This window comes from Lethenteron reissneri, unplaced genomic scaffold (genome assembly GCF_015708825.2).
Source record: "Lethenteron reissneri isolate LAM-NWPU_2019-01 unplaced genomic scaffold, ASM1570882v1 scaffold_1643, whole genome shotgun sequence".
Lineage (NCBI taxonomy): Eukaryota > Metazoa > Chordata > Hyperoartia > Petromyzontiformes > Petromyzontidae > Lethenteron > Lethenteron reissneri.
In genome coordinates this window covers 344,126-416,214 of record NW_026891381.1, presented here as the reverse complement: position 1 = coordinate 416,214, position 72,089 = coordinate 344,126, and the positions used below count along the sequence as shown (strand labels likewise).

Genomic DNA, 72,089 nt, shown 5'->3' with positions numbered 1-72,089 from the left:
AGACACCCAGACTCATAGAGATCCATAGAGACCCGCGTAATGTTGATTCTAAATGTGGAGGGAAAAACCGGAGGACCCGGAGACAAATCCACGTGACCACTACGGAGAGACAGAGAGAGTCGCAGACTCCACATAGACAGCAGCAGGCATCGTCAGGGTCGGGATCAGACCCACGACCTCCTGCACACCAGGCGAGGGAGACAACATCTCCTGGCAACACCGTGGCAACATCGGGGGTGGTCCACGAGGCCGCGCCACAGTGGCCAGGAGATGGGTTCGATCTTGGACCCTGTGAGATGTTGACTACCTCGCCTGGTCTACAGGAGGTCGTGGGTTCGATCCCGGACCCTGTGAGATGTTGACTACCTCGCCTGGTCTACAGGAGGTCATGGGTTCAATTCTGACCCAGAAGATGTTGACTACCTCGCCTGGTCTACAGGAGGTCGTGGGTTCAATTCAGACCCAGGAGATGTTGACTACCTCGCCTGGTATACAGGAGGTCGTGGGTTCGATCTCGACTCCTGTGAGATGTTGACTACCTCGCCTGGTATACAGGTGATCGTGGGTTCAATTCCAACTCAGGAGATGTTGACTACCTTGCCTGGTATACAGGAGGTCTTGGGTTCAATCCTGACCCTAACGCCTGCTGCTGTCTTTTTGGAGTTTTGCGAGTCTCTCTCTCCCCGTGGCCGCGTGGACTTTTTTGTTCTCCTGGATCCTCCGTTTTTCCCCCCTTCCACCTTTTAGAATCGACGCCACGCGTTCAGGGCGCGTGGCCGCTGCTATAAATGTCCACGCGATGAGCCGTGCTCATTACGCGTGGTGAAACATCCAAAACATCTCCAAAATAAAATATGAACAATAGTTTGATGGTTGAGAGGGTTTATGCGCTCACCCATCTTGAGGATGACCTCCTGCAGCCATGCCGGGATCTCCTGTTCCAGGTCGCCAATGGTGGCCTCCTCCTCCCCCGCCACGGACTGCCCCCCCGGGCCACTCACAGTGAGGGTCGCCAGCAGCGCCGTGATGGCCGCGTAGCAGCAGCGGGGCCGCATCCTTCCCTGTGGACAGCTCCAGCTGGGGCAGCTGTAGTAGTTGTAGTAGCAGCAGCTGTAGTAGCTGCAGTAGCAGCAGTAGCAGCAGTAGTAGTAGTAGCAGCAGTAGTAGCAGCAGCAGTAGCAGCAGCTGTAGCAGTTGTAGTGGTGGCAGCTGTAGTGGTGGTGGCAGCTGTAGTAGTTGTGGTGGTGGTGGCAGCTATAGTGGTGGTGGCAGCTATAGTAGTTGTGGTGGCAGCTGTAGTGGTGGCAGCTATAGTAGCAGCAGCTGTAGTAGTTGTGGTGGTGGCAGCTGTAGTAGCTGTAGTGGTGGCAGCTGTAGTAGCTGTAGTGGTGGTGGCAGCTGTAGTGGTGGTGGCAGCTGTAGTGGTGGTGGCAGCTGTAGTAGCTGTAGTGGTGGCAGCTGTAGTAGCTGTAGTGGTGGTGGCAGCTGTAGTGGTGGTGGCAGCTGTAGTGGTGGTGGCAGCTGTAGTAGCTGTAGTGGTGGCAGCTGTAGTAGCTGTAGTGGTGGTGGCAGCTGTAGTGGTGGTGGCAGTCACACACATATGAAGGTCTGAATGATAATAAAGTTGCTGATAGAATGTAATGGCGAGTTGACAGCTCCACGCAATTACTGTCAGCACCACGCCCGCACGGCGATGTTGAGTTGTTGACACACGGAAACATCTCCCCGTGTCGCGTGAGCAGCGTGTCGAGGCAAGTGCTGTTAGTGGCTGGCCAGCACCGCGCCCGCCCGACCCCCTTTGTCTCTCCCCAGCACCAGGGCACTGCAGGAGCTGATACTCTCTCTGTGTGTAACGTTGAACCTGTGATGAGGGAGAGGCTGCAGTGCACACTACTATACACTACACTATACACTACTACACTATACACTACACTATACACTACTACACTATACACTACACTATACACTACACTACACACTACTACACTATACACTACACTATACACTACACTATACACTACACACTGCACTATACACTACTACACTATACACTACACTATACACTACACTATACACTACTACACTATACACTACACTATACACTACTACACTATACACTACACTATACACTACTACAATATACACTACACTATACACTACACTATACACTACTACACTTTATACTACACTATACACTACATTATACACTACACTATACACTACTACACTTTATACTACACTATACACTACACTACTACACTTTATACTACACTATACACTACACTATACACTACTACACTTTATACTACACTATACACTACATTATACACTACACTATACACTACTACACTTTATACTACACTATACACTACACTATACACTACTACACTTTATACTACACTAGAAACTACACTATACACTACACTATACACCACACTATGTACCACACTATACACTACACTATACACTACACTATACACTACATTATACACTACACTATACACTACACTATACACCACACTATACACTACACTATACACTACACTATACACTACACTATACACTACATTATACACTACACTACACACTACTACACTATACACTACACTATACACTACACTATACACTACACACTGCACTATACACTACTACACTATACACTACACTATACACTACACTATACACTACTACACTATACACTACACTATACACTACACTATACACTACTACAATATACACTACACTATACACTACACTATACACTACTACACTTTATACTACACTATACACTACATTATACACTACACTATACACTACTACACTTTATACTACACTATACACTACACTACTACACTTTATACTACACTATACACTACACTATACACTACTACACTTTATACTACACTATACACTACATTATACACTACACTATACACTACTACACTTTATACTACACTATACACTACACTATACACTACTACACTTTATACTACACTAGAAACTACACTATACACTACACTATACACCACACTATGTACCACACTATACACTACACTATACACTACACTATACACTACATTATACACTACACTATACACTACACTATACACCACACTATACACTACACTATACACTACACTATACACTACACTATACACTACATTATACACTACACTATACACTACACTATACACCACACTATGTACCACACTATACACTACACTATACACTACACTATACACTACACTATACACTACACTATACACCACACTATGTACCACACTATACACTACACTATACACTACACTATACACTACATTATACACTACACTATACACTACACTATACACCACACTATGTACCACACTATACACTACACTATACACTACACTATACAATACAATACACTATACAATACACACTGCACTACACTATACACTACACTACACACTACACTATACACTACACTACTATACACTATACACTACACTATACACTACACTACTATACACTATACACTACACTATACACTACACTACTATACACTATACACTACACTATACACTACACTATACAATACAATACACTATACAATACACACTGCACTACACTATACACTACACTACTATACACTATACACTACACTATACACTACACTACTATACACTATACACTACAACTATACACTGCATTATACACTACTATACACTATACACTACACTATACACTACACTACTATACACTACACTATACACTACACTACTATACACTATACACTACACTATACACTACACTACTATACACTATACACTACACTATACACTACACTACTATACACTATACACTACACTATACACTACACTACTATACACTATACACTACACTATACACTACACTACTATACACTACACTATACACTACACTACTATACACTACACTATACACTACACTACTATACACTATACACTACACTATACACTACACTACTATACACTATACACTACACTATACACTGAGCTGCTGCTCATTGGGTCGTCTTGCAGGAAGCTCTCGACCGTGTTGACCCGCTCCTTGAGGTTTTTACCCTTCACCTGCTTCATCAGGTTATTGCCCTGTTCGCGAATATTCTGCTTGAGAGAAGAAAAATAGTGAAGTGTTAGGTTACATGCACACTAGCGTAGAGAAATAGCAACGCACAAATGTGTGCTTACAAACAGCAAGAACCTGAACGACTAGTCAACTTCGTGACCGGGAGCTGACCGCCACCACAATCTCGAGCACACGGGCGACGAGTGCTGCAAGACATTTCTCGCGCTCGGCCTACCTGTACGTGTTCACGTGCGTGTTGAACTGTTGTGGTTCTTTGTTATTTTAAAGATGACAGTTCTGCTGTGTATTCTACTGCTGTCGCTCCCGGCCATATCTAGTGCCAAACACAACTCCACCACTGGCAGCCCTCGTTATTTCTCGTCCATAGTTGATGCTCCATTTGCCACTACACCTGCTAGTGAAACAGCTTATAGCCACTTCTACACTACATCATTGTATCCTTTTAACCCTGTCTCTGTCCTATTACTTCACCAGCACTGCTTCCTAACTTCATTCTGCTCTTAAAAATGTCGCCATACGTAAGCAGTCGCTCTCCATCCTTTCACAGAAAATACTTGTGCAAACTATTAATTCTACTTTTCTTATTTCTGGGAGGTATTGAGCTTCACCCTGGCCCAAATGTAAAGAACTCATTTAATTCTGTCGATTTTTCTGGTAGAAAAGGTGTCGGTGTTCTACACGTCAACATCAGAGGGCTTGTGATTAAATGAAGCAACTAAAACTAGAAGTGGCAAATCTGGACTCGAACTTTTCCTGCCTTACAGAAACATTTCTCACTCCGGCCGTCAATGACTTGCAGATTACGATTGACAACTACAACCTTTCTCGATTTGACCGAGGGTCTAAATGAGGTGGAATTACCATCTATGTTCGTAGCATGTTCATCATCTCATTTCTTGTTAAAGAAATATTGCTTTGAAGGTCTGGCTCTCAGAATCACTCTCGCTAAAAATCAACAGATATTGGAAGTGTGCTGCTATAGACCGCCTCGTGGGAAGGATGTTGAAGCTGCACTGAGAGAGCTTCTTGGGGGCCTTCCTAAAGGTGAAATCAATTGGAATTGGCCACAACTTTTGCAGATTAATTTAACCTGTTTCAATTAAAAAATGTCCCCACAAGACCCAACCTAAAAACCTGGGACAGTCATCTTTGCTTCTGCTTGACGTCCTATTAACAAATGGTCCTCACAATTTCGTGCTGACTGGTGTTCTGAGTAATAACCTTAGTGATCACTCCTTCATATTTGGGGTGAGATCATCAGCCAGACCCAAAGCCCCCCCTAAATTGGTTGAGAAGCACTCCATGAGACACGTCAGCATTTAGGCATTTACTAATGATGTGCTTCACTCGGATATTGACAAAGTCTGTGATATCCCCAACCTGACTACGGCTTGGGAGACCTTCAGGTTACACGTTTCTCCAAATTCTTAACAAACATGCTCCGTTGGTTAGATTTAAAACTAAAGGCAACCGCCCACCATGGTTGATCCCTTGATTACTAAGCTCATGAAAACTAGGGACAAGGCTTGGGCATGTGTTTATAAAAGTAATTTGGTCCATGACTGGCTAGAATACAGGATTTTAAGGAATAGATGCGTCAAAAAAATACGGCATGCAAAAAATTCCTACTTTTCCTCCACTCTCCTGGAATCACATGAAAATGCCAGGATCTTCTTGAAAACAATCAAAAGTATCGAAAAGGCATCTAACACAGATAATCTGCCCGTTGAGCTTAACCGAAATGGGGAATATTTTTCAGAGCCCCAAAAAATAGTTGACAATTTTAACCTTCATTTTTCTGAAGCTGGTGACCTTTTTGATAATGTATTGGGAGTCACCCCTGCGCATGCAAATTCCTACACCCCTGTCCAAATATTAAACGAATTTAGTTTCCAGCCAATGCACGAAAGTAATGTTCTGAAACAACTGTCCTACCTCAAAGGGTCCTCCTCTACCGGAGCAGATAGTATTCCCGTCTTTGCTCTGCTAACTGTTGGTCACCTAAAATACAAACCTATAGCCCATATTTTCAACCTGTCTATCAAAGAAGCATCAATACCTGTAGAATGGAAACATTCCTATGTTCGTCTACTTCACAAAGGGGGCCTTAAAGATGATCCAAATAACTACCGACCTATCTCAATTTTGTCCCCGTTGATGAACATTTTAGAAAAATTATTGAACTACCAAATTAGCAGTTTCCTGTCCGACAACAATCTATTACATCGATAACAATCTGGGTTCCTAAAAAAATACAGCACTACATCTGCTGCATTAGACTCTCTGATTCACATTTACAGTAGCCTTGATAATAAGCTGTACTGCGCCAGTCTTTTTCTTGACTTGTCCAAAGCCTTTGATACAGTGGACCACAACACCCTGCTTAGTAAACTAAGTTGCCTTCATTTCTCCAAACACGCAGTAAAATGGTTAAACAATTACCTCTCTTCTCGCACCCAAACTGTATTCACAGATGGTTGGAGGTCAAACAGTATTAAGATGACAAAAGGGGTTCCACAGGGTTCAATCCTCAGCCCCCTCTTGTTCTCTCTTTATGTCAATGAATTGGGCACTGACCTGGATTATTCCAGGGTAAATCTTTTTGCAGATGACACGATACTGATTACTGCTGGCCGCTCTCCGGATGACGTGATTGCTAAGCTCCAGGGTGATTTCAACAAACTACAACATCAGCTAGTTGCTCTTAAACTCGTCCTGAATACCTCCAAAACCAAGGTGCTGTGCATCTCACCAGGACTAAAGCAGGAAGTTATTTTTCCCCAATTACATTCCTTAAATAATGATAAAATAGAGCAAGTCAAGATCTATAAGTATCTTGGGGTCATTCTTGATTCAAAACTGAATTTTGAAGATCACATTGATTATATTGGTAAAAAGACTAAAATAAAAATTGGTTTTCTGTATCGACACAAGCACTGCTTCCCCCCTATGTTCCGTTTGGAATTGATAAAAGCTACCATACTGCCTCTACTTGATTACTGTGACATCGTGTATAAATCAGCCCCAAGTACTGTACTGAAGAAGCTTGACTCAATGTATCACTCGGCCTTAAGATTTGCATTGAACTGCCCATATAGGACTCACCACTGTGATCTCTACATTGGGTCAAACTTAACATCTCTCAATGTTCGACGGCTTGTGCATCAGATCTCATTTATTCACGATGTACTTACAAAAAAAATCCGCAGATTACCTGCTGGATCTCCTCTCTGTTTCAAATAACAAATGTGACCTCAGGTCTTCGCTCATTTACCAGCTTCTCATTCCCTATCGCCGCACAAATACTGGAGGAAGGGCCTTTGCTATTGATGCCCCCAGGGTCTGGAATGCTATTGCCAATAAACTTGAATCACTACCTGTGAGATCTTCACTCAAAACTGCTCTAGAGGAGTTGTACACCCCTAGCTGCCACTGCAATTCAGTGGCCTAAAATAAAATGTTTTGCTCCGGATGACCGCTGCAAAGTATGTTCTGTGTACTCTTAGGTTTTTTCGGTGAAGTCACGTAGGTAAAAAAAATAAAAATATAATTGAAATAATAATAGAAATAAAATAATAAATCACGACGTTTCGGAGGCAACACAAGTCTGTGTCATCAGGTGGGACCGTCACAGCCAGATTTACCATATCAAGTGAGGCAAAATTTCAAGGGACAAGCTCTTAAATACAAGTTGAGGGGGAGGGGGGGAGGAGTGGCTTATCTGAATGTGGTAGCCAATGAATGGGACGGGGTGGGCGGGGCTAAAAGAGAACAATAGGCGCAACATGTTTTTTACTCGGTGTTGGTTGACAATCAAAATACAACAAAGGAGAGTTGTTGTTAAACGCTGGGGATGTCAACACTCGGTAAAGTAGAATAGTACCTGTCAAATAAGATGGTCCAAATATGTTTAGTTAAATCTTTTGGCTACCACATTCAGATAAGCTTCTCCCCCCCCCCCCCCCCCCCCTTAACTTGTATTTAAGGGCTTGTCTCTTGGAATTTTGCCTCTCTTGATACGGTAAATGTGGCTGTGACGGTCCCACCTGATGACGGAGACTTGTGTTGCCTCCGAAACGTCGTGATTTATTATTTTATTTCTATTATTTTTGCTTTTATTATTTATATTATACCTACGTGACTTTACCGAAAAAACCTAAGCGTATGAATCCTTGCAGTCACGAAAGCTTCAAATATAGAATTATGATCTGTGTCTTGATTTATTGTGCTGATCTTAAAGGTGCATTGAAAAATGTTGATACTCCGACTGATACTCCTGCTGTTGTGGAGTGACTCATGCAGCCAGCTATGGCTGCAGAGTTTGGTGGTCCATGTTGTTAACGTCGTTTATTGTGAAAATTCGGTCACAGTTCCTATGATCACTGTTTCATTGCTTTCATTGCTTTATTTTGTTGATTTTCGAAAAGTTTTGTGGTTTGGCAATGCTTGTTTGTTGTAGTACGGAGTTAGACTGATGGCCTTAATCTAAGTTGTCTTGTGGTTGTTGTTGTTGTTTGACTTGTATCCCACTGTGATTTTCGCACACAGTGCTGATGTACGGTGTTTTTCTGCAATATTTTGCTGTCTTTTCTTGGATTTTCTGTTTGCGCTCAGTCACATATTCACTTTAAGATGTTTTCTTGTTCATGTTTTTGGTTTTTGTTTGTTGCCGTTTCACCCGATTTAAGAGACGAATGGCTCACAGGGCTTTACCTAATATATGTACTTGAACTTGATACACTACACTATACACTACACTATATACTGCACTATATACTACACTACACAACATACACACAACATAGATACAACATACATACAACATACATACAACATACATGCATATGTGGTGAGGTGCGATCGCCACCTTGGTTTCTTAATGATCGTGAGCAACGGGTCAGGGACTCCGAAAGCACGAAGAACAACCCAGAGCCCAGGCCTACTGATGGTATCATAGGCCTTGGCCAGGTCAATAAAGCAGAGATGTAGGTCTTGTTGGAATTCCCTACACCTCTGCTGTAGCAGACGGACAGAAAATATGGCGTCTGTGCAGGACCACCCTTTCCTGAAACCGCATTGGGGCTCCGCAAGCCTTTCCTCAGCGTGCCTAGCAAGGCGATGTTGTCAGTTTTGTACCAGTTTAAAAGGGTAAAAACCTACTACTATATTTTGCTACTGGTAAAAGAGATCTCATAGTGTAAATGCTTACCCCGAGCTCTCAATACTCTGATATTGCACTGTTTGAGTTGTACGCCTTCTGGTGTCATCTGGTCCAACACCAATGGGGACTAGGCTCTAAAGAAAGCCGTCTCGGGTGTGGACCAATCAACTTCAAGGACAGTGCATATTATTATCATTATCAGAGTTGCTTCTTTTTGTTTGCTTTTTTGACTACTTGTGTTGTGGTTATTGCAAACATGATGCCTTGAATAAAGGTGTCAGTTTTGTACCAGTTTAAAAGGGTAAAAACCTACTACTAGATGTTGAATAATCCTTGCCAAGACCTTTCGCGGCCTCACACTGAGGAGTGAGATGCCCCTGTAGTTGTTACAGTCTGTGCGGTCCCCCTTCTTTGTCCGTTCGGCTGATGTAGATGCAGTCAACAACTGCAATGTCCCATTCAGGTGGTCAAGTCGGATAACAGCGTCAGGAGCAAGCGGAGTCGTTGTATCATCATCATTGCCGTGATGTGTCCTTCGTATTTTTTGAGCGGGCATCGCGTAGTTTATACATTGTGCGGTCCGTTCTGGATGAACACAGTCGCACAACACGACTGGAGACTTTTGAATTTTCCATTTGTGCATCAGTGCGCTAACCACTGCGCCACCACTCACCTCACACACACACACACAGTGGGCTAACCACTGCGCCACCACTCCCCCCACATACACACAGTGCGCTAACCACTGCACCACCACCCCCCCCACACACACACGGTGCGCTAACCACTGCGCCACCACTCACACACACACAGTGCGCTAACCACTGCGCCACCACTCACACACACAGTGCGCTAACCACTGCGCCACCACTCACCGCTCACACCCATATGAAGGTCTCAAGGTGAAGAGTTGTCGGTAGAATGTATTGGACAGTTTTGATTGACAGCTACACGCAATTTCAGTCAAACACCACACCCGTACGGCGATGTTTACAAAGGCAAACACCCCCCCGTGTAGCCTCAGCAGTCTGTCAGGGCAAGTGCTGTTAGGAGCAGGCTGCCGCTGTGGCTACACGAGGTAAAGTCACGTAGAAGGATGTTCCACCACACAACTTGCTACTAAAAATTGGGGCACCTGTGTTGCTATTGAGAAACTGGGAACCACCTAGACCAGGGGTCGGCAACCTACGGCTCCGGAGCCGCATGCAGCTCTTTACGGGCTGCTTCTTGACGATATGTACGTATGTACAGTATGTACTCGGATGCATTGCGGCTCTTGAAATACTGAATTTTGTACCGAATTGGAAAGAAATGGCTCTTCTTGTTATTTTGGTTGCCGACCCCTGACCTAGACTATGTAATGGCACAAGGTTAATTGTGAAAGAATTCCATTGAAATGTTATCAAAACTACAATAATTACAGGCAATTCTAAAGGTGAAGACGTCTTTCTCCCTCGCATACCTATAATCCCAAATGGCAGTCTTTGAATGTTAGAGGCTTCAATTCCCTGTCCAGCTCAGATGTGCGATGTCCATTAACAAGGCTCAAGGACAATCTTTAAAAGTGGCGAGACTGAATTTGGCATCCCCGTGCTTTTGTCATGTTGGATGGTCTCGTGTAGGCAATGGAAAACATTTACATTACTTTGCACCAGCAGGCAAGACCAGGAACAGTGTTTACTAAGCGGCTCTTTGATTTGGGGTGGAAAGCTGCCTGGAGCAGCCATCCGCTCCCTCCCCTGTCCATCCGTTCATCTCCCACCGTATTCTCCTTTTTCCCTATTTTTCAGTTTTATTTGTTTTATTATTTAGGAGAGAGGCCCTATTTTGTGTTTCATTATTTTGGAGAGGCTCTTGCTTTGGTTGGGGGCGTCTCTCCCCTCCCACGTGTGCCGCTTGGCCCCGCACCTACTGAGAGGCAGTACGGCTGTTGGCGTGTGGTCGCTGAGCCAATTCCACCACTCGCCACCCTGTCCAGCCGGCACGTCGCTTCCTTCCCGGACCTCCTGCTTGCCCCTGCTGGGCACCATCTCAGCGGCTGATGGTGGTGGCATTCATGCAGCGCGGCTTCCACGCCATGCCACATCTCACCGCCCCATCCCCAAGTCTCCTGCCTGTCCCTGTGCCTGTCGGGTGTCCTCTCGACGATCTGTCTGTCTGCGGTGGTTTGCGGCACCGCCCGCCGTCCCGTGCGGCAGGTGGGTTGCTCCGATGCCTGCGTCAGGCAGCTCTTTCGCTGCGCCACGCGGCCATCGGGTCTATGGAACATCACGACGGCCGTGACGGGAGTGGCCTGCGATCGGACTCTCGCTGGGGGAGGGTCTCCTCTTCGTCGGCGTGCTGGGCAGTTTTGTGTCCGCGCGGCGGTGATCCGCCTCTGCAGAGTTAGCGCCCACCCCGTGCTCCCGTGCTGCTGTGCGAACAGCTCCTGCATCTCTTTCTCTCTCCCCTTTTTAAATCCTTTATATTAAGTTCGCTTGCTTGCGTGCTTGCTTGCTTGCGACCGTGCAAATCTTTCGGTCGTTTTTTAACCCACTTCCCGTGATCCAATCGAGCTGACATTTTGCACACAGACTCGTTGTGCGTGACAATGTATTTTCGTGAAAAAATGTTTACACAATTTAACACTTTTTAGGGAAATTGTTTTAAATATTTAATTACCAATTGCTTAATGGTGGCAGACAATCATCTGACCCATAGGTGGCAGCCATCTCAAGCCAGAGGACGAGAGGACTCTAGCCGCCCCGATGCCACGCATATAAAGGATTTATAGTGAAAAACTTTGTTTTTACGGGTTAATTTTTAAATCCTTTCTATTAAGTTCACTTGCTTGCTTGCTTGCGCGCTTACGACCGTGCAAATCTTTCGGTCGTTTTTTAACCCACTTCCCGTGATCCAATCGAGCTGACATTTTGCACACAGACTCGTTGTGCGTGACAATTAATGTTCGTGAAAAAAAATTCCCAAATTTTACACTTTAGGGAAAACAAATTAAATATTTAATTACCAATTGTTTAATACTGCAGACAATCATCTGACCCATAGGTGGCAGTCATCTCAAGCCAGAGGACGAGAGGACTCTAGCCGCCACGCATATAAAGGATTTAGAGTGAAAAACTTTGTTTTTACGGGTTATACTTATTCATTTCCCCCTTCATACCGTCTCGGCCATTACCTGTCCTACCTCCCTTCTCCCCATTTTCCTCTTCCCAATTATATACCGTCTGTGTTTTGTAACGTGCCTCGCTAAAGGCACTAAATTAATATGAACTAAAATGAAATGCAGTTATTTCTGTTTTAGTATTCTTGCGTATGGCATTATTTTGGGGAGCTAAATATCAATGTTGAGGTCTGCTAGCAACGAAGGCGCTTCAGGAGAGAGCTCATGTAGTCCTGCTATTCCTCCATTGAAGAGACACAGGGCACAGTGGTTTATTACTTGTTCCATCGTTTGGGTTCTATGGTCACAGTTACATTACATATTTAGTATTAAGAGTTGATATCACCCACCGACGGACGCACTCACCCACTCACCCACCCACTCACCCACTCACTCACCCACCCACTCACTCATCCACTCACTCACCCACGCACTCATCCACTCACCCACTCACTAACTCACCCACTCACCCACTCACCCACCCACTCACCCACTCACTCATCCACTCACCCACCCACTCACCCACCCACTCACCCACCCACTCACCCACCCACTCACCCACTCACTCACTCACTCACCCACTCACTCACCCACTCACTCACGCACTCATTCACTCACTCACCCACTCACTCACTCACCACTCACTCACTCACCCACTCACCCACCCACTCACCCACTCACTCACCCACTCACGCATTCACCCACAAGACAAGACATACACAGCTCTAACGGCTCTGATTATTGTCCTGTTAGCAAAGGCGCAGAGCGATGTTCCACAGTCAGCGGGATGCACAATGGCAACATCCCCATCACCATTCCACCTCACGACGTAGGAAACCGAGTTTTTAGCACCAAGTTTAGACGCGTTACTTGTAACACGTTCCTTCGGAGTGGGCAGGTAGGAACTTGGTTGGACAGCGCATGCGTGCACGACAGACAGACAAATAATCCCTGGTGGGCAGTGTGGAATCTGTTGTTCCTACCTGTATGTATACAAGATCACGTGACTTTAGGTAGCCAGGCAGACAGCCCCCTGAACTATCGCCCCCCCCCTCCCTTAGGCCCCTCCCCCCTTAGGCCCCTCCCCTGACCCCCTTTCCTTTAGGCCCCTCCCCTGACCCCCCCCCCCCATATCCTCAGGCCCCTCCCCTGACCCCCCCTCCCTCAGGCCCCTCTGCTGACCCCCCCTCAGGCCCCTCCCCTGAACCCCCCCCCCCTCAGGCCCATCTCCTGACTCCCCCCTTCCTTAGGCCCCTCCCCTGACCCTCCTCCCTTAGGCACCTCCCCTCTCCGTACCCGGCAGTAGGTCTCCACCAATCAAAGAGCTGTTTGTAAGGTCTCCACCAATCAAAGAGCTGTGTGTATTATATATTTACTTATGTACGACAGACAGACAGCTAAATAATCCCTGGTGGGCAGTGTGGAACATTGCTCCTCCCTGTATTAATGGAGCGCCTCAACTCAAGGTGCTTTACGTCGTTTTAAAGCAGTAACACAATTAGGGTGGTTTAGATGGCAAGGGCAGTGCAAGGTCCGAGATTTGAGTGTTCGTACCAGAGGGCACGTGGGGGGGGGGGGGTCACGAAAGGGCTATAGGGGAGGGACGGGACTGACCGTAGGGGTGAGGGAAGAGAATGGGCAATGGAGAAGAGCTGAGGCTTTAAGAGAGGAACGGGATTGAGGATTCGTGTGCAGATCTCTCAATGAGCTGTATAGACCTTGTTCAGAAGCGACCTGACCACAAATGATAACTCAACCAAGTGGCTGATCATCGCGTGGAAATTCATTGCAGCCAAACACTCTAAACACACATTTCTAAGTGAAGGAAAAAACCACGGCGAGAGAGACACACACAAACTCCAAATATACAGCAGGCGTCAGGATTGGAATCGAACCCACGACCTCCTTTATACCGGGCGAGGTAGTTAACATCTCACCACTGTGGCGCTCCTGTAAGATGTAGATAGAGGTTCTGATGCACTCTAAGAGGGGCTGTCTCGAGATCCCTCTCGTGGAGGCCCTGCCACCAGCAGTGACGTTAGGAAGACATTGCACTTATACAGGTTCACTTAAAACTGCCTGCAGGGCTAAGCACTGAATACTATTGCACGAAAATCCAATCGTTGTATAACCCCATACACCTTGCAAGAGAGACCACTAATTCTGCGTGGTCTCTCTCCTGCAATTATAAAAAATGATTACACCTCTTATTTTAACCTGATAACCGCCAAAATATCATTGTCCACACGAACAGGCAGACCAAGCGAATGGAGTGCAGATTCCAGTTCACTGTGCGACCGTCGCAGCGGACACAACGCAAACCACTAACTCCAATGTTCCAGTGTTCCGGGGACGCTCGCACGGGGTATGTTTTATACCACATTTGTTTTTAGGTTTGGGCCTCGTGGTGGTTGCATCGCATCAACATTCGAGTCGTTTACCCTCCAGCAATCCGACGAGACCGTTACCATTCAAATAGATATTGCGGTCAGTGTTGTTTCGTTGAGTCATCGCTGAACGCGCCGGTGTTCACATGATATAATGAAGTTCTTCCATTCCGGAGCGCTTTTCGCAGAACCGTTATAACGTGGAATGTCCAGATAAGGCCTACTGAGTTAGTGTATGTAGCTTGTTTCATGTGACCAGGCTCCAAATGGTAACTTAACAAAGTGGCTTATTGAGTGGAAAGGTAAAGCTGCCAAATACTCTGTCCGTGTGTTGATTCTAAATGTGGAAGTAAAATGGACCAGGAGAAAAATCCACACGATCGCAGCGAGAGACACGCAAACTCCAAATGAACATCAGACCTCAGGGTTGGGATAGTAGGCGAGGTAGTTAACATCTCATAACCACCGTGGTGGATTCCGGCTTTTCAGTGGCTGAAGAGACGACGTTGTTGCTCAAACTAATGGGACCTTCATCAGGCAATGAACTTGGCTTGATTTAAAAAAAGATATAAAAGTAGTCCTTCCATTAACGTTTCGTCCCGTTCCACAAAAACTACTGTTTACTAAAATAACTGCTAATCGAATTCACTTTTGAGTTAAAAAATAAGTAAAAATCACTGAGTCTGCAACAGAGCTGTTTCCACTGCCAAAACAGAAAACGTTATAATGTAAACGAAGCCAGTGGAGGTCTCAACGCTCATCGCTGCACGTCGTTGATTGGCTGAGGGCGTGGCTCAGCCCACTTAAGAGTGCTCGGGTTGGCTGAAATCGGCGCCTGCGTGCGTAACGTAAACGTACCGTTAATCACAACGTTAACATTAGTCTAAACTATGAGGTCCTATGGGTGGCAAAATGTTAATCGAAAAACCGTTAACCAATGTCACTGTTAACCGAGGGACTGCTGTATACAGGCAAACCTCGTATAGTGCTCAAGATGCGTTTTTTGTAAACAGAGTTGTTCTAAGTGGTATGCCTGCAGTTCCTGCCAATAGAGGTCAGTTGTCATTGTCGCCATCACAATGACCCGTGTTTGTTTCTGGGTTCTATGTCAACATTCTTGCCATTAACCCAAAAAAACTCAGCATCGTTGTGTTGGCTTTGGAATCTACGTTGTTGGGTTTTGCTGAAAAACATGTACGGAGGCATGTGGGTTATCACGATTTTTCCAGAGTAACACTCAATCATTACAATTTTTAAAGATATACTCGTTCATGGCCTCGCATTGCCATATTAATAGAAGAGATCAATCATTCGGCGAGTAGTATATATCATATTCGAATCAAATTCAATATAGGCTTAATTTGCGCATACAATACTGTATATATATAAAGTGCATTATGCCTTTCAAATATAGAATAGAGGTGCATCGATTTAGCATTTAGTATCCAGCAAACCCTTGCCCATCGCCGGGGTTACGTTCTTGGTAAAAAGCCGCAATCGGAAAATCCGCCTTCCCCAAACTCAAAGACAAATGGGAAAAATGGGGTTTGGTTCACAGTTCCTAACGCACGATAGAAAGAAAAATGGCGGGCGGCTGAAACTCACTGCTGCTCACTCGAGGCTGGAAACACCACGTGACCCGGGACCCGCAATGGGCCGCTTGAGATAAGAGACGGGAGACTAGAGACAAGATGGAGATAAGATGGAGACCGGATGGAGATAAGATGGAGACAAGACAGATAAAAGATGGAGATTAGATGGAGACAAGATGGCACCACATGTTCTTCCGCGGCAGCAGCAGCAGCATCGAGAGCGGTGCAGTTACGACGCGTACAGAAATCTCGTGATCAACCGCGAATGGTCCAGCCATAGGGGCACGATCAGCGAACTCTGTACCTCCATAGACTTGGCACGAGACTGCAAAACCGCAATAGCTAAACCCGCGAGAGGCAAGAGTTTGCTGTACTCTAATGTAAAAATACCCAATTTTCTTTTGTTTTAAGTATATAATTCACCAATCGGCGTCAAATCACGGGACGAGGAATCAACTTGTAAATATTCTTCCTGCAGTAAGAAACAACGCCAGCAACAGCACCCAGAGCAGCAATGACTCCAAGGACGATGCCAGCTGCAGTTGATGGAGCTGGAGGTGAAGCTGGGCTTGGTGTGGGTGTTGCGTCTGTCGGTTCTATTAAACACAAACGCAGACGACACAGCAACATGTGAACACCCAAGAGATGCACACAGTCAACGTCTTCTTCCTCTTACTGCCATGCCCCCCTCCTCTCAAGTTCAAGTTAATTTATTAGGTATAGCCCTGTGAGCCATTCGGCTCTTGAATCGGTTCTCCTGCAGCTCCTCCTGCTCTGCTCGTTGCTGCCTTAAGCCACCTCCGCGTCGACTCCACAGTCCCTCGAATCCGCTGCGTTCGCCACTTCTACTCCCCTCGCTCTCGGCCTGCCCCTCTGGCTCTGCCCTGGTGTCTCCACGTCCATCGCCCTCGCGGTTGCCCCCTCCTCTATTGCTAAGGCAGCCCCAGCCGTGTGAGCCGACTCCCTCTCTCCGCTCGAGTGAGATGAGCACCGCCACTCCCGCCTCCTTCCCCAGCTCTCCAGTTCATACCGATCCAGTCCTGTGATCGCTGTTAGCGAGTAACACCTCGAGAGGGTGATGTGGCCAGCACCACGCCCGGCCGCCTTTGTCTCAGCAGTGCTGGCGTTTACACAACACACCGAGGTTAGGGAATTGAACCCAGGTCACTGGTTCTTAGCGCAGTGCACACACACACACAGGAAGAATGACCCTGATGAGAGTGTATCCTGCTTCCTGTCTCTCTCGCTCTCACCTCATCTTATCCAACTGGGTTCATTGGCTGCATTTCTTGAGGCCTGTTGAGAGAAAAGTGGACACGCGTCAATCACACATCCCCATCACTCACATGCAGCCTGTGTCACTACCACAGCTGGGAGTCTAGCCCACGACTCACACCTGCCTGACACCCGCATGGAACCACTAATCATAGCAATCACTGACCATGATGTGAAATACATCCTTTATTTATCCACGTTGAAGCCCATTGAGAACATTGTCTCTTGTGATGTGTGTTATTTAACCACGTGAGAGCCCATTGAGTTCACCATCTCCTATGACTGACGCAGTCTCACATCACCACCCCCACTCATATAGAGCCCCTGTCACTGACAGCAGCCACGGCTGGGAGTCTAACTCAGGGGTCCCAGCTGCCAGGAGCTCACACAGGCTCCACTGAGCACAGCTCTGAGTCACGAGCAGGCAGGGAGCTGGAGTCAAACTCAGGCCCTTGGAGAGGGCCGGCTCAGGGTCTCTGGCGTGGCCATTGTGAGCCGTGTTCTATCACTCACTGTGAGGTCCTGGTGCAAGTGCGGTCGATACTCACGGGGCTTCTGGCTCTCTTGGCTGACGTGGTCTCATCCTCCTCCCCCTGAAGTAAAAACCAACTCCAGCAACAGCAACCAGAGCAGCAATGACTCCAAGGGCGATCCAAACTACAGGTATCGGAGGTGGAGGTGGAGCTGAGGTTGGGGTTGGGCTTGGTGTGGGTGTTGTCTTTGTCGGTTCTATTAAACACAAACACAGACGACATAGCAACACGTGAACACCCAAGAGATGCACACAGTCAACGTCTTCTTCCTCTCCCTGCCATGCCCCCCTCCTCTCGTGCGGTCTCTGCCCTGCAGCGCCTCCTGCTCTGCTCGTTGCTGCCTTGGGACACCTCCGCGTCGACTCCACAGTCCCTCGAATCCGCCGCGTTCGCCACTTCTACTCCCCTCGCTCTAGACCTGCCCCTCTGTCTCTGCCCTGGTGCCTCCACGTCCATCGCCCTTGCGGTTGCCCCCTCCTCTATTGCTAAGGCAGCCCCAGCCGTGTGAGCCGACTCCCTCTCTCCGCTCGAGTGAGATGAGCACCGCCACTCCCGCCTCCTTCCCCAGATCTTCAGTTCTGACCGATTAAGTCCCGTGATCCACTGAGATCCTTCACACCATCCTGGTTTCTGTGCTCCGCAGTGTTTGCTCCTCCTGGTTTTCAGGAAGAGCAGACGCGCCGTGGCTTTATCGAACGCGCGTTCTGGCTCTACGCGGTGCACCTAATGAGGCCTGTTTTCCGGATCACAGGGGTGGTGTTTCGGCTTGACGCTGCGAAGACTCTCATCTCCTTGTCGAAAAATAGTTCCGTGAGGGTTCTGCCTCCATTGGAAGGTGTGAATGAACCGACTGAATGAACGATTTAATTACCATGCATGTTTTTTTTGGTTTGAAAAAGTAACACACTCAACATGCACAACGATGCAATAGGAATGTTCACACAGTGCCGCAAGCATCTCGCCATGAAGTCATTGAGGACTTTAGACGGCGAATCAGTGACAGAGTCGGGGGCGAGCGTCAGGCTGGGAAATCATTGTCAGGGGAGAGCATTGGACGCGAGTTCTGCGGTGCGGGAATGAGACGGGGGTTTTATGTCAAGGAGTGTGCACACGCAAGAAATTGAGAGTGACTCGGCATCGTTTAGTAAAATAACAAGGGCAGAAATCTCGTAGAATTAGGAACACAGAGGGAGGGGTGATCATTTCGAGCCCAGAAAGGCAACCCTAGTTTTCCCACAATGTCTATTTTTTGTCGAACACCGTTTTTCCTAAAACCTCATTTTCTAGGAACATAACCCCCAGCGTCCGGCGAGGCCTGCCTGTGAATGTTACATAGTGACGGTGCTATAATACCGAGCCTAGATGGAGGCCATTGTTCATGAGTCTCTCGCGGCTGTGTTCACCGCGAGGTGTTCACCCTCAACGCACGGTTGCTGAGCATCGTGTTCATTAGGTGAATGGTAGAACAGCTTTTGATGATATTTAGCCAACTTCGGCAGCTGCAGACAATAACGCCAAATGGTGTCATGGACAGCCAGGAGACGTCAATCATCGCTGTGCCGGTTTCCTGTTGACGCTGTAAATCGGCTTGCAGCTCCTACATCGGCACTTGAAGGGAATCCGAATCAGAAGCTTATTTCCTGAGCTAAGAAGCTATTTTTCAACATCCCACAAGAGGACAACAATCTCATGGGACACACACAGGGACAGACAGGAACTTACAATGTCATTGGCTCATGTAGACAACTCAGCAAATAGTCGAGTTTCTTATACTACAGGATGTGATATCTGTGAAGAATAACAAAGACCCTTTATGGCTGTGCCACAGAGTGTATTTTAGTGGTAAATCTGGACAATAAAGAGAATTAGCATTCTCGTTGAGCAAGAATGATAAAGTAATGTGTGTTAAATAGATCCAGGGAGGACATCATGCACACCTGGTTCATTGTGAACATCCAGCTGCAGATACCCGATGTCTTGCATGCTTGGCTTGTCGTATCGATAAACCGTGACCTCACAGCGATATCGCCCAGCGTCGTGGGTCTGGATGTTGCTGATGGTGATGGAGGCATTACACGTGGACTCATCACCCACCCAAGTCACCTGCAATGGCCTGAGGCTTCTCTTTCTGTAGTACGCCTTGTACACCTTGATGGCAAACGTCAGAACACGCCAGGGCATAACTGTGTGTCCACATAATACACGTGCTCATATTCTGAAAACTGACATAATACGTAAATAACATTTAATTATAACATATAAATATATAATAAGCCTACAGTTTAGGAAATGACTCTTCTTTCGAGTAGAGAGAACAGAGATAATTTGAGATTATTGTATCTGAAGACACAATACTATTCTGGTGTCTGAAAAACGTAAAAGTTAACAATAGAACCAGCAAAGGAGAGGGGGTGACCTCCATTGAAATAAATGAGCACGAACGGGCGTTAATAAAGAACATGTAATCATCATTGCGAGCAGGAGGGTGTAAGTAATCGTGTGCAAGTGTGACAGTGACGCACCTTCTCATCGTGTCCGTCTATGGTCCTGAACCACTCCACCAGCGTGTGTCTAATATCTGTGATCTTGCAGGTGTAAGAGCAGGACAGGAGAGCCGTGCTGCCTACTGTGGCATCCTTTGCATCCGGGGTGACAACGGCCAGGTCTGTGGACAAACCCACAATGGTCACATGAGCAGAGGGAATGAACCTCTGGAGGAGGAGGTGGAGGTGCTGGTCTCACAACGCAGTGATGACAATTAGGACAGAGAGAGAGATGGGGCAAATACTTTCCGTTAGACGAAGCATCTCTTGCGTTGCACGTTAGCACGTATGTTTTGTGTGTTTGTGTGCTAAAGTGCAACGCTGCATGTTAGAGAACGGTCCACAGAAGTGGATGGCTTAGAGCTACCTCTGAGTTCCCTTCAAGTGGAGCCGAGGTGGTGGGATGTTAACGACCTCGCCTGGTATACAGGGGGTCGTGGGTTCGATCCCGATCCTGACGCCTGCTGGCTGTTTGGAGTTTGCGTGTTTACTCTCCCCGTGGTTGCATGGATTTTTCTCTGGGTCCTCCGGGTTTCCCCTCCATATTTAGAAAGATCCGTTTAGAGCATTTGGCTGCTATATATTTTGGATCCACACGGCAGGGACGATTATTTTCCGATGATGCATTGCAAATTAGAGTAATGTTTAACACGGAGGCTTTCGCGACCAATATCATCCATAATATAGGTTTTTGGGATTATATCGCTTGGAATTAGGCAAATTAAGTGCAACGTCTGATAACCGAATACAATGTTATGATATTTGCGTAGTACTGTTATTATTTATTGAATAATTTCACCTGGATAATCCGTTGAGAAGGAACATTTATTTACAAGGGTGCCCAGGTGACCAGGCTAAGATGACAAACTCATGGGACTTGACATCCGGATTGTTTGCTAATTGAACAATGAAAGTGAAGATTCACAGGCAGGAGTTGAACCCAGATGACCATGGTTCTAGGTGCACGGCTCTGTCACATGTACGTATTCGTGTTGAACTGTTTTCACATCGTACGTAGCCAACCGCGGAGGTGCGGGGGAAAGAAAACAAACCAAACACGAAAGGCAAAACGTGACTTTGTCGCGTGGACATTGAGTGCTAGGGCTGGGCTACATGACAGATGATGGGAGTAGTGAGTGGTAGGACAGACCTATGAAGGACGTGAAACAAACCTGTTTGTGGGTGGATGTTCAGCTGTAGATACCCAATGTCTTGGATATTTTGTGGATACACCGAGACCTCACAGCGATATCGCCCAGAGTCGTTGGTCAGGATGTCACTGACGGTGATGGAGGCGTCGCACTTGGCCACATCACCCACCCAGGTGGCCTGTAAAGGCCAGTGGCCGCTCTCTCCATAGGGGTATTTATAAAGCTGTGGTCAGTAAAGGTGAAAGCAACACACAGATCAGATGCGTTATATTATTTCAGCATAAAATTTGTCTCCAGGGCTTGCAACTGGGCTGGATTAACTGTTGACTAAGGAGCTTCACGTGGAGACTGTTTTTAAAATGGCTGGCCCATGCCCCCGCCCAGTCACGTGACGAGGGGCCCTCGATCTGTATAGAAAATACCAAACCTGTTCATCTGCGTTGCATATTGTAAATGCTCAAGGGTCATGTGACCAAGTTAACGAACAAGACTATGATTCCACGCTTGCGCTTGCTGCAATTTAGCGGCAAATGGCGCACAGAACGGACAGTGGAGTAACTCACCCTCTCTTCAAGCCCGTCGATGGTCCTGAACCACTCCACCAGCGTGTGGGTAACGCCGCTGACTGTACAGGCGTAGGAGCAGGGCAGCAGAAATGTAGCGCCTGCCATGGCGTTAATTTTATCTGGGGTCACAACCACGAGTTCTAGGAAAACCACACACAACGCCCACATTAGTATATATTTTGTCTTATATAATATAAATGTATAAACTCGAAACATTTGTCAGTAACAATGCGTTTGAAAGTACAGAACAGGCAGACCTCGACGAACGCGGGGGGTTACGTTCCTGGAAAATTCCATGTTGGGCACAACTTTTTCGACAAAAAACAGACTTCATGGGAAAATTCGGGTTGCCTTCCTGCCTTCGAAATGATCACCCCCTCCCTCTTTGTTTAACTAATACTACAAGATGCCCACACTCGTTATTGTACTAACGGATGCTGAGTCTTCTTGGTTATTTCGGTAAAGTCACGTAGAACCAAGAAGATGAATCCCTGCAGTCACGAAAGCTTTAAATCGAAAAGGATGCTGAGTCGTTCTCATGTCCTGTGTGTGTGTGTGTACACTCTTTGTCAATTTCAACGCAACACAAACCCCCGTCTCCATTCTTCCCGAACCACAGCACTCACACCCTACGCTCGCCACTAACATTGTCACTTGAACATTAATGATTCACCATCGAGTCATCCGTATGGCTAACGTTCTCAATAACTAGATTCATGCGGTAATGTGTGAACATTTACGTTGTGCTGCTGCTGTGCGTTTTGAGTGCATTACGTTATCACACAAAAAAACATACCCACACGTACACAGACATACACGGTAAATACATCGTTCTCACAGTTAATTCACACATTCCAACGGACGCAGCCCTCTCAAGGCACTACATTTTTATGCAGATACAAAAATGTTAGCAGCGTCAAACTGCGTATCAACAAAATCCCACCCCTGTGTTATGGAAAACAAACCTCATCAGCCACAACCGTCGAGAGACAAAACACGTGTTAGATGAAGCCACGTTGGGGAAGGGTTTCGTCTATATATTTTTTTTACCAAATTTTATTCCCGTGTCTCGTCATTAATAAAAACATTAATTGGGATTTCTCACAGAGTGGTGCAACGTGTCTTGCTAGAGAACAATCCGCAGAGCAGATATCACAGAGCTGACTGAGATTCCTTCAAGCGACCTCTGCTGGTCCACAGAGTTGGGAGCAGGACTTTCACAAATTGCTCTTCCACATAGAACAGCGCTTATCGCATGACAATCAACTAGATGCGTTTTAATTCTCAGAGTTTTAATTTCGTCAATTAAGTGCAGAATTGCAGATGGAGTGGGCTTAGTCCATCAACTGACTCGACTTTAGGTCTCGGTTAGCTCACAGACAAATGTCTGGACTTGAACCCATGATTCTGAGTGGCGCGAGCTCAGCACTCTGACCTCTGAGTCACCTCCTATCCAACGTGGTTTTAAGACTGCGTAAATGTCGGTGAGGAGCAGTCAAAGGTTCTGATGTACATTGGTGGTTATGAGATCGTAGCCAGGGGTTTAAGCCAGTTCACCGTGGCACTGGGCCCATGGCTCTAAAGTGTAGATGTTGAGTTCTACATCAGGTCTATAGGATAGATTATGTAGTTGTGGGTGGTAATATAGTCGACGTTTGAAGGAAATAACACAAACCTGATGGACTGTTGACATTCAGCTGTAGATACCCAATGCCTTCCATGTATTGTGGATACACCGTGACCTCACAGCGATATTGCCCAGAGTCGTGGATCTTGATGTCTTTGACGGTGATGGAGGCGTCACACTTGGACACATCACCCACCCAGGACGCCTGTAAAGGCTGGAAGCTGCTATTTCCATTGGGGAATAGATAAATCTGTGGTCAACAAAGCGAGAGCATGCACAGATCAAAGATGTATGTATGTTGTATGTATGTTGAACTTCCTTGGCACAGTACATAGGCAGCCGTGCTAATCGGAGGTGCTGGGGAAGGACAACAAACTAAACACAAACAGCACTTTTAAAGAAACGAGTTTGTCAATCTAGATGATGATTTAAAAGTGCGTAGCTCCAGTGGCTTCCTAATATCATAAGGCAGAGCGTTCCAGATGGCCGCAGGAGCGCATGTGAAAGCGCGCGATGCGGTGACCATCTTTGTTCGATGGCCAGCCAAAAGCCACTGCAAAGATAACCGGAGTTCGCACCCAAAATGAATAAAAATGGCTCTAACATCTGTTGGATGCCTTTTACCGAAATCACAATACAGGAGGTGGTAAGATGTAGAGTTAGCACGGTTGGCTACGTATCGTGCGAAAGAAGTTCTACATACATACATACAAGAGACCTGGATACGAGCTATACATCGGCGGTCATATGTACAGGACGTTATGACATCATACAATTTGTACATATAAAACAGTCTACCAGCACATGCATGCTAATTGCATTGTCTACCAAAATTTATATCAATATAACCCTGGGAGAGAGTATTTTGAGATGGGTTTTAGATCACCCACCCACCCTTCACCACGGGCTACGTATGCATAGAGTCATATAATTAACGTGAGCAGATACAAATACAGCAGTAGCTGTAGCACACTATAGGGCAGTCCTTGTTCCTGTGACCCGTTCGTAAGTTTGATGTTCGTAAGTCGATGACTGCATGTACATGGTTCCAGTGATGTATTTGTTTATTTCATTTGTACAATTTTGTTTTTAATATACTCTAATGATCGAGATAAATTACCATTATGTACTATGAATATGGAAAATTATATATATTTATTGAAATAATTTGTAAAATCTATGGGACCTTTTTGCCAGTATCAAAGTATGAAAAATAGAAAAATGGTTTACACTTTCTGGCAATAGAACATGAGGTGTTAAGATGTTCAAACACCAAATAGATACCTTTTGCAAGGAATCAAGTCTGCATTGACCACACGTATTTGTTGCAAAACATGCAAACAAAACATCTTACCTATAAAAGCCATTTTTTGTCTGTGTACACCTATTCTTGTAATGCTTTTAACAAAGTACACAAATACAACAAACTAAGCCATTTGACAAACACTTGCTATTTGTTCATTATAAAGGGTTTTGGGTTAGATCGCGTTATTTATAAAGGTGTTGTAACCCTCCACCACCCGACACGGCCAAACAGTAAAAATTGTCTCACGTTTACAAAGACAAATAGTTCACTACTTTAGCCCACCGGTGTGTTGAAGAGTGAATCAACATCATTTACAATTTGAGTTCGACGTTTCGCTGGTAATTGCATCCAGCATCATCGGGCAATTTGCCAGAACGGTGAAGCCATCCACTTGTTCCCGGTCTTAAATAGAGCAGCAGCACGGTAACTTCATCATTTAACCCAATCTGGTGCAGTGCTATTTGTTTTTGCTCTTGGTCCAATCTAAACTAGGAAAATTACACTTTGTAATAAAGTACGCTGATCATAATGATAACTTTGAGTGTGCGCCAAAGCATGCATCTGCACATTCACAGAACGCGACTCGCGGTTACCCCTAGCAATGCAAACAAACTTGCTGAGCGACGACGGGAGGTTCTTCTTCGGGTTAAAAATGCCAAAATAAAAAAATCAAGCCTCTCCAAGACGAAAACAAACACAAAGAGAGTGTCGCTGTGGCGCGCAAAGCAAACAGTGGAGAAGCAGCGGCTGTCCCAACATCTAACAAACAACGAAGGTGCCTCAGCAGCACGAGCTGAGAAAACCGCAGGGCAGCGTGCTTCAAGACAAGCCAGAGACTGCACAGTTACTGCAGAAGCACAGGCTGAGGAAGCTACAGAGCAGCGTGATGTCCTCTTCTCCCCCGCCCACCCCAATGTGTGCAGTTACTTCTATAGATACTCGTTGGTTCTTTCGGCAAATCACGTAGGTATAAAATAAAATCCATCACGACGTTTCGGGTGCAACACAAGCGTCCGTCGTCAGGTGAGAAATCGTAGTCTGCTGCTGAGGCAGACTGTTTTAAAAGGTTCGAAATGGGTGTAGCCCAAGGGTCATAAAGAAGTTGGCGGGGCTAGTGATGTTTATGTGAGAAATTAGCGTGTAACTGTAAGATAGGAGAGTGTCCTCCTCGACGAGGGTACGGACGTGGCTATGTTAGTGTGAGAGATTAGCGTGATGTTAATGTGAGATCGAAGAGTGGCCTCCACGAGGCAAGAGCGTCAACGCAAGAGAACCACCACGACAGTGGCCATGTCAGTGAGACACACAGCCCACAACACAGCAAGAACCAACGATACATCGAGGCTCAAGGAGCAGAAGTGGCCATGCCAGTGAGACACACAGCCCACAACACAGCAAGAACCAACGATACATCGAGGCTCAAGGAGCAGAAGTGGCCATGCCAGTGAGACACACAGCCCACAACACAGCAAGAACCAACGATACGTCGAGGCTCAAGGAGCAGAAGTGGCCATGCCAGTGAGACACACAGCCCACAACACAGCAAGAACCAACGATACGTCGAGGCTCAAGGAGCAGAAGTGGCCATGTTAGTGAGACCCCAGCCCTTTAATGCAAAGGCATCCGACAGGGCAATGCAAGTCAGAGAGTCGGAGATAACAGCCAAACGGCAGGAAGGATGGAAGCATCACAGCGAGTTTTGACTTTACCTGGTTAATAACGTCCTCCCTGCATGTTTAGACATCCAGCCACCTGCACTAATTTATCACAACCTGTTCTATTTCTTGAACCCTTAACGTTTCTCTACATTAGTCCCCTACAAAAGTATTCAAAATAAGAATAGGTTTTACCCTTTTCTGGCAATGAAATCGGTGTTCACTAATAGTACACTGGGGCACCGCACCCCCTTAGCTCAGTGCACGCAGACCTCGCCAAACATTCCTGGGAAATGCCGGGTTGGGCAAAACCGCGTTCGAAAAAGTAACAGACCTCGTTGGAAAACTCTGGTTGCCTTTCTGGGTCCTAAATGATCACTTCCTCCCTCTTTGCTATAACTAATGCTGCACAATTTCTGCCATTGTTATTGTACTAACAGATGCTGGGTCGCTCTCCATGTCTTGTGTGCCATCATCATCGCGATCGACAGGCAGATGGCCCGAAAGGTGTCCACTGCACATTTTGTCATTCGTTTCCACTTCCCCTCTGTCTTGTGCCAATCTGCTCAAGGAGTGGCCACGTCTTTCTGGCACCAAACTCTTATTATGTCGTCGTCAAGCCATTCTCCATGAGGTCTTCCTCCCTTTCCGGTTCCTTCCATTTTTCTGAACGACATCACTTTCAATTTTCATGTTGTTGTCTATCCTACAGATGTGTCCAAATAGTGCCAGTCTCCTTCTCATCAATGACTGCATCATGACGTTGTATTCTTCTTGCTGTGTGGGTACACTTTTTGGTTTTCAATATCACCTCAACACAAAACCACGGCAATCACGATGATGTTGGTCGCGAAAGTCTGCGTGTTAAACTGACTAACCTCTATGGGGAGGATACTTTTCTTCAAACCAGATAATTGGAGAAACTCCGAATCAAGCGGATGAAGTTGTTGTCTTCACTGGCGTTCCTCAAAAGATGCAGAGATTACGTTGATTGCCATATAAATAATCCAACCGGCAGTGGATACCCATTCTCATTCATAAACATTAATGAATCCCCCCTCCCCACATCACTCAACAAGTGCTCACAAGTGATGCCATCACATCTACGCCTCTATTTAAGGAACGAAACGGGAGGATTTCTCCACAAATCTGGCTGCCGCCTGATGAAGCTAGTTGTAATTACTGGTGAAACGTCGTACTCATTTTGTAAATGTTGTGGCTTTGCTCTCCAACACACCGGTTAGTGCTGTATTAGTGACGAATTGGCACGTTCTGTTTACGTGACAACCCTTACTATTGCCTGTGTCGGGTGGTGACGGGTTTAACGACACATTTATATATTTACGCGATCTAACCCAAAACAACCTGTATTATGGATCACCCACCGTGTTCCGACAAACCGACGCGTTCGAAAAATCCGCGTTGGGCAAGGTTTTCCCGTATTTAGATGTCTTACTATGATATAGAGATTTATAACTCACCCTTTCTTCACGCCCATTAATGATCCTCAACCACTCCACCAGCGTGTGAGTAACGCCGCTGATTGTACAGGTGTAGGAGCAGGGCAGGAAAATCGTGCTGTCTGCAACGGCGTTCATTTTCTCTGGGGTGATGACCATAAATTCTAGAGAAACAACAACACACAGCGCCCACATTAGTACATCGCGTATGGAAAATGAGAATAGGTGTTAAACTTTTTGGCAATAAAACAGGAGGAGTGTTCAGATGTTAAAACACCAAATAGAAACCTTTTTCAAGAAATTAAGTGTTGCATTGACCACACAGTACTTGTGGTGAACATGCAAACAGATATGGCTCTGATAATTTCTGCAACCGGAAGCCAATGCAGCTTGGTGAGCACTCGATGTACACGGCCCCATCTTGCAGTGCCCGTCACGACACATGCCAGAGAGTTTGTACACGCTGCAATTTGCAAATGTTTTTCCAGACATCCCGTAGAGTAGTGAGTTGCAATAATCGAGCCTTGACGATATAACTGTTACTGCAGCTACATACTATTAACATTCCTTCCCTTTAATAATGTTACCTCTATCCCCTCCCTTTGATGCTGCTAATCCTGCATAATGCACGGGCATAATGACTTTAAACCCCCCGCCAAACCTCCTACGCATTTCACAAGTAGTACTAATCGCATATCTGCATTTCCCATAAATATGCTAAATTCCTCTTGATATGCAAATTATTTTGTCAAGGCGCTCTTCCCCCTCCATCCCAGCTTAAATAGTCGCTCCAAGCCTGGGGCGTGCCATTCAGACTGTCTTCTCGACAGACCTGTTCTCCACCTGAGGACGGCTGCTTGCGTTGTGGCCGAAACGTCGTGAGAATTATTTTATTATGTTTTATTTTTATTATTTTATTATTTCCATTCTACGTGACTTTACCGAAAGAACCAAGAAGATGATATTACTGTACGAGGCTACGCGCCACCGTGTTAGCTATGTCACGACTCAGGCAGTAGAGGGCAGTACGTCCCCATCTATTCTGCTACAGAGTTCATGTCGCATTTGAGTCGGGACGATTTTCTTGTCGCCTGATGAAGACCGCTTGTGTCGCGATCGAAACGTCACGAAAGTTTTAAGTAAAAAATCACTAAATCAGCTTTCTTTTGATTGTTATGTATTGATGTATTAATCATTCGTTTCCCGGTGTTCGATAGTTATTGTCACTGCCCAGATAATAGTTAACTAGCGATGATGGTGGTGGTGATGATGATGGTGGTGATATTGACGATGGTGGTGATGATGGTGGTGGTGGTGATGATGATGGTGGTGGTGATGATGATGGTGGTGATGATGATGGTGGTGATAATGACGATGGTGGTGGTGATGATGACGATGGTGGTGATAATGATGATGGTGGTGATGATGATGGTGGTGATGATGATGGTGGTGGTGATGATGATGGTGGTGATGATGATGGTGATGATGATGGTGGTGGTGGTGATGATGATGGTGATGATGATGGTGGTGATGATGGTGATGGTGGTGATAATGACGATGGTGGTGATGATGATGGTGGTGGTGGTGATGATGATGGTGGTGGTGATGATGATGGTGGTAATGATGATGGTGATGATGATGATGGTGGTGGTGATGATGATGGTGATGATGATGATGGTGATGATGATGATGATGGTGGTGATGATGATGGTGGTGGTGATGATGATGGTGGTAATGATGATGGTGATGATGATGATGGTGATGATGGTGATGATGGTGATAATGATGATGATGGTGGTGGTGACAACGGTGCAAGGCCGTAAATATAATCTATATTGGGGAGGACACCCCCCCCCCAATAATCAAATATGCTCAAAATGTCCCCCCCAATATATTTCTATAAAAATATTTTTAAAAATAATAATTGCGATGCTATGTAAATAAAAACAACAATTTGCTAAACAATATCTGTTAACATGATTGTGGTTATGGTTGTAAGTTATGAATCGCTAATCTCTGCCATTACATACAATGAAACAAGAAAAGGTAAATAAGTAAAAACAGAGCATTGTAATACAATACACCTTTCGATTTAAAGCTTTGGTGACTGCAGGGATTCATCTTCTTGGTTCTTTCGGTAAAGTCACGTAGAAGGGAAATAATAAAATAATAAAAAATGAAACATAATAAAATAATTATCACTATTTTATTATGTTTTATTATGTATTATTTTATTACTTCCCTTCTACGTGACTTTACCGAAAGAACCAAGAAGATACAATACACCATTAGACATTATTGTAAAAAATAAATACAAAGTCCATCCCATGTGTTAGTGATTTTTTTTATATTTTAGGCAGAAAATGGCAGGAAATGAGTTTTCAAATTTAGATTTTTTTTTTTCTGGAGGGAGGGGGCCAGACCCCCTGGAAGATTTGGTCCCCCCCAATGTTGACTCCATGGCTACGGCCTTGCCACGGTGATTATGATGATCGTCAGAGTAGTGTTGGGCTATGTCACGACTCAGGCAGGAGAGGGCAGTACGTTCACATCTATTCTGCTACAGAGAGTTCATGTCGCATAGCAGTCGGGCCCGTTATTGTTTCGTCATTCTCCGAGCGAGAATCAAGGTGCTGCACCGACGTTGATGTGACGGGGATTTTGTGCGTTCACTGTGCTGACCGGCCTTGTGAATCTGGCATTCAGGTCAGGCGAAACGAGTTGTGATATAACAATAGGTTGTGATATAACAATAGGTTGTGATATAACAATAGGTTGTGATATAACAATAGGTTTTACTCTTTCTGGAAATAAAACAGGTGTCAATATACTCTTTGGTTCTTTCGGTAAAGTCACGTAGAAGGGAAATAATAATAATAATAATAATAATAAAATAATTAAAATAATTAAATATTAAACAATACAATTCTCACGACGTTTCGACTGCAACACAAGCAATCATCATCAGCAATCATCATCAGGTGTGAAATCCACAGCAATTTTTTTTTGCTGTGGATTCACACCTGATGATGATTGCTTGTGTTGCAGTCGAAACGTCGTCAGAATTATATTGTTTTATATTTTTTCTTATTTTATTATTTACCTTCGACGTGACTTTACCGAAAGAACCAAGAATATGAATCCCTGCAGTCACGACAGCTTTAAATCAAGAGTTGTAGTTAGTTACGATCGTTTTGTCAGGTTAATGAGAGAGACTGTTAGGTAGATGTCACGTTTTTGTAGTTAAATAGTTGATTACTTTTACGAAAAATTAAACGGTTATTTAATGCTACTCCGGTTCTTGGTTGAGCATCACTTTTGTTAGATCACGAAATTAGCTTTCTCAGGCGGTCCATAGTTATTGTCACTGCCCAGATAATAGTTAACTGGTGATGGTGGTGATGAAGATGATGGTGGTTGTGGTGATGATGATGGTGGTGATGAAGATGATGGTGGTTGTGGTGGTGGTGATGATAATGGTAATAATGATGATTGTGGTGATGGTGGTGATGATCACGGTGATAATGATGATGGTGATCATGAAAGTGATGATGATGGTGGTGGTGGTGGTGGTGATAATGATGATGGTGATAATGATGATGAAAGTGGTGATGGTGTTGATGGTCATGATGGTCATGATGATGGTAGTGGTTGTGATGGTGGTGATGATGATGATGGTTGTGATGGTGATAGTGGTTGTGACGATGGTGATGATGGTGATGATGGTGGTGGTGATAATGATGGTGGTGATAATGGTGATGATGGTGGTGATAATGGTGATGATGGTGGTGATGGTCGTGATGGCATTGAACTCACGTGGTGCTGTTCCTTGGCGCTGCGCTCCGGACTCCGAGCCATTCCCAACCCCCACGCTGTCAGTGACCACCGTTCCTGCGGATAAATCAGAATCTCAGAATCAGAATTTATTTATTGATTACTGGAGGAATCCGATGAGCTATGAAGCTCTGTTTCACAGATGATCCAGTAGGGCCACGGGGAAAGAACGTTACACTGATGACGGTCGTATTAGCGGCGCCACGGTGGCTAGGAGATGTTAACTACCTCGCCTGGTATACAGGAGGTCGTGGGTTCGATCCCAGTGCTAACGCCACGGTGGCTAGGAGATGTTAACTACCTCGCCTGGTATGCAGGAGGTCATGGTTTCGATCCCGACCCTATCACCATGATGGTTAGGAGATGTTAACTACCTCGCCTAGGATACAGGAGGTCGTGGGTTCAATGCCGGCCCTAACGCTACGGTGGCTAGGAGATGTGAACTACCTCGCCTGGTATACAGGAGGTCGTGGTTTCGATCCCGACCTTATTACCATGATAAGAAGATGTTAACCACCTCGCCTGATATACAGGAGGTCGTGGGTTTGATCCTAACCCTGACGCCTATTGTATATTTGGAGTTTGCGTGTTTTCCCCGTGGTCTCATGGATTTGACTCCGGGTCCTCCGGTTTTTCCCTCCACATTTATAATCAGCATTTGCTGATAGACCTTTCCACGTGATGATGATGATGATGATGATACGCCACTTCGTTGAGCTATCATTTGTGGCCAGGTCGCTTCTAGAAAATGAGATACGTAGCCCAGCGGGCCTTACCTGCTAGAATAACAATACTGTAGTTTAGTTTTGTGTTTAGTTCACGTCTAGATCCTTCTGGAGAAGATGCTATCACCAATCCGTGCCAAGTGGAGCGAGATCGTATTACCGACTGGCGTCTATGGGTCTCTGTATGTGTATGAGTCTCCGTGTGAATCAGTAGGTCTCTGTGTGTGTCTATGGGTCTCTGTATGTGTATGGGTCTCCTGTGTCTAAGGGTCCCTGTGTGTGTGTATGGGTCTCTGTGTATGTCTGTGTGTCTCTGTGTGTGTCTATGGGTCTCTGTGTGTCTATAGGTCTCTGTGTCTAAGGGTCCCTGTGTGTGTGTATGGGTCTCTGTGTATGTCTGTGTGTCTCTGTGTGTGTCTATGGGTCTCTGTGTATGTCAATGGGTCTCTGTGTGTGTCTATGGGTCTCTGTGTGTGTCTGTGGGTCTCTGTGTGTGTCTATGGGTATCTGTGTATGTCTGTGGGTCTCTGTGTGTGTCTGTGGGTCTCTGTGTGTGTCTATGGGTATCTGTGTATGTCTGTGGGTTTCTGTGTGTGTGTCTATGGGTCTCTGTGTATGTCTGTGGGTCTCTGTGTGTGTCTATGGATCTCTGTGTATATCAATGGGTCTCTGTGTGTCTCTGTGTGTCTGTGTGTGTGTCTATGGGCACCTCAAGGTGCACTTGGCCTGGCACAAGCATCGTGGTGACGTCACCGCCACTTAGTGGCGAATGGCGGTTGTTGTTGTTGTTGTTGTGTCTATGGGTCGCTGTGTGTGTCTATGGGTCTCTGTGTGTGTCTATGGGTCTCTGTGTGAGTCTATGGGTCTCTGTGTATGTCATTGGGTCTGTGTGTGTGTCAATGGGTCTCTGTGTCAATCACGAGCTCCAACCCCTTACAGGGCTCACATCTGGAATGCAATTCTTGATACAGCAAATCTGGCTGTGACGGTCCCACCTGATGACAGAGACTTGTGTTGCCTCCGAAACGTCGTGATTTTGTATTATTTTATTTTTTATTAATTTCAATTTCAATTTTCTACCTACGTGACTTTACCGGAAAAAACTAAGAGTATGAATCTTGCAGTCACGAAAGCTTCAAATCTAGAATCAATTCCAGGAACTCCGCGGTTGCTGCGTCAGTGATCTGACCCCTGCAGCATCCCACCACCTGAGCATTTTGAATGACGTGCCTCTGAATAGTGTGTGTACGTGTATGTGTTGGTCATGTAGCACGCATGCCCAGCCACCCGCATGCCGAAACAGCTTTTGTTCGGCCGGATCGAGGGGGCTAAACAGGCGCGGCAGGGGCTAGAAAAGAGATGGAGTGATGTGGTACAGGAGGACGTGGAGTTGAGTGGACTTGCCGATGACTGGTACCAGCGGTGTCAAGATCGGCCTCAGTGGAGGAGGCTCGTGAAGGACGCTACTGGGCAGTTGGAGGCAGTCGCCCTCCAGCAACAACGGAGGGCGGAGGAGCGACGCTCACAACAACGAGCGGAGCGCCGGGTGGCTAAAGCACAGCAAGTTGGTACAGTAGGGGGCACAGGTGGTGCATCAGCCAGTCATCTCGGTCATCTCGGTCAGTCGACCCGTGGCACCTGCTGGGTCTGCCCCGTGACCTCCTGCCAGCGGACGTTCGACACTTCACGTGTGTGTGTACGTGTCAGTGTGTGTGTACGGGTGTGTGTGGGTGTGGGGAGCGGTAGTGTAGCGGTTAGCGCTAAATTGCGCTACGAACCTGGAGAACCGGTTTAGATTCCCACTAGCGGCCAACACCAGTGACGATTATCTGAACCGGTGATGGGCCTCCCCTAGGTCCACTCAGCCTCAAATGAGTACCTGGTGCGGTGTGTAAACATCGCCATTGGGGAGACAAAGGCGGCCGGGCGTGGTGCTGGCCACCCACCCCCTCGTGTACCGTTCCGGCCTTCATAGGTGCTGCTCGCTAACAGCACTTGCCCCAACAGTCTGTTAAGGCTATGCGGGGGATCTTTATCTTTGTGGAACTTCTTTCAAGGCCATTGTGAACCTTCAAAGGTGAGAGACGCTTTGGCGCAGGTCGTGAACCCAGGATCCTGACTCAGCGTGTCCGTGACACCGCCATTGTGAAACCCACGACGTCTGTTGTTGTTCTAAAGATGCAGATATGACTCTTGACAAAGAGCTTTCGTGACTGCAGGAATTCATATTCTTTGGCTCTTTCGGTAAAGTCACTGTGTTTGTCAGTAAACATCATAGGGAAGTGTGGCGGGGAAAACCCCAAAACCAACATCTTGCACGAGACACAAATAGACATAGAGAGACGTAGACATCGTCAGATGTAATCTCCCTCGCCTGGCACGCAGGAGGCGTGGGTTCAATGCCGGACCCTGGCAATGCCTGCTACTGCTGCTGCTGTATATTTGGAGTCTGTGTCTCTCTCCCCGCGGTGATCGCTGCGTGGATTCTTCTCCAGGTCCTCCGGGTTTTCCCTCCACATTCATGCTCTCAATGCCCACGTGACGATGATGACGATATCAGTCACGTGGTTGAGCTGCTATGATTTGTGATGGACACTTCGCTTCTGATAAACGAGCTTCACCGCTTAGCGGGGCCTCACCTGGTAACAATAAGCAAAGTTTCATTTGAGCATTGGTCTCTGAGTGTGGGTCTATGTGGGTCCCCATGGGTATCTGAGTCTCTCTGGGTCTCTATGAGTATGGGTCTCTGTGGGTCTCTATGTGTCTCTGAGTATGGGTCTCTATGTATCTCCATGTGTTTACACTATGAGACATCTCCTTTACCAGTGGCAAAATATAGTGATAGGTTTTTACCCTTTCAACTGGTACAAAAACTGACACCTTTATACAAGGCATCATGTTTGCAATAACCACAACACAAGCAGTCAAAATGCAAACAAAAAGAAAACAACTCTGATGATGATAATGATATGCACTGTCCTTGAAGTTGATTGGTCCACACCCGAGACAGTTTTTCTTAGAGCCTAGTCTCAATTGGTGTTGGACCAGATGAAAGGGCAAAAACCTATCACTATCTCCATGTGTTTAGAGTATTTGGCTGCTGCTATAAATGTCCACGTGATGATGATGATGACGATGGTATCAGCCACTTGATTGAGCTGCTGTCGTTTGTGATGGACACGTCGCTTCTGAAAAGGAGCTACGGAGCGCGGGGAGCTGTAACTGGTACAATACAAAACAATCGTTTCGCGTTTCTTCACATCGCCTGAGGCTGGGCTATGGGTGCATCGTGTGTGCACTGCTAAGTTTGTGTACTCGTGTGTGTACTGCTGTGTGGGCACTGCTGTGTGTGTATTGGTGTGTGTGTACTTCTGAAAGATCTGGGCAAAGTCCCATCGGTGAGCTCCTCTGGCAGGCAAGGCTGCGTTGGCTGGGTCATGTAGCCCGCATGCCCAGCCACCGCATGCCCAGCCACCGCATGCCTAAACAGCTTTTGTTCGGCCGGATCGAGGGGGCTAAACGGGCGCGGCAGGGGCTTGAGAAGAGATGGAGTGACGTGGTACAGGAGGACGTGGAGCCGAGTGAACTTGCCGATGACTGGTACCAGCGGTGTCAAGATCGGCCTCTGTGGAGGAGGCTCGTGAAGGACGCTACTGGGCAGTTGGAGGCAGTCGCCCTTCAACAACAACGGAGGGCAGAGGAGCGACGCTCACAACAACGAGCGGAGCGCCGGGTGGCTAAAGCACAGCAAGTTGGCACAGTAGGGGGCACAGGTGGTGCATCAGCCAGTCATCTCGGTCATCTCAGTCAGTCGACCCGTGGCACCTGGGTCTGCCCCGTGACCTACCAGCGGGCGTACGACACTTCACGTGGGCTCAAGGTGCACATAGCCTGGCACAAGCGTCGTGGTGACGTCACCGCCACTTAGTGTTGTACTGCTGTGTGTGTGCATTGCTCTGTGTGTACTATTATGTATGTAACGGTGTGTGTACTGCTATCTTCTAGTGTGTGTGTGTACTGCTGTGTGTACTGGTGTCGTTGTGTACTGCTGTGTGTGCGGAGTGGTAGTGTTGCGGTTCGCGCTACGCTGCACTGCGAACCCGGCGACCCGAGTTCAACTCCCGCTCACGGGCACCACCAGCCCCATGGCGACTATCTGAACCGGTACCGGGGAGCTAAAGGCAGCCGGGCGGGCATGGTGCTGGCCACCCACCCACTCGTGTGCTGTTGCCGCCTTCATAGGCACTGCTGCTGCCACTCGCTAACAGCACTTGCCCCAACATCCTGTTAAGGCTATAAGGGGGGTCTTTGTCTGGTTTGTGTGTGTTATCTCCTGCGCGTGTGTGCGTGTTGCCTCTCAAACTCATGCAGACAGTTTATCGGAATTTGTAGTTTTATGGATTGTTTTATTTCGCGACCAATATCATCCATAAGGTTGTTTTGGGTTAGATTGCGTAAATATATAAATGCGTCGTTCAACCCGCCACCACCCGACACAGCCAGCTTGTAAGGGTTGTCACGTCAACAGAACGTGACAATTCGTCACTGGTACAGCACGCGGGTGTGTTGGAGAGCCAAGCCACGACATTTACAGTCACTCCACCCTCAGCTCTCGCACTGCCCTTGCCTCGTTTTTATTTTATTTCTCGATGGCAAGAAGATCAGAGCCAGGGTCTCTAAGGCAAGAAGATCAGAGCCAGGGTCTCTAAGGTAAGAAGATCAGAGCCAGGGTCTCTAAGGTAATAAGATCAGAGCCAGGGTCTCTAAGGTAAGAAGATCAGAGCCAGGGTCTCTAAGGTAAGAAGATCAGAGGCAGGGTCTCTAAGGTAAGAAGATCAGAGCCAGGGTCTCTAAGGTAAGAAGATCAGAGCCAGGGTCTCTAAGGTAAGAAGATCAGAGCCAGGGTCTCTAAGGTAAGAAGATCAGAGCCAGCCTCTCTAAGGTAAGATCAGAGCCAGGGTCTCTAAGGTAAGAAGATCAGAGCCAGCCTCTCTAAGGTAAGATCAGAGCCAGGGTCTCTAAGGTAAGAAGATCAGAGCCAGGATCTCTAAGGCAAGAAGATCAGAGCCAGCCTCTCTAAGGTAAGAAGATCAGAGCCAGGGTCTCTAAGGCAAGAAGATCAGAGTCACGATCTCGAAAGCAAGAAGATCAGAGTCACGATCTCGAAGGCAAAAAGATCAGAGCGAGATCAGACAGAGAGAGAGAGAGAGGGAGAGATCGTGTAGAGCTCTCACAACCCAACCGCTGCCTCTTTCTCTCCGGGCTTTACTCACTTGTTGCTGCCTTTTCATCCCTTTTATGATTGCCACTCAACTCCCTTAATTGCCCTTCAACTCTCTTACCGTCGAGTGAACCATCATAGAGTGAACTCGCGTTGAGTGAACTAGTGTCGAGTGAACTATCGTCGGGGGAAGTAGCATCGAGTGAACTAGTATCCAGTGAACACTATAAACATTCAGTCTGGGAGATCAGCAAAGCGCTGAAAGGAAAGCGTGAAATGTGAAACGCCAGCAGAACATCTTCACGGGAAACCAATCGTGACGATATCGTGAAATATGACATCGCAATGTACCGTGTCGACTGATATCCGAGTACCACAGTGTGCGTGGCGTGGAGTTGTGGCGCAATTGTAGGCGCTGCAGATATGAACCCGGCTGAGACCCAAGTTCGATTCCCGCTCACGGCCACCAAAACCGGTGATCGCCGCAACTATCTGAACACGTCCTGGGCCTCTCCTAGATCGACTCGGCCTCAAAAGAATAACCTCTTGCAGTGGAGTAGTAAACATCACCAGTGGGGAGACAAAGGCGGCCGGGCAGGTGTGGTGCTGGCCACCCACCCCCATAGATTCAACACTGCTGCCCATAGACTCAGCACTGCTGCCCATAGACTCAACACTGCTGCCCATAGACTCAGCACTGCTGCCCATAGACTCAACACTGCTACCCATAGACTCAACACTACTACCCATAGACTCAACACTGCCACCCATAGACTCAACACTGCTACCCATAGACTCAGCACTGCTACCCATAGACTCAACACTGCTGCCCATAGACTCAACACTGCTACCCATAGACTCAACACTGCCGCCCATAGACTCAACACTGCCGCCCATAGACTCAACTCTACTACCCATAGACTCAACACTGCTACCCCATAGACTCAACACTGCTACCCATAGACTCAACACTGCCGCCCATAGACTCAACACTGCCGCCCATAGACTCAACACTGCCGTCCATAGAGTCAACACTGCTACCCATAGACTCAACACTGCTACCCCATAGACTCAACACTGCTACCCACAGATTCAACTCTGCTACCCATAGACTCAACACTGCTACCCACAGACTCAACACTGCTACCCATAGACTCAACACTGCTACCCCATAGACTCAACACTGCCGTCCATAGACTCAACTCTGCTACCCACAGACTCAACACTGCTACCCATAGACTCAACACTGCTACCCACAGACTCAACACTGCTACCCATAGACTCAACACTGCTACCCTATAGACTCAACACTGCCGTCCATAGACTCAACTCTGCTACCCACAGACTCAACACTGCTACCCCATAGACTCAACACTGCTACCCACAGACTCAACACTGCTGTCCATAGACCAACACTGCTACCCATAGACTCAAAACTGTCACCCATAGACTCAACACTGCTACCCATAGACTCAACACTGCCACCCATAGACTCAACACTGCTGTCCATAGACTCAGCAGTGCCCCTGTACATGAAGCAGTCCCCCTCCTTAGCCTCCTTCCATTCCTCTCTGAGAGCCTCCATCGCCCACCCCCCTCCACTTCTCCCGTCTCAACACTCCACTTCTGGCCCCCACGTGACCCCCCCACGTAACCCCTGCTCCAGTCACTCCACCCTCAGCCTCGCTCAGCGCTTGCCCCAACAGTCTGTTACAGGCTACACGTGGTGGTGGTGGTGATGGTGCTACTTACCAATGAATAATAATAGTATTAATATTGTTGTTGTTGTTGTTTCAAGTGGAGAAGTCGGGGCCATTCCTTTACGAGTGGAGGACAGGAATTCTGTAAAATGAACACGTTACAAACGATATATAAATTAACGAGCTTTACTACCGGGCTTCGGATTCGTGTCTTTGATTAACACATTCCTGCGGAGGGAGCTGGTAGGAACGTCGGGTTGCTCGGTCAATGGCCTGCAGGGTCAACGGCGGCGTGGTGTATTCCGCAAATATGCCCGACTGTGAGGGTGGGCACAAGCCGGCGTGAGTAGGTTAAACGTTGAGTTTTATAAGGGCACCACGGGGTGACCAGCCCCTCCCCACCCAGCCCACCCCTCCCACCCAGCCCCACCCCCCCACCCAGCCCCACCCAGCCCCACCCTCCCCACCCAGCCCCTCCCCCCCACCCAGCCCCTCCCTGCACGACGGACGGACACAATAATCCCCTGTGGGCTGGTGTAGCCAGGAGGTTCCTACCAGTAATACGCGGCCTACGCGGAGGGGGGGGGGGGTGCGTGACGTCAGCAGGCACACTGCGTGACCCTGCCGCATGCGGGTGACATGACAGAGATGTGACGTCACCGCTCACTTGCCGTGCAAAATATATGCATTATTGCGCCCCCCCCCCCCCCCACATAAAAAAACATTACAAAAGTCTATTTTTATACTTTTGGCATGGTGTACAATTTAGAAACTACCCATATGCCACATTTCAAGTTTTTTGCATGTCGGGAAGTATGCTAAACATTTCGAACAGACACACATTCACAATTTTCCCTTTTATAGATATACATGCCTTCGTTTCGCAGGGTCACATCTCCCCACCTCACCATACTGCAAGACTCATCAACACGAGACAATTACTCTCAACGGGAACTCTCTCAGCTGATGGTTAAATAAAGGACCTCAATAACAGGAGGCAATACATCTCAATGGGGGGGTCTGAATGTCGGAGTGAGGAAGTTAAATTGGGATTAAATATCCCGGTTAGACCGGTAACCATCCGACCGGTTCCTCAACTGGTGAAGGCCACGGTAGCATTGCCCGCATGCCTCTCACCTACCTGTCGGTGTCTCCAACTCACCTTAGAGGTATGCGCGTGAAATACCAAAATAAAGATCCCCCGTATAGCCTCTTACAGACTGTTGGGGCAAGTGCTGTAGGCCAGTAGTGAGGGGTGGGTGGCCAGCCCCACGCCCGGCCGCCTTTGTCTCCCCAGTGGCGATGTTTACTACACACCGCACCGAGCACTCATTTGAGGCTGAGTCGACCTACACACAAACACCGTCTCGCACGCTTTGAAATGCGCTACAGCGGCCGTCTGGAACGCTCTTCCTCGCGATATTAGGAAGCCACTTTTAAATCATCTCGATTGAGCACTCATTTGTTTAGGACTGAGTGCTGTTGTTGTTGTTGTTCTGCTTAGATTGTTGTCCTTAACCCGCACCTCCGATCATCCACGGTTGACTACGTACGGTGCGAAAGAAATTCAACATAACAAGACCCGCCATTCGCCACGACGTGACGGTGACGTTACCACGGCGCCTGTGCCAGGCTAGGTGCACTTACACACTCATTCACACTCACACTTACACACACTCACACACTTACACACACACTCACACACTCACACTTACACACTCATACACACACTCACACACACTCAGAGGCGACAACCCCACACACTCACACACTCTCACACAATCACACATTCCCACACTCACATACCTTCACACTCACACACTCTCACACTTAGACACTCACACACACACTCACACACTCTCACACTTACACACTCACACACACTCACACACACACTCAGAGGTGACAACCCCACACACTCACACACACACTCTTACACACACTCACATACCTATACACTCACACACTCTCACACACACTCTCACACACTTACACACTCACACACTCTCACACACTTACTCGCACACTCTCACAGAGTTAAATCCTCACCGTTGTTAGCCCAAGTCACGGCTCCATGGGGTGAACGATGATGATTCGATGCACGCGTTCAGTGGCACTGTGTGTGTGTGGTTGTCGCCTCTGCGTGTGTGTGTGCGTGTGTGTGAGTGTGTGTGGGGTTGTCGCCTCTGCGTGTGCGTGTGAGTGTGTGCGTGTGTGTGAGTGTGTGTGGGGTTATCGCCTCTGCGTGTGCGTGTGTGTGTGCGTGTGTGAGTGTGTGTGGGGTTGTCGGCTCTGCGTGTGTGTCAATGCACAGTGGGTAGTGACTGCTACCTGCCCCGTCTCATTCTGACAGCCCGATGGATGCTTCACCACCCCGCGTCTCTCTCTCTCCGTGTTAGACGACGAGGCCAGCGAGGTTGCCCAGAGAGAGTAACTCGCAGAAGGAAGTGAGATGACTCTGATGTTCTTTCGTCCAACGGGTGGGTTGGGGACTACACGACGTCACCGATGTAATCACTTCGCCTGGTGCCACTTTTACTCTTCCCGTGGTCACGTGGATTCTTATCGAGGTCCTCAGATTTTCCCCCTCCACATTCAGAATCGACGTCACCACACGTCTCGAGTCTGTGTCTGCTGCTCTCAATGTCCACGTGATGATGATGACGATGATGATACTGGGAGGATCCACCTGGTTCCACCAGCCCACAGGGGATTATTGTGACCAGAACCAGAGGACGTGAGGGATCTGGTTGGTTCATATCGTGTATGCTGGTGACAAACCATTCAACGATTTAAAAACCAATTCAAATTCATTTATAAAATTAATTCTATAACTGATTGACATTCAGTGCAAGGTCCGTAAATCAGGTGTTACGTAGTGGGTGCTCTTTCTGGTTTTCATAAGCACTGCTGCATTCTGCACACGTTGTAGGTTGCAAAATGACTTTTTCGGAAAACCGGAAAAGAGCATTGCAGTAGTCAAGTCTCTCGGTAGTAAACCGAGAGCGAAAAGGCTGTACCTTAGCAATGTTTCTAAGATGATCAAATGTCGTTTTGGTGATATATCTGACGGGGCTCCCGTGTCCACCAAGACACGGACCTCAACACCTTGAATAGAGCGAGATACCACCGAGAAGCCTGCAGACGCCGCGATCACCCGACTCACCAATTTCCTCCACTATGTTCCCGAGCTCGGCCGAATGATTTAATCTGAGGTAATCTGCGAGTACGTTCGGTTCTATTTTCCACGTTCCTAGCGGCGGGTGCCGCGTCTTGCCTATCACGCTTGTTTTGTAAAATGGCGGACTCCGTCCACGCCTCCCCCGTGCCGCCCAAAATGGCGGCGTCCGGCTGCGCATCTTCCCACCAGGACGTCAACTCCAGATTCCTGGCCGTTCCTTCCCAGCGATGTCAGTGCTGAGTGCCCCGCCACCATGATAAAAAAATAAAATTTAGGGGGGGGGGGTCGACAATTTCGAAAACCTTTTAGATAAACTATTTACCCACCACTTTCTATAACTTTTTGGACTTCTGCAAGCCTCTCATAATTTTGTTGGCGGACAAATGGACAGACAAACGGCACGCCGGGTTTTCACAATAGCATAGTAATTGTGTATGTATATGTTGTGTTTTTTAGAGAAGTTTTTAAATATATTTTTCCCCCGGGCAACGCCACATACTTCCCGCTAGCAGGTTATATATGCCGATTTGGTTCTTTTTTACCTGAAATTTTAATGGTGAAATTTCCCAATTTTAACGGAATATCTAGCACTAAGGGTTGTTCGGTGGTGCCTGTTGCACCGCTCACAACCATTTACGGTCTTCGGCCAGGAAAGTCACGAAACAAATTGCACACGAACGACGCATTCCCGCAAGCACCCGATGCTCTGTTTTGAAGTTTTAAAATGAAACATTTTTGAATTGTATTATATTTAGAATTAGATTATTTTTTTTCTTCATTAAAAGCTTATATCATTTTACATCTGGAAGACCTCATTGAAAAGGACATTTCGTGTGAATTTTCTCTCGTCGTTAAGTCAATGGCCTTGCTGGGGGTTCAGTTCGATGTGGACTTTCGCCTGTTTGGGATTGCAGGATCGAGATAAGGCGACACGGAGCTGGCCGTGTGAGAAGACCGCCGTCTGCAGATCGATTTCAACGTGATCGAACGTCTGTCCCTGCGCCTCCGTCGTTCATGCAGGGGGCATGTATGTTTGCAGCGCCGCCTGCATGAAAACGACGGAAAGTGCAGCATTCATCACTGATAGATAAAGTTGCGTGCTTATATAAGAGTATTCTAAAGATAAACACAACCGAGGAATGCGCTTTTTGTTGAAAAATAAAGCTGTGAAAATTTGGACAATTGTGGGCAAAAATGGCATGCCGATTTGCTTTTTAGGATTGGAAAATGTCATGGTGAAATTTCCCTCTTTTAATTTAATATATAGGAATATAAGGCTTAACAGAACCGAGGAAAGCACTTTTTGTTGAAAAATAAAGCTGTGAAAATTGGGTCAATTTTGGGCAAAAATGGCATATGTTAGTATGCCCATTCGCTTCTTTATTACTTAAAATTTTCATGGTGAAATTGCACACTTTTAACGGAATATATAGGATTCTAAGACTAAACACCACCGAGGAATGCACTTTTTGTTGAAAAATAAGGCTGTGAAAATTGGGCCAATTTTGGGCAAAAATGGAATAGGTTAGTATGCCCATTCGCTTCTTTTTTCTTTAAAATTTCATGGTGAAATTGCACACTTTTAACGGAATATATAGGATTCTAAGACTAAACACCACCGAGGAATGCACTTTTTGTTGAAAAATAAGGCTGTGAAAATTGGGCCAATTTTGGGCAAAAATGGCATAGGTTAGTATGCCCATTCGCTTATTTTTTACTTTAAATTTTCATGGTGAAATTGCACACTTTTAACGGAATATATAGGATTCTAAGACTAAACACCACCGAGGAATGCACTTTTTGTTAAAAAATGAAGCTGTGAAAATTGGGCCAATTTTGGCCAAAAATGGCATAGGTTAGTATGCCCATTCGCTTCTTTTTCGTTAAATTTTCATGGTGAAATTGCACACTTTTAACGGAATATATAGGATTCTAAGACTAAACACCACCGAGGAATGCACTTTTTGTTGAAAAATAAGGCTGTGAAAATTGGGCCAATTTTGGGCAAAAATGGCATAAGTTAGTATGCAGATTTGATTTTAGGCGCGTGAAATTTTCTTGGTGACATTTACCACTTTTAACGGAATATATAGGATTCTAAGACTAAACACAACCAAGGAATGCACTTTTTGTTGAAAAATAAAGCTGTGAAAATTTGGGCTAATTTTGGTCAAAAATGGCGTAGGTTAGTATGCCTGTTTGCTTTTCGGGACGTGAAAATTCCATCGTGAAATTTCCCACTTTAAATGTGTAGTGTTGTAATTACAGACCAATAAACTTCTTTATGAGGCACACCGTTTATTGTCTTTCTTCCGACACGGTCCCTAACACACACAAGGGGTATACGGTCCCCTTACCCGATACCTTGGGAGGAATGGCCTCCGGACTTGCCGGGACCTACTCACGGGAATATCCCCGAGCAGGAATTGGTGGTTTCATCCGCTCTCACCTCTGTTTGACCCCGGGCATTTCGCCACGGAGGTAACACTGCTGCACCCCGTTGACACTCAGTGGTACTGCAGGTTACTGAATGCTGAGTGGCGATTACCTCTACAAATGTAATATATAAGATTATAAGGCTAAACATCACCGATGAATGCATTCTTCTTTTTTTTATTAACCCGTAAAAATGTGAACAATTTTGGCCAAAAACGGCATAGGTTACTATGCCGATTTGCTTTTTTTTACTTCAAAATTTCTTGATTAAATTGTGCACTGTTAATGTAATATATCGGATTCTAAGGCTAAACACAACCGAGGAATGCATTTTACAGGTAGGAACAATATGTTCCACACTGCCCACCAGGGATTTTTTGTCTGTCTGTCGTGCATAAATAAATATATAATATTAACAGCTCTTTGATTGGTGGAGACCTTCTGCCGGGTACGGAGAGGGGAGGTGGCTAAGGAAGGATGGTCAGGGGAGGGGCCTAAGGAAGGAGGGAGTCAGGAGAGGGGCCTAAGGGAGGGGGCAGAGGAGGGGGCTGAGGGGGGGGGGTTCAGGGGAGGGGCCTAAGGATATGGGGGGGAGGGGGTCAGGGGAGGGGCCCAAAGGAGGGGGGTTCAGGGGAGGGGCCTAAGGATATGGGGGGGAGGGGGTCAGGGGAGGGGCCTAAGGGAGGGGGGGTCAGCGGAGGGGCCTGAGTGAAGGGCGGTAAGGGGAGGGGCCGATAGCTAAGGGTGCTGGCTACCTGGTTGCCAGCGTGGTGGGGATGTAGCTCAGTGGGAGAGCGCACGCTTTGCATGTGTGAGGCCATGGGTTCAATCCCTGGCATCTCCATGTCGGAATCTTTTATTTAATTCATTTTTCCAACAAAGGTTGAAATCAAAAATCAATTGGCTGTAATTTTTTTTTTTCGATTTAAAGCTTTCGTGACTGCAGGGATTCATCTTCTTGTTTTTTTCGGTAAAGTCACGTAGAAGGGAAGTAATAAAATAATAAAAATAAAACATAATAAAATAATTCTCACGACGATTCGGCCACAACGCAAGCAGCCATCCTCAGGTGAAAACCAGGTCTGTCTCCCCGACATGGTGAAATTTCCCACTTGTAACGGAATTTATAGGTTTCGAAGGCTAAACACAACCGAGGAATGTACTTTTTGTTGAAAAATAGAGCCGTTAAAATTTGGAGAATTTTGGCCAAAAATGGCATCGGTTAGTATGCCGATTTGCCTCTTTTTTACTTGAAATTTTCATGGTGAAATTTCCCACTTTTAACGGAATATATAGGATTCTAAGGCTATACACCACCGATGAATGCATCTTTTCTGGGAAAATAAAGCCGTGAAAATTTGGCCAATTTTGGCCAAAAATGGCATAGGTTAGTATGCCGATTTGCCTGTTTTTTACTTTAAATTTTCATGGTGAAATTTCCCACTTTTAACGGAATATATAGGATTCTAAGGCTATACACCACCGATGAATGCATTTTTTCTGGGAAAATAAAGCCGTGAAAATTTGGCCAATTTTGGCCAAAAATGGCATAGGTTAGTATGCCGATTTGCCTCTTTTTTACTTGAAATTTTCATGGTGAAATTTCCCACTTTTAACGGAATATATAGGATTCTAAGGCTATACACCACCGATGAATGCATTTTTTCTGGGAAAATAAAGCCGTGAAAATTTGGCCAGTTTTGGCCAAAAATGGCATAGGTTAGTATGCCGATTTGCCTCTTTTTTACTTGAAATTTTCATGGTGAAATTTCCCACTTTTAACGGAATATATAGGATTCTAAGGCTATACACCACCGATGAATGCATTTTTTCTGGGAAAATAAAGCCGTGAAAATTTGGCCAATTTTGGCCAAAAATGGCATAGGTTAGTTAGTATGCCTGTTTGCTTTTCGGGACGTGAAAATTCCATCGTGAAATTTCCCACTTTAAATGTGTAGTGTTGTAATTACAGACCAATAAACTTCTTTATGAGGCACACCGTTTATTGTCTTTCTTCCGACACGGTCCCTAACACACACAAGGGGTATACGGTCCCCTTACCCGATACCTTGGGCGGAATGGCCTCCGGACTTGGCGGGACCTACTCATGAGTTACCCGCTATCCTAACGTCCTCCGGCTGGGACCTAGGGGAGGCTAACTGACCCGACCACGGAGTCTGTGGGTCCCCACCACTGGTCACACTGAGCCTCAGCCCTTAGAAGAGCTGCAAGGCTTGGTTCCAGGGTCCTATCTATCTTCAGCCCGGGCTTCGGTCTTCGTGTGGAGAGAACTACCTCGAGCTCTCAGCGATCTGGCTTTAATACAGGTTCGTGGCTGGCTCCGTCCCAGCCACGCCCCATCGTGGATCCTTCTGATTGGTCATTCCCGAACCTTCTGATTGGTCCTTCTCAAACCGTCGTTCTGATCCGCTTTCACCTTCTCTGACCACGGGAATTTCCCCGAGCAGGAATTGGTGGTTTCATCCGCTCTCACCTCTGTTTGACCCCGGGCATTTCGCCACGGAGGTAACACTGCTGCACCCCGTTGACACTCAGTGGTACTGCAGGTTACTGAATGCTGAGTGGCGATCACCTCTACAAATGTAATATATAGAATTCTAAGGCTAAACATCACCGATGAATGCATTTTTCTTTTTTTTATTAATCCGTAAAAATGTGAACAATTTTGGGCAAAAACGGCATAGGTTACTATGCCGATTTGCTTTTTTTTACTTCAAAATTTATTGATTAAATTGCGCACTGTTAATGTAATATATCAGATTCTAAGGCTAAACACAACCGAGGAATGCATTTTACAGGTAGGAACAATATGTTCCACACTGCCCACCAGGGATTTTATGTCTGTCTGTCGTGCATAAATAAATATATAATATTAACAGCTCTTTGATTGGTGGAGACCTACTGCCGGGTACGGAGAGGGGAGGTGGCTAAGGAAGGATGGTCAGGGGAGGGGCCTAAGGAAGGTGGGAGTCAGGAGAGGGGCCTGAGGGGGGGGGTAGAGGAGGGGCCTAAGGGAGGGGGGTTCAGGGGAGGGGCCTAAGGATATGGGGGGGAGGGGGTCAGGGGAGGGGCCCAAAGGAGGGGGGGTCAGCGGAGGGGCCTGAGGGAGGGGGGGTAAGGAGAGGGGCCGATAGCTAAGGAGGCTGGCTACCTGGCTGCCAGCGTGGTGGGGATGTAGCTCAGTGGGAGAGCGCACGCTTTGCATGTGTGAGGCCATGGGTTCAATCCCTGGCATCTCCATGTCGGAATCTTTTATTTAATTCATTTTTCCAACAAAGGTTGAAATCAAAAATCAATTGGCTGTAATTTTTTTTTTTCGATTTAAAGCTTTCGTGACTGCAGGGATTCATCTTCTTGTTTTTTTCGGTAAAGTCACGTAGAAGGGAAGTAATAAAATAATAAAAATAAAACATAATAAAATAATTCTCACGACGATTCGGCCACAACGCAAGCAGCCATCCTCAGGTGAAACCAGGTCTGTCTCCCCGACATGGTGAAATTTCCCACTTGTAACGGAATTTATAGGTTTCGAAGGCTAAACACAACCGAGGAATGTACTTTTTGTTGAAAAATAGAGCCGTTAAAATTTGGAGAATTTTGGCCAAAAATGGCATCGGTTAGTATGCCGATTTGCCTCTTTTTTACTTGAAATTTTCATGGTGAAATTTCCCACTTTTAACGGAATATATAGGATTCTAAGGCTATACACCACCGATGAATGCATCTTTTCTGGGAAAATAAAGCCGTGAAAATTTGGCCAATTTTGGCCAAAAATGGCATAGGTTAGTATGCCGATTTGCCTGTTTTTTACTTTAAATTTTCATGGTGAAATTTCCCACTTTTAACGGAATATATAGGATTCTAAGGCTATACACCACCGATGAATGCATTTTTTCTGGGAAAATAAAGCCGTGAAAATTTGGCCAATTTTGGCCAAAAATGGCATAGGTTAGTATGCCGATTTGCCTCTTTTTTACTTGAAATTTTCATGGTGAAATTTCCCACTTTTAACGGAATATATAGGATTCTAAGGCTATACACCACCGATGAATGCATTTTTTCTGGGAAAATAAAGCCGTGAAAATTTGGCCAATTTTGGCCAAAAATGGCATAGGTTAGTTAGTATGCCTGTTTGCTTTTCGGGACGTGAAAATTCCATCGTGAAATTTCCCACTTTAAATGTGTAGTGTTGTAATTACAGACCAATAAACTTCTTTATGAGGCACACCGTTTATTGTCTTTCTTCCGACACGGTCCCTAACACACACAAGGGGTATACGGTCCCCTTACCCGATACCTTGGGCGGAATGGCCTCCGGACTTGGCGGGACCTACTCATGAGTTACCCGCTATCCTAACGTCCTCCGGCTGGGACCTAGGGGAGGCTAACTGACCCGACCACGGAGTCTGTGGGTCCCCACCACTGGTCACACTGAGCCTCAGCCCTTAGAAGAGCTGCAAGGCTTGGTTCCAGGGTCCTATCTATCTTCAGCCCGGGCTTCGGTCTTCGTGTGGAGAGAACTACCTCGAGCTCTCAGCGATCTGGCTTTAATACAGGTTCGTGGCTGGCTCCGTCCCAGCCACGCCCCATCGTGGATCCTTCTGATTGGTCATTCCCGAACCTTCTGATTGGTCCTTCTCAAACCGTCGTTCTGATCCGCTTTCACCTTCTCTGACCACGGGAATTTCCCCGAGCAGGAATTGGTGGTTTCATCCGCTCTCACCTCTGTTTGACCCCGGGCATTTCGCCACGGAGGTAACACTGCTGCACCCCGTTGACACTCAGTGGTACTGCAGGTTACTGAATGCTGAGTGGCGATCACCTCTACAAATGTAATATATAGAATTCTAAGGCTAAACATCACCGATGAATGCATTTTTCTTTTTTTTATTAATCCGTAAAAATGTGAACAATTTTGGGCAAAAACGGCATAGGTTACTATGCCGATTTGCTTTTTTTTACTTCAAAATTTATTGATTAAATTGCGCACTGTTAATGTAATATATCAGATTCTAAGGCTAAACACAACCGAGGAATGCATTTTACAGGTAGGAACAATATGTTCCACACTGCCCACCAGGGATTTTATGTCTGTCTGTCGTGCATAAATAAATATATAATATTAACAGCTCTTTGATTGGTGGAGACCTACTGCCGGGTACGGAGAGGGGAGGTGGCTAAGGAAGGATGGTCAGGGGAGGGGCCTAAGGAAGGTGGGAGTCAGGAGAGGGGCCTGAGGGGGGGGGTAGAGGAGGGGCCTAAGGGAGGGGGGTTCAGGGGAGGGGCCTAAGGATATGGGGGGGAGGGGGTCAGGGGAGGGGCCCAAAGGAGGGGGGGTCAGCGGAGGGGCCTGAGGGAGGGGGGGTAAGGAGAGGGGCCGATAGCTAAGGAGGCTGGCTACCTGGCTGCCAGCGTGGTGGGGATGTAGCTCAGTGGGAGAGCGCACGCTTTGCATGTGTGAGGCCATGGGTTCAATCCTCGGCATCTCCATGTCGGAAACTTTTATTTAATTAATTTTTCCAACAAAGGTTTAATTCCAAAATCAATTGGCTGTATTTTTTTTTCGATTTAAAGCTTTCGTGACTGCAGGGATTCATCTTCTTGGTTTTTTCGGTAAAGTCACGTAGAAGGGAAGTAATAATATAATAAAATAAAAAAATAAAAATTCTCACGACGTTTCGGCCACAACGCAAGCAGCCATCCTCAGGTGAAAACCAGGTCTGTCTCCCCGACATGGTGAAATTTCCCACTTTTAACGGAATTTATAGGTTTCAAAGGCTAAACACAACCGAGGAATGTACTTTTTGTTGAAAAATAGAGCTGTAAAAATTCGGCGAATTTTGGCCAAAAATGGCATAGGTTAGTATGCCGATTTGCCTCTTTTTTACTTGAAATTTTCATGGTGAAATTTCCCACTTTTAACGGAATATATAGGATTCTAAGGCTATACACCAGCGATGAATGCATTTTTTCTGGGAAAATAAAGCCGTGAAAATTTGGCCAATTTTGGCCAAAAATGGCATCGGTTAGTATGCCGATTTGCCTCTTTTTTACTTGAAATTTTCATGGTGAAATTTCCCACTTTTAACGGAATATATAGGATTCTAAGGCTATACACCACCGATGAATGCATTTTTCTGGGAAAATAAAGCCGTGAAAATTTGGCGAATTTTGGCCAAAAATGGCATAGGTTAGTATGCCGATTTGCCTCTTTTTTACTTGAAATTTTCATGGTGAAATTTCCCACTTTTAACGGAATATATAGGATTCTAAGGCTATACACCACCGATGAATGCATTTTTCTGGGAAAATAAAGCCGTGAAAATTTGGCCAATTTTGGCCAAAAATGGCATAGGTTAGAATGCCGATTTGCTTCATGGGACGTGAAGGGGGGTCAGGGGAGGAACCAAGGATATGGGGGTGGAGGGAGGGGTCGGTGGAGGGGCCTAAGGGAGGGGGGGGGTCAGCGGAGGGGCCTGACGGAAGGGCGGTAAGGGGAGGGGCCGATAGCTAAGGGGGCTGGCTACCTGGCTGCCAGCGTGGTGGGGATGTAGCTCAGTGGGAGAGCGCACGCTTTGCATGTGTGAGGCCATGGTTTCAATCCCCGGCATCTTCATGTCGGAAGCTATTATTTAATTCATTTATCCAACAAAGGTTTAATTCCAAAATCAATTGGCTGCATTTTTTTTCGATTTAAAGCTTTCGTGACTGCAGGGATTCATCTTCTTGGTTTTTTCGGTAAAGTCACGTAGAAGGGAAGTAATAAAATAATAAAAATAAAACATAATAAAATAATTCTCACGACGTTTCGGCCACAACGCAAGCAGCCATCCTCAGGTGAAAATCAGGTCTGTCTCCCCGACATGGTGAAATTTCCCACTTTTAACGCAATTTATAGGTTTCGAAGGTTAAACACAACCGAGGAATGTACTTTTTGTTGAAAAATAGAGCTGTAAAAATTTGGCGAATTTTGGCCAAAAATGGCATAGGTTAGTATGCCGATTTGCCTCTTTTTTACTTGAAATTTTCATGGTGAAATCTCCCACTTTTAACGGAATATATAGGATTCTAAGGCTATACACCACCGATGAATGCATTTTTTCTGGGAAAATAAAGCCGTGAAAATTTGGCGAATTTTGGCCAAAAATGGCATAGGTTAGTATGCCGATTTGCCTCTTTTTTACTTGAAATTTTCATGGTGAAATCTCCCACTTTTAACGGAATATATAGGATTCTAAGGCTATACACCACCGATGAATGCATTTTTTCTGGGAAAATAAAGCCGTGAAAATTTGGCGAATTTTGGCCAAAAATGGCATAGGTTAGTATGCCGATTTGCCTCTTTTTTACTTGAAATTTTCATGGTGAAATCTCCCACTTTTAACGGAATATATAGGATTCTAAGGCTATACACCACCGATGAATGCATTTTTTCTGGGAAAATAAAGCCGTGAAAATTTGGCCAACTTTGGCCAAAAATGGCATAGGTTAGTATGCCGATTTGCTTCATGGGACATGAAGGGGGGTCAAGGGAGGAACCAAGGATATGGGGGGTAGGGGTCAGGGAAGGGGCCTAAGGGAGGGGGGGGTCAGCGGAGGGGCCTGACGGAAGGGCGGTAAGGGGAGGGGCCGATAGCTAAGGGGGCTGGCTACCTGGCTGCCAGCGTGGTGGGGATGTAACTCAGTGGGAGAGCGCACACTTTGCATGTGTGAGGCCATGGGTTCAATCCCTGGCATTTCCATGTCGGAATCTTTTATTTAATTAATTTTTCCAACAAAGGTTTAATTCCAAAATCAATTGGCTGTATTTTTTTTCGATTTAAAGCTTTCGTGACTGCAGGGATTAATCTTCTTGGTTTTTTCGGTAAAGTCACGTAGAAGGGAAGTAATAAAATTATAAAAATAAAACATAATAAAATAATTCTCACGACGTTTCAGCCACAACGCAAGCAGCCATCCGCAGGTGAAAACCAGGTCTGTCTCCCCGACATGGTGAAATTTCCCACTTTTAACGGAATTTATAGGTTTCGAAGGCTAAACACAACCGAGGAATGAACTTTTTGTTGAAAAATAGAGCTGTAAAAATTTGGCCAATTTTGGCCAAAAATGGCATAGGTTAGTATGCCGATTTGCCTCTTTTTTACTTGAAATTTTCATGGTGAAATTTCCCACTTTTAACGGAATATATAGGAATCTAAGGCTATACACCACCGATGAATGCATTTTTTCTGGGAAAATAAAGCCGTGAAAATTTGGCCAATTTTGGCCAAAATGGCATAGGATAGTATGCCGATTTGCCTCTTTTTTACTTGAAATTTTCATGGTGAAATTTCCCACTTTTAACGGAATATATAGGAATCTAAGGCTATACACCACCGATGAATGCATTTTTTCTGGGAAAATAAAGCCATGAAAATTTGGCCAATTTTGGCCGAAAATGGCATAGATTAGTATGCCGATTTGCCTGTTTTTTACTTGAAATTTTCATGGTGAAATTTCCCACTTTTAACGGAATATATAGGATTCTAAGGCTATACACCACCGATGAATTCATTTTTTCTGGGAAAATAAAGCCGTGAAAATTTGGCGAATTTTGGCCAAAAATGGCATAGGTTAGTATGCCGATTTGCCTCATTTTTACTTGAAATTTTCATGGTGAAATCTCCCACTTTCAACGGAATATATAGGATTCTAAGGCTATACACCACCGATGAATGCATTTTTTCTGGGAAAATAATGCCGTGAAAATTTGGCGAATTTTGGCCAAAAATGGCATAGGTTAGTATGCCGATTTGCCTCTTTTTTACTTGAAATTTTCATGGTGAAATCTCCCACTTTCAACGGAATATATAGGATTCTAAGGCTATACACCACCGATGAATGCATTTTTTCTGGGAAAATAAAGCCGTGAAAATTTGGCCAATTTTGGCCAAAAATGGCATAGGTTAGTATGCCGATTTGCCTCTTTTTTACTTGAAATTTTCATGGTGAAATCTCCCACTTTCAACGGAATATATAGGATTCTAAGGCTATACACCACCGATGAATGCATTTTTTCTGGGAAAATAAAGCCGTGAAAATTTGGCCAATTTTGGCCACAAATGGCATAGGTTAGTATGCCGATTTGCCTGTTTTTTACTTGAAATTTTCATGGTGAAATTTCCCACTTTTAACGGAATATATAGGATTCTAAGGCTATACACCACCGATGAATTCATTTTTTCTGGGAAAATAAAGCCGTGAAAATTTGGCCAATTTTGGCCACAAATGGCATAGGTTAGTATGCCGATTTGCCTCTTTTTTACTTGAAATTTTCATGGTGAAATCTCCCACTTTTAACGGAATATATAGGATTCTAAGGCTATACACCACCGATGAATGCATTTTTTCTGGGAAAATAAAGCCGTGAAAATTTGGCGAATTTTGGCCAAAAATGGCATAGGTTAGTATGCCGATTTGCCTCTTTTTTACTTGAAATTTTCATGGTGAAATCTCCCACTTTTAACGGAATATATAGGATTCTAAGGCTATACACCACCGATGAATGCATTTTTTCTGGGAAAATAAAGCCGTGAAAATTTGGCCAATTTTGGCCAAAAATGGCATAGGTTAGTATGCCGATTTGGCTGATTTTTTACTTGAAATTTTCATGGTGAAATCTCCCACTTTTAACGGAATATATAGGATTCTAAGGCTATACACCACCGATGAATGCATTTTTTCTGGGAAAATAATGCCGTGAAAATTTGGCGAATTTTGGCCAAAAATGGCATAGGTTAGTATGCCGATTTGCCTCTTTTTTACTTGAAATTTTCATGGTGAAATCTCCCACTTTCAACGGAATATATAGGATTCTAAGGCTATACACCACCGATGAATGCATTTTTTCTGGGAAAATAAAGCCGTGAAAATTTGGCCAATTTTGGCCAAAATGGCATAGATTAGTATGCCGATTTGCTTCATGGGACATGAAGGGGGGTCAGGGGAGGAACCAAGGATATGGGGGGTAGGGGTCAGGGAAGGGGCCTAAGGGAGGGGGGGGGTCAGCGGAGGGGCCTGACGGAAGGGCGGTAAGGGGAGGGGCCGATAGCTAAGGGGGCTGGCTACCTGGCTGCCAGCGTGGTGGGGATGTAGCTCAGTGGGAGAGCGCACACTTTGCATGTGTGAGGCCATGGGTTCAATCCCTGGTATTTCCATGTCGGAATCTTTTATTTAATTAATTTTTCCAACAAAGGTTTAATTCCAAAATCAATTGGCTGTATTTTTTTTCGATTTAAAGCTTTCGTGACTGCAGGGATTCATCTTCTTGGTTTTTTCGGTAAAGTCACGTAGAAGGGAAGTAATAAAATAATAAAAATAAAACATAATAAAATAATTCTCACGACGTTTCGGCCACAACGCAAGCAGCCATCCTCAGGTGAAAACCAGGTCTGTCTCCCCGACATGGTGAAATTTCCCACTTTTAACGCAATTTATAGGTTTCGAAGGCTAAACACAACCGAGGAATGTACTTTTTGTTGAAAAATAGAGCTGTAAAAATTTGGCCAATTTTGGCCAAAAATGGCATATGCAGATTTGCCTGTTTTTTACTTTAAATTTTCATGGTGAAATTTCCCACTTTTAACGGAATATATAGGATTCTAAGGCTATACACCACCGATGAATGCATTTTTTCTGGGAAAATAAAGCTGTGAAAATTTGGCCAATTTTGGCCAAAAATGGCATAGGTTAGTATGCCGATTTGCCTGTTTTTTACTTGAAATTTTCATGGTGAAATTTCCCACTTTTAACGGAATATATAGGATTCTAAGGCTATACACCACCGATGAATGCATTTTTTCTGGGGAAAATAAAGCCGTGAAAAGTTGGCCAATTTTGGCCAAAAATGGCATAGGTTAGAATGCCGATTTGCTTCATGCGATGTGAAGATTTCGTGGTGAAATTTACCACTTTTAACGGAATTAATAGGTTTCGAAGGCTCAACACAGCCGAGGAATGCACTTTTTGTTGAAAAATAGAGCCGTGAAAATTTGGTCAAATTTGGGCCAAAAAATGGCATAGGTTATTATGCAGATTTGATTTTTGGCGTGTGAAATTTTCTTGGTGAAATTTACCACTTTTAACGTAATATATGGGATTCTAAGGCTAAACACCACCGATGAATGCATTTTTTGTTGAAAATAAAGCTGTTAAAATGTGGCCAATTTTGGCCAAAAACGGCATTTACTGTTTGGGAAGTGAAACTTTCATAGTGAAATTTCTAACTTTTAATGTAATATTTAGGATTCTAAGACTAAACACAACCGAGGAATGCACTTTTTGTTGAAAAATAAAGCTGTGAAAATTTGGCCAAATTTTGGCCAAAAAATAGCATAGGTTAGTATGCAGATTTGCTTTTTGGTGAAATTTCCACTATTTTAATGCAGATTTACTGTTTGGGAAGTGAAACTTTCATAGTGAAATTTCTAACTTTTAATGTAATATTTAGGATTCTAAGACTAAACACAACCGAGGAATGCACTTTTTGTTGAAAAATAAAGCTGTGAAAATTTGGCCAAATTTTGGCCAAAAAATAGCATAGGTTAGTATGCAGATTTGCTTTTTGGTGAAATTTCCACTATTTTAATGCAGATTTACTGTTTGGGAAGTGAAACTTTCATAGTGAAATTTCTAACTTTTAATGTAATATTTAGGATTCTAAGACTAAACACAACCGAGGAATGCACTTTTTGTTGAAAAATAAAGCTGTGAAAATTTGGCCAAATTTTGGCCAAAAAATAGCATAGGTTAGTATGCAGATTTGCTTTTTGGTGAAATTTCCACTATTTTAATGACTACTATGAGCCAATAATGTCTGTTTGTGTGTAACACGCATGACGTCACTCCACATGCCGCATCCCCCTCCCGTCATTAATATTCATGAGGGGGTGGATTTTTACACTCACGCAGAAGGTCGAAAAAAAATTCGCAAATTCGCTTTAAATTTGACTTTTCTTTATTGAAGTTGAATCTAATAAATAATACTACGCAGCAACAAAGTGGATTTTGTGTCTTTATTTATTTCTTCAGAACTTGAGAAAAAAGGGTAAGTCTAATTTATGCTTCTACATTATGGTAAAATTGACATTTATCGGTGATTTTCCACATTTTATATCGATTTCCAATTTATAGTAACCCCAGCGACCGAAAGCAGAAGAGAATAAAGTATCAAAGTAGTGAATTTTTACAAATTGAAGGTCAGTTATATACAGTGCATCAGTGACATGAATTGAGGTGTCTTATTACGTAGTTTTGTACAAGAATCACTGCCATTAATACAGTGCTACAGTGAACTCCAGTGAAGTGTTTAATGACTTCGTTTTGTGGCAGATTCACTGCCATTGATACAGTGCTACAGTGAAATGTAGTGAAGTGTTTGATGACGTACTTTCGTGCAAGATTTACTGCCATTAAATTTATACAAGATACTATTACACTCTGCTCATTTTTTTCGTAAATATATTAGATTCTGTCCAAGGACAGGCACAGAAGCTATTGGAATATTTAGGATTCTAAGGCTAAACACAACCGAGGAATGCATTTTTTGTTGAAAAAGTAAAGCTGTGAAAATTGGGCCAATTTTGGCCAAAAATGGCATAAGTTAGTATGCAGATTTGATTTTTGGCGCGTGAAAATTTTATGATGAAATTGACCACTTTGAACGTAATATATTGGATTCTAAGGCTTAACACCACCGATGAATGCATTTTTTGTTAAAAAATAAAGCTGTGAAAATTTGGCCAATTTTGTCAAAAACTGCATAGGTTAGTATGCCGATTTGCTTGTTCAGACGTGAACATTTCATAGTGAAATTGCCCACTGTTAATGTAATATATAGGGGTTCGGGGTTCTTGAGAGTTTTTTGAGGTTTTTCGATTTCTTTTCAGTTCTTTTTCGGTTCGTGAGATTGCTGGGGTATTTTAAATGTTTTGTTTTTTGTTGGATTTTTGGTGGGTTTTAGGTTTTGGTGGTGGGTTTTAGGGTTTTAGAAAAAGCGATCGAGAATAGAAAGGATCTGAGGGCCGAGCGAAGGGTGGCAAGCGAGGGTGAGAGTCTGACGTGAGTGGGAGTTTGATCCAGGGTGCAACGGGGCAAGAAGAGAACAAGAACGAGAGTGAGACCAGGCGCAAGGAGGCGATGGAACAGCAAGGAGACGGGAATGTTGAGATCGCAGGGGGCGTGACGGGACATTTAAAGAAATGGGAGAAGAGAGGTCGGGCGGGGCGAGACGGTGCAAAGCTTTGAATACTCGAGGGAGGAATTTAAAAAGACAGCGGCGATAGACGGGAAGCCAGAGAAGGAGGGGAGAGCAGTGAGGTGTGCATGGAAGGTTGAGTACAGTCCGTGCAGCTGCGTTTTGATGTGTTGAAGAGGGATAAAGGCTTAAGCAGGGAGACCGAACAGGAGTTGCAATAATTCAGACGATTGAAGACAAGGGAAAGTGCACGAGGAGTTTGGCAGCAGTGGTAGTGATAAGCTGATGTTGTACAGATGGTAAAGGCGCGTGCGAGTGGTATTGGCAATGTGGGAAGTGAAGGAGAGAGTGGAATCGAAGGTAACACCGACCGTTAGGGCGGTAGAGTTTGGGAAGAGGCTATGGAGGGAGAAATAAATTGAGGGTGTAGGAGGGGGGTGAGCGAGAGGAATGGAAAGAAAAGTGCGCGCAGAAGCGGGTGAACGCGTGGCGGTGATCGCGAGGTAGCCGCTACGTGCGCGTGGAGAGAGCCAATTGTGTGTGTGGTCGAGCGCCGGTGCGGCCATTTTGCATCGGCGGCCATTTTGCACTGGCGGCCATTTTGCGCCACTTGCGAGGCCACCGTAGGAGGACCGCGCGCTCGGTCACCATCTTGAACCGCCCGCGGCCGGCGCATAGACAGTCGTTGCGCAGGTGGTGGCGCGGTTCGCGGCCTTTTTGCTAGCGGCAGCTGCTGCTGCGCGCGCAGGCTGCGTGCGTGTTTTAAACTCCCGGCCAGCAACACAATGTGTCCCGATTTAAAGTTTTCGTGACTGCAGGGATTCATCTTCTTGGTCTGTTTCCTCGACAGACCTGTTCTCCACCTGAGGACGGCTACTTGCATTGTGGCCGAAACGTCGTGAGAAATATTGTATGTTTTATTTTTATTATTTAATTATTTCCATTCTACGTGACTTTACTGAAAGAACCAAGAAGACATTGTGTCCCGTACAGGGACGGCGCCAACCGAGGGGGCCCAGGGACTCTCCATCGGCGGTTGCCGGGGCAAGAGCAGCCCGACGTGGATGAGGGGAACGGGTGGACGTTGCTGCCCCACTCACTCACCCATCAGTCCACCTCTTACCCAGCCCGTGCCGTGCCCCTTCAGCCCCCCTCTATCCGGTTAGCTCCTTGGGCATGCGGTGGCTGGGCACGCGGGCTACGTGACCCAGCCAACGCTGCCTGGTCCGCTGGGTCATAAACAACAACACGAAGAAGTAGCAAATAATGACACCAACACAATAATGTTAATTCTCACGTTTGTTTTTATCCGTTTTTATTTTATAAACTCAGCAATTAAAAAAAAAACGCCAGACCAAGAAGAGACCACGACCACAGCACAGAGCGGAGTTTCTTTGGAACTCCGCTCTCTCCTAACCAACGCGACCGCCAGCTACACCAGGCACAGTAGTCGTGAATAGTCGTGAGGATAGGATTATAGAGTATTGCATAATTCACATGGCAGCCATTTGGAGCCCCCTCCCCATAGACACCCCCATACCGCACAAAGCTCCCCCGTGTAGCCTTAACAGGCTGTAGGGGCAAGTGCTGTTAGCGAGTAGCACCTATGAAGGCTGGCACTGTGGCACACGAGGGGGTGGGTGGCCAACACCGCGCCCGGGCCGCCTTTGTATCCACAGTGACGATGTTTACTACACACCGCACCAGTTACTTATTTGAGGCTGAGTGGACCTAGGAGAGGCCCAGGGCCGGTTCAGCTAATCGCTGTCACCGGTGTTGGCCGTGAGCGGGAATCGAACTCGGGTCGCCGGGTTCGTAGCGCAGCGTAGCGCTAACCGCTGCACCACCGCTCCCCACCCCACACAACACAAACGCAGGCGAGGCCCTACGGTGCCACATTAACACTGGCGGGGTTGAACAACCTTTGGCTACCCCTCCGAATTGGCGACGTTCGACTCACGAAGTAGCTTATTTCAGGTACAAAAATACGCGGCTTTTGTTTGCACGTTGAACTTGTGTCACACCACCACCGTACGTAGCCGACCGTGCCGAATCGGAGGTGCGGGGGGAAGGACAACAAATTAAACACAACAACAACAAGCAGCAGCGATTCGAAAGAAATTAGTTTGCCGGTCTAGATGACCATTTAAGTGCTGAGCTTCCGTAGGAAGAGAACGTTCCAGACGGCCAATGCTGGACCCCCCCCCCCCCCCCCCTTCTTGAGACTTTGGCCAGTGCTGGGTCCCCCTCTTGGAGTCCGCACAGCAGCAGTAGCAGCAGCAGCAGTAGCAGCAGCAGCAGCGGCAGCAGCAGCAGCAGCAACAGCAGCAGCAGCAGGGGCAGCAGCAGCCTTCTTAACGTGCACAGAAGACGGCGCCTGAAGTGGCCATTGTAGGGAGGCGAGGAGCTCCGTCATCGACACGGCGGCCACAGGAAAGCCGCGGCGAGTCTCAGGAGTTCGTCCGTAAGGAGGAGGAGGTGGCGGGCTGCTGCTGCTGCTGCTACGTTGGGATGTTTGACCCTCAACTGGCGAGCCGAGAACAGAGTTTGGCGTCGGTCAATCTCAATCGCTGTACTGCCACCTCCAGGGCTACCACCACGGCCACAACGTCCACCACCACCACCACGGCCACCACCACCACCACCAAGGCCACCACCACCACGGCCACCACGGCCACCACCACGGCCACCACCACCAGCACGGCCACCACCACCAGCACGGCCACCACCACGGCAGGCCGGTGGAGTTTGTTTCTTTTCACAAATCTCACCGCTGACCCCCATGAACCCGCTTCTTGGCAGCTGGGTCCACGAAAACAAATTTGGCGCCACCGGATGAAGACCTCGAAGCAGATCAGGACCTGGGGGCTGCCCCGTCCACAGTGACCATCAATCAGAAAGCCACAATTACCATCAATCAGCTAGCCAAAGTTACCATCAATCAGCTAGCCAAAGTTACCATCAATCAGCTAGCCAAAGTTACCATGAATCAGCGAGCCACAGTGACCATCAATCAGCTAGCCACAATTACCATCAATCAGCTAGCCACAATTACCATCAATCAGCTAGCCAAAGTTACCATCAATCAGCTAGCCAAAGTTACCATCAAACAGCGAGCCACAGTTACCATCAATCAGCTAGCCAAAGTTACCATCAATCAGCTAGCCAAAGTTACCATCAAACAGCGAGCCACAGTTACCATCAATCAGCTAGCCAAAGTTACCATCAATCAGCTAGCCACAGTTACCATCAATCAGAAAGCCACAATTACCATCAATCAGATAGCCACAGTTAGCATCAATCAGCGAGCCACAGGCACCATCAAAAATCGATCAGCAAGGCAATCGTTCAGCTTTCTGAAGCCACCAACCGGTAAGCCTGCGGCGTCTTCAATCAATGAGCCAGAGGTGCCACCGGCACCGTCAAAAAAAGTTTGCCGGGGAGGCAGCAGAGGGAGAACCCAGAACAACGCAAGGCAACAACAACAACAACCAGAACCTCGAGCGAGCCGCCACCGCTACTCAGCCGGGTCCACGCCCCCACAATAAGTTGCGTGCAACTTGGTTGCGTGCAACCTAACCGCTTATACGTGGTGGCGGGTGGGGGGGGGGTCTATGCAACGGGCTAATTAAGACGGCTGGCTCGTTGCCCCGAGCAACCGGTTGCGCGCAACCAAGTTGCATGCAACCGAACCGCGTATATGTGGGGGGGGGGTCTCTGCAATGGGTTTCTTAAGACGGATGGCTCCACGCCCGAGCAATCAGTTGCGTGCAACCTGTTTTTACCAACTACAGCAACCGCCATCATAGTAACCGCTACCATAAACACCTGCACCTCAATTCGGTTGCGTGCAACTTGGACTTTACCACCACGACCGCTCCTACCGCAACCACCGGCACCAGAATCACCACAATCACCACCACCACCACCACCGCCACCACCACCACCACCACCACCACCGCCGCCACCGCCACCGCCACCGCCACCGCCACCGCCACCACCACCACCGCCACCACCGCCACCACCGCCACCACCGCCACCACCGCCACCACCACCACCACCACCACCACCACCACCACCGCCACCACCACCACCACCGCCACCACCACCACCACCGCTAAGGCCTCGTGTTCAAACCCAGCGACGGGAAAGGCCGAAGGCCACTGCCACCCCTGGGGGAGGGGGCCCTGGGGGAGGGGGGGAGGACGACTCGGGGTGAGGGACTCGGGGGGATGACGACAGCCCCAGGAGGAGGAGGAGGCGGTGAGTGGGTCGAGCTCTGGGCTACGCACAGAGGAGGCCGCTTTGAGGTTCAAGGTTGGGGAGAGCGGCCACCAGGAACCGGGGTCACCCTCAAACGGAGTCCTGGGGACAGGGCTAGAGCCACAGGTACCATGCAGACAGCCACAGGTACCATGCAGACAGCCACAGGTACCATGCAGACAGCCACAGGTACCATGCAGACAGACACAGGTACCATGCAGACAGACACAGGTACCACCAATCAGCAAGCCTTGAGTACCATCAAAAAGCCAAAGCCTCTGGATACCACCAATCAGTAAGCCTCTGGTACTATCAAACGGCAAGCATCTTTTACCACCAATCAGCAAGCGTCTGTTACCACCAATCGGTAAGCCTATGGTACCACCAATCGGTAAGCCTATGGTACCAATCGGTGAGCATCCGGTACCAATCAGTGAGCATATAGTACCACCAATCGGTAAGCCACCAACAGCATTAACCGGTAAGCCACCGGTACCCGCCGGTGAGCTTCACGTGGCTTAGGTAGAGTCGTATTTAAGTGCAAATCAATGGAAGTTTAAAGTTTTAAAGACCCGGTCTCGCTGAGCCTGCAGACCCAGGGTGTAGAGACCCTGGGTCTGCAGGCTCTGATCTCTAGACCCCGAGTCTCTACACCTGGAGACCCGGTCTCCCCGAGTCTCTACACCTGGAGACCCAGTCTCCCCGAGTCTCAAGACCCTGATTCTCCAGACCCTGAGTCTCCAGACCCTGAGACCTGGTCTCCCCGAGTCTCAAGACCCTGAGTCTCAAGACCCTGATTCTCCAGACCCTGAGACCTGGTCTCCCCGAGTATCAAAACCCTGGGTCTTAAGACCCTGATTCTCCAGACCCTGAGACCTGGTCTCCCCGAGTCTCAAGATCCTGAGTCTTGAAAAACCCTGATTTTCCAGACCCTGAGACCTGGTCTCCCTGAGTCTCAATATCCCGAGTCTCAAGACCCTGTTTCTCCAGACCCTGAGACCTGGTCTCTCTGAGTCTCTAAACCCTGAGTCTTAAGACCCTGAGTCTCCAGACCCTGAGACCTGGTCTCTCTGAGTCTCTAAACCCTGAGTCTTAAGACCCTGATTCTCCAGACCCTGAGACCTGGTCTCCCCGAGTCTCTAAACCCTGAGTCTCAACACCACGAGTCTCAAGACCCTGAGTCTCCAGGCAACAGCAGCAGCAGCAGGGGGCGGCAACTAGGACTGTATGAGCAGTAAGGCATTCATTTCGTAAGCAATGCATATGGTTTGGGAATTGTTAGTGCAGTTAGGCTAAATGGGGTTTAGAATTGCTACACCTGAAGAGTATAGGCTATATTCCTACAGTGTTTAATACAGATCTCTTAGCTCGAGCGAGATCCACGCACTCTCATAGAGGTCACAGCCATCACGAGCCCAGCGACATGGCCATTGTGAACCCCCCTTGATAGAGGCTTAGAGAGAGAGAGAGACACCCAGACCCAGGCCTCCAACCCAGGCCCTCAGTGTCCTCTCTGACCACAGTGTTCAGCCAATGGAAGAATCATTGTCAATGGACGAACAAACATGGTGATGACAGTGATGATGATGATAGTGATGATGATGATGATAGTGATGGTGATGATAGTGATGATGATGATGATAGTGATGATGATGATAGTGATGATGATGATGATAGTGATGATGATGATAGTGATGATGATGATGATAGTGATGATGATGATAGTGATGATGGTGATGATGATGATAGTGATGATAATGATAGTGATGATGATGATAGTGATGGTGATGAGTGATGATGATGATGATAGTTATGATGATGTTGCTGCAGTTGATAGTGATGTTGGTGATGATGATGACGATAGTGGAGGTGATGATGGTGGAGGAGGTGGTGATGGTGGAGGAGGTGGTGATGGTGGAGGAGGTGGTGATGGTGGAGGTGATGGTGGAGGAGGTGGTGATGGTGGAGGGTGATGGTGGAGGTGATGGTGGAGGTGGTGATGGTGGAGGTGGTGGTGGAGGTGGTGGTGATGGTGGAGGTGGTGATGGTGGAGATGGTGATGGTGGAGGTGGTGATGGTGGAGGAGGTGGTGATGGTGGAGGAGGTGGTGATGGTGGAGGTGATGGTGGAGGTGGTGATGGTGGAGGTGATGATGGAGGTGGTGATGGTGGAGGTGATGATGGAGGTGATGGTTGTGATGGTGGAGGTGATGGTGGAGGTGATGGTGGAGGTGATGGTGGAGGTGATGGTGGAGGTGGTGATGGTGGTGGTGATGGTGGTGGAGGTGGTGATGGTGGAGGTGGTGATGGTGAAGGTGGTGATGGTGGAGGTGGTGGAGGTGGTGATGGTGGAGGTGATGGTGGTGGAGGTGGTGATGGTGGAGGTGATGGTGGAGGTGGTGATGGTGGAGGTGATGGTGGAGGTGGTGATGGTGGAGGTGATGGTGATGGTGGAGGTGATGGTGTTATCAGCCGCTGGGAGTGATTGGCAGGAAGTCTCCATCCTCATCGTCGGGGGAGTCCGCCATCAACATCGCCACGCAGCCCTGCACAGGAGATGGGCTCCTGCAACATCAACATTAACACCATCAACATCAACATCAACACCATCATCAACACCATCATCAACACCATCACCATCACCATTAACATCAACATCACCATCAACATCAACACCATCATCAACACCATCAACATCACCATTAACATCAACATCATCATCAACACCATCACATCAACATCAACACCATCATCAACACCATCAACATCACCATTAACATCAACATCATCATCAACACCATCAACATCAACACCATCATCAACATCAACACCATCATCACATCAACATCACCATCAACATCACCATCAACATCACCATTAACATCAACATTATCATCAACACCATCAACATCACATCAACATCACCATTAACATCATCATCAACACCATCAACATCAACATCACCATTAACATCATCATCAACACCATCAACATCAACATCACCATTAACATCATCATCAACACCATCAACATCACCATCACACCATCATCATTAACATCATCATCAACACCATCACCATTAACATCATCATCACATCAGCAACATCACCATCAACACCATCATCATTAACATCATCATCAACACCATCATCATCAACATCACCATCAACATCACCATCAACACCATCACCATTAACACCATTATCTGTGAGAGAGTGGATGAGCGAGTGGGTGAGTGGGTGAGTCGGTATGTGAGTAGGTGAGTGAGTGAGCAGGAGAGTGAGGTGGTGAGGTGAGCAAGTCAGCGGGTGAGTGAGTGAGCGGACGGGTGAGTGGGTGAGCGAGTGGGTGAGCGAGCGAGTAGGTGAGCGAGTGGGTGAGCGAGCGAGTGGGTGAGCGAGTGGGTGAGTCGGTATGTGAGTAGGTGAGTGAGTGAGCAGGAGAGTGAGGTGGTGAGTGAGCAAGTCAGCGGGTGAGTGAGTGAGCGGACGGGTGAGTGGGTGAGCAAGTGGGTGAGCGAGCGAGTAGGTGAGCGAGTGGGTGAGCGAGCGAGTGGGTGAGTGAGCGAGCAAGCAAGCTGAGTGGGTGAGTAGGTGAGTGGGCGGGCGGGTGAGCGAGTGAGTGAGTGAGCAGGTGAGTGGGTGAGTGAGCAAGTGGGTGAGTGAGCGAGTGGGTGAGTGAGTGAGCGAGTGGGTGAGCGAGCGGGTGAGCGAGCGGGTGAGCGAGCGGGTGAGCGAGTGCGTGAGTGGGCGAGTGAGTGAGCAGGTGAGTGAGCGAGTGGGTGAGCGAGTGGGTGAGTGAGTGAATGAGCAAGCGAGTGAGCGAGCGGGTGAGTAAGCCAGTGAGTGGGCGAGCGAGTGAGAGAGCAAGTGGGTGAGAGGGCGAGTGAATGAGTGAGTGAGCGAGTGAATGAGCAAGCGGGTGAGCGAGTGGGGTGAGCGAGTGGGCGAGTGAGTGAGTGAGTGGGCGAGTGAGTGAGTGAGTGAGCAAGTGAGTGAGCGAGTGGGTGAGCGAGTGGGCGAGTGAGTGAGTGAGTGAGTGAGCGAGTGGGTGAGCGAGTGGGCGAGCGAGTGAGTGAGTGGGCGAGTGAGTGAGTGAGTGAGTGGGCGAGTGAGTGAGCGAGTGAGTGAGCGAGTTGTTGAGCGAGTGGGCGAGCGAGTGAGTGAGTAAGTGGGCGAGTGAGTGAGTGGGGCGAGTGAGTGGGGCGAATGAGTGGGGCGAGCGATTAAGCGAGCGGTTGAGTGAGCGGGGCGAGCGAACGGTTGAGGTGGTGGACGAGCGGCGAGCGAGCGAGCGAGGGAGCACCTCCCACCTTTGTGCCGAGTGGCTGATGAGGCTGTGGCAGGAGTCGATCTGCACGTCGAGGCCGCGCTTCATGCTGCACATCTCCATGTACTCGTGCAGGTGGCGCGTCATGTCGTTCTTGGCGTTCGCCAGCTCCATCTGCCCACCACCAGCAGCACCAGCAGCGTCATCATCATCATCATCAGCATCGTCATCATCATCATCATAATCAGCATCATCAGCATCATCACCAGCTCCATCTGCACCACCAGCAGCACCAGCAGCATCATCATCAGCATCATCATCATCATCATCAACAGCATCATCATCATCAACAGCATCATCATCAGCATCATCATCATTATCATCACCAGCTCCATCTGCATCAACAGCAGCATCATCAGCATCATCAACAGCAGCATCATCAGCAGCAGCATCATCAGCAGCATCATCATCATCATCAACAGCATCATCACCAGCATCATCATCATCAACATCAGCATCATCAACAGCAGCATCATCATCAGCATCATCATCACCAGCATCATCATCACCAGCAGCACCAGCATCATCATCAGCATCATCATGAACAGCATCATCATCATCAGCATCATCAACAGCAGCATCATCAGCAGCAGCATCATCAGCAGCATCATCATCATCATCAACAGCATCATCACCAGCATCATCATCATCAACATCAGCATCATCAACAGCAGCATCATCATCATCAGCATCATCATCACCAGCATCATCATCACCAGCAGCACCAGCATCATCATCAGCATCATCATGAACAGCATCATCATAATCAGCATCATCAACTTCAGCATCATCATCAGCATCAACAGCATCGCATCGGCAGCATCATCATGAACAGCAGCAGTAGCATCAACAGTAGTAGCAGCAGTAGCAGCAGCCGTCGCGTCAGAAGCAGCAGCATCAACAGTAGACGCAGCAGCGGTAGCATCATCATCAGGGTGGATGGTGGTGGAGGTTGTGATAGTGGAGGCAGTGCTGGTGATGGCAGTGGTGACGGTATTGGTGATGGTGATGATAGTGGTGATGGTAGTGGTGATGGTAGTGGTGATGGTGGTGGTGGTGATGGTAGTGGTGATGGTGGTGGTGATGGTGGTGGTGATGGTGATGGTGGTGGTGATGGTGGATGTATGGTAGTGGTGATGGTGATGGTGGTGGTGATGGTGATGGTAGTGGTGATGGTGGTGGTGATGGTAGTGGTGATTGTAGTGGTGATGGTGGTGATGGTGATGGTGGTGATGGTAGTGGTGATGATGGTGATGGTAGTGGTGATGGTGGTGATGGTGGTGGTGATGGTAGTGGTGATGGTGGTGATGGTAGTGGTGATGGTAGTGGTGATGGTGGTGATGGTAGTGGTGATGGTGGTGATGGGAGTCCACCTCGATCTGGCTGATGGTCTCCTGGTATTCCTTCTCTCGATTCTGCAGCAGAGACTCCGTCTCCCGGATCACCGTCTCCACCGAGTCCACCTTGACACAGACGCAGACAACCATCAACTCACTCACCCACTCACTCACCCACTCACTCACTCACCCACCCACTCACACACACACTCACTCACACACTCATTCACTCACACACTCACTCACACACTCACCCACTCACTCACCCACTCACACACTCACACACTCACCCACTCACACACTCACTCACTCACTCAAACACTCACCCACCCACCCACCCACTCACTCACCCACTCACTCACACACCCATCCTCTCACCTACTCACCCATCCACTCACCCACTCGCCCATCTACTCACCCACTCACACAGCCACCCACTCACCCACCCACTCACTCACACACTCACACTCCCACTCACCCACCCACTCACACACACACAAACACACTCACCCACTCACTCACCCACCCACCCACTCACTCACCTACTCACTCATCCACCCACCCACTCACTCACTCACACACTCACACATCCACTCACCCACCCACTTACTCACACACAAACACACTCACCCACTCACCCACTCACCCACTCACTCACACACCCACTCACTCACTCACTCATCCACCCACCCACTCACCCATCCCTTGCCATCACTCGTGTTGTTGTTGAGGGAGTTGGCGCAAGCCTGCAGGGAGACAAAGGTGGGTGGGAGTTACTGAGAAACGCTCGATCCCTCCCGTCATTGTGAACCCCTGGCAGAGAGAGAGAGACACAGAGACACTGACTCTGAGTGTCTCTGACACGGCCATTGTGAACCCCTGGCAGAGAGAGACACTGAGACACAGACTCAGTGTCTTTGACACGGCCATTGTGAACCCCTGGCAGACAGAGAGAGACACTGAGACACAGACACACTGAGACACTGAGACACAGAGACACAGAGACACAGACACAGAGACACAGAGACACAGAGATACAGAGACACAGAGATACAGAGACACTGAGACACAAAGACACAGAGACACTGAGAGAGAGAGACACAGAGACACAGAGAGAGAGACACAGAGACAGAGAGAGAGAGAGACACAGAGACACAGAGAGAGACACAGAGACAGAGAGAGAGAGAGACACAGAGACACAGAGAGAGACACAGAGACACAGAGAGAGACACAGAGACACAGAGAGAGACACAGAGACACAGAGAGAGAGAGACACTGAGACACAGAGAGAGACACAGAGACACAGAGAGAGAGAGACACAGAGACACAGAGAGAGAGACACAGAGACACAGAGAGAGACACAGAGACACAGAGAGAGAGAGACACAGAGACACAGAGAGAGAGAGACACAGAGACACAGAGAGAGAGAGACACAGAGACCAGAGAGAGACACAGAGAGAGAGAGACACAGAGAGAGAGAGACACAGAGACACAGAGACACAGACACACAGACACACAGAGACACAGAGACACAGGAGGAGGAGGAGGAGGACGGACCCCAGGAGAGGTGGAGGAGGTGATGGGGCCCAAGTCGTCCCACAGAAGCAGCGTCTCGTCCATCTCCTCCCACACGAGGCTGTCCGTGTCGTCTTCAAAGTCGGCGCTCTCACGTCTACTGGGGCGGGCGGGGGGGGGGGTGACAATGATGGTGGTGATGATCGTGGTGGGAGGGGAGGGAGGGAGTGAGGTGTGCTGTGTGTACTTCTCCACGTGTTAATCACCACCATCACTGCCACCACCCTCGCCACCACACGCACAACCAACACTATCACCACCACCGCTATCACCACAACCACCCTCACTCACCACCACCCTCACTCACCACCACCCTCACCACCCTCACTCACCACTACCACCACCACCACCATCACCACCACCAACCTCACCACCCTCACCGCCCTCACCACCACCGCCCTCACCACCCTCACCACCATCACCACCACCACCCTCACTCACCACCACCCTCACTCACCACCACCCTCCCCACCCTCACCGCCCTCACCACCACCACCCTCACTCACCACCACCCTCACCACCCTCACTCACCACTACCACCACCACCACCATCACCACCACCACCTCACCACCACCACCACCCTCACTCACCACTACCACCGTCACCACCACCAACCTCACCACCCTCACCGCCCTCACCACCACCGCCCTCACCACCCTCACCACCATCACCACCACCACCCTCACTCACCACCACCACCAACCTCACTCACCACTACCACCACCACCACCCTCACTCACCACCACCCTCACTCACCACCACCCTCACTCACCACCACCACCACCACCCTCACCACCACCACCACCACCACTCACATCTGGTTCATGATCTGCTTCACTTCGTCCGTCACGTTGCTGGCGATGAAAGCGGCAGCTGCTGCTTCATCTTCCTCACCATCCTCGCCGCCCTCACCACCCTCACCACCGCCCTCACCACCGCCCTCACCACCGCCCTCACCACCGCCCTCACCACCGCCACGGCCCGTCACGTCCTCCCGCCGTGCCGCCCTTCTCCCAGAATGCTCAGCGGCGGCCCCAGAATGCTCTGGGGCGCCGGCCCGGAGGCCCGGAGGAGTGGGAGTGGCAGGAGCGGAGCTGGCGCTGCTGCCGCTGCTGCTACGTAACTCGTGGCCACGGCTCGCCGGGAACTACGGAGGGCAAACGGTGAGCGGTGGTGAGGAGTGGTGAGTAGTGGTGAGTAGTGGTGAGCAGTGGTGAGGAGTGGTGAGGAGTGGTGAGCGTTATGGTTGTGTGAGTGGGGTGGTTGGTAGTAATGTTGAGGTGGAAGTTGGTGATGGTGAGTGAGGGGGTGAGTGTGTGAATGATTGGATGGATGAATGTGTTGGTGGGTGAGCGAGTTGGCGAGTGGGTCAGTGAGCGGGTTAGTGAGTGAGTGAGTGAACGAGTGGGTGAGTGAGTGAGTGAGTGAACGGGTGAGTGAACGGGTTAGCGTTGAGTGAGTGAGTGGGTGAGTGAGTGAGGGAGTTATTGGGTGAGTGAGTGGGTGAGTGGGTGGGTGAGTGAGCGGGTGAGTGAGTGAGCGAGTGAGCGAGTGAGCGGGTGAGTGGGTGAGTGAGTGAGGAGTGAGTGGGTGAGTGAGTGAGTGAGCGAGCGAGTGAGCGAGCGAGTGAGTGAGTGAGTGAGCGAGCGAGCGAGTGAGTGAGTGAGTGAGTGAGTGAGTGAGTGAGTGAGTGAGTGAGTGAGCGAG

General features: G+C 47.3%; 1 protein-coding gene and 3 non-coding genes across 5 annotated transcripts; 3 read left to right on the top strand and 1 right to left on the bottom strand.

Moving 5' to 3' along the window:
• Nucleotides 1–13,729: 13,729 nt before the first annotated feature.
• LOC133339186 (uncharacterized) lies at nucleotides 13,730–42,460 on the bottom strand. Of its 2 annotated transcripts, XM_061547336.1 has the most exons (12): nucleotides 42,056–42,460; nucleotides 40,059–40,148; nucleotides 32,343–32,417; nucleotides 28,548–28,690; nucleotides 24,154–24,355; nucleotides 22,476–22,618; nucleotides 21,934–22,135; nucleotides 20,741–20,883; nucleotides 20,156–20,366; nucleotides 18,234–18,414; nucleotides 17,664–17,706; nucleotides 13,730–17,006 (listed from the first exon to the last, which is right to left on the bottom strand). In XM_061547336.1, exons 2-11 carry the CDS (start codon nucleotides 40,120–40,122, stop codon nucleotides 17,670–17,672), a joined length of 1,401 nt encoding a protein of 466 aa, XP_061403320.1. In that variant the 5' UTR covers nucleotides 40,123–40,148; nucleotides 42,056–42,460; the 3' UTR covers nucleotides 13,730–17,006; nucleotides 17,664–17,669. The 2 variants fall into 2 exon arrangements, with proteins under 2 accessions (XP_061403320.1, XP_061403321.1); XM_061547337.1 differs by lacking the exon at nucleotides 40,059–40,148.
• A 3,935-nt stretch (nucleotides 42,461–46,395) lies between these two features.
• TRNAA-UGC (transfer RNA alanine (anticodon UGC)) lies at nucleotides 46,396–46,467 on the top strand. Its single transcript has one exon. It is a non-coding gene; the product is annotated as a tRNA-Ala (tRNA).
• A 2,345-nt stretch (nucleotides 46,468–48,812) lies between these two features.
• Nucleotides 48,813–48,884, top strand: TRNAA-UGC (transfer RNA alanine (anticodon UGC)). Its single transcript has one exon. It is a non-coding gene; the product is annotated as a tRNA-Ala (tRNA).
• Nucleotides 48,885–51,062: 2,178 nt separating this feature from the next.
• Nucleotides 51,063–51,134, top strand: TRNAA-UGC (transfer RNA alanine (anticodon UGC)). Its single transcript has one exon. It is a non-coding gene; the product is annotated as a tRNA-Ala (tRNA).
• The last annotated feature ends 20,955 nt before the right edge of the window (nucleotides 51,135–72,089 follow it).

Bases quoted from the DNA above. Each gene is read 5' to 3' on its own strand.
- LOC133339186 (XM_061547336.1), bottom strand. From the start codon at position 40,122: ATGGCCCCGACTTCTCCACTTGAAACAACAACAACAACAATATTAATA. The intron at 22,619-24,153 runs GTTTGTGTTATT...TGGTTTTCCTAG, and splicing joins GAATGTCAACAGTCCATCAG to AACTCGTGGTTGTGACCCCA. The intron at 20,884-21,933 runs GTTTGTTTCACG...GTTTGTCCACAG, and splicing joins GAACATCCACCCACAAACAG to ACCTGGCCGTTGTCACCCCG.